The 72,089-nt window shown below is 42.2% G+C and overlaps 1 protein-coding gene across 1 annotated transcript; it reads left to right on the top strand.

The window, feature by feature from the left end:
• Positions 1 to 577: 577 nt before the first annotated feature.
• LOC308308228 (alsin-like) lies at positions 578 to 39,089 on the top strand (the record flags this gene model as incomplete). Its single annotated transcript, XM_080753592.1, has 39 exons — positions 578 to 591; positions 1,232 to 1,404; positions 2,700 to 2,936; positions 3,123 to 3,331; positions 4,014 to 4,046; positions 4,362 to 4,577; positions 7,334 to 7,449; positions 7,731 to 7,984; positions 8,624 to 8,699; positions 9,777 to 9,958; positions 11,315 to 11,453; positions 12,660 to 12,756; positions 12,886 to 12,963; positions 13,421 to 13,642; positions 14,233 to 14,404; positions 15,477 to 15,663; positions 17,331 to 17,396; positions 18,084 to 18,237; positions 18,795 to 18,926; positions 19,739 to 19,870; positions 20,051 to 20,121; positions 21,054 to 21,120; positions 21,396 to 21,571; positions 22,397 to 22,462; positions 24,806 to 24,889; positions 25,208 to 25,372; positions 25,992 to 26,103; positions 27,067 to 27,144; positions 27,782 to 27,918; positions 29,457 to 29,606; positions 30,439 to 30,553; positions 30,727 to 30,884; positions 32,210 to 32,302; positions 33,140 to 33,319; positions 34,298 to 34,343; positions 34,584 to 34,645; positions 35,206 to 35,355; positions 35,698 to 35,794; positions 35,954 to 39,089. The coding sequence occupies 39 exons, from the start codon at positions 578 to 580 to the stop codon at positions 35,987 to 35,989; spliced, it is 4,932 nt and encodes a 1,643-aa protein (XP_080609718.1). The 3' UTR covers positions 35,990 to 39,089.
• Positions 39,090 to 72,089: the final 33,000 nt, after the last annotated feature.

Consider the following 72,089-nt stretch of genomic DNA (forward strand, 5'->3'; position numbering starts at 1 on the left):
ACACACACACACACACACACACACACACACACACACACACACACAGATGATTGTAGCAGCCGCAGGTCAAGGTGGGGCTGCTTGTACATCATTCATATTCAACCTATAATAATACACCATACATTTATCTTAATGTATGTGTTGTGTTAATATTCTAAATCTGCAAAGCAGTTCAAATACAAATCCAAATGTCACGTAACTGTAGTGGAGTAAAAGGAACAATATTTGCCTCTGAGATGCACACACACACACACACACACACACACACACACACACACACACACACACACACACACACCCCGCTAATTTGAATTGTATAGTTTTTTTAATAATGCTTTATTTGCATTTTATTACCGACTGACTTTCTATTTGTGCCTCTTGAGTTCTATGTCTCGTTTATATTATTCTGTTGGTCAAGGAGAGTATTTTTTATGAAAGCGTTTAATTCTATTGTTATTTTATAATGTGCAGAGTTGCTGTGGCTCTTCCCGCACGTGAGGCTGCGTGTGAATGGATGACACCACAGTGTGCGTGCAACAATGGTTTCATTATGAACTGGAATGAAGAAGCTGCACTAATGGAGAATAGAAAGTATGTGTATATGCTCTCTCTCTCTCTCTCTCTCTCTCTCACGCACGCACGCACGCACGCGCACACACACACACACACACACACACACACACACACACACACACACACACACACACACACACACACACACACACACACACACATGCAGCGTTGTGGCTCTCAAACTTTTTAATGTCAAGGACCTCCAAATGTATGTATTTTGACCACAGCCTGCCATCTGACACATTTTTTTGTGCCGTTAAAATGTAAAAAGAAAATCAAAACTTATCAAGATTTTTTGAAAATAGTAGATCTACAGGCTCACAATGCGTTGCATATTTTGACCTCAGACAGAGATCTGCTATTTTCAAAAAGCTGATGTATGTTATATTAACATATTTTGCTGGGAACACCCTGGAACCCTGGAGGGGTCCCCAGACGACCCCACTTTGAGTACGACTGCACTTCAGAACTTCGGAATTATTGCATACAGTACATTTATAATCATATCTTACTGAGAAAAAGTGTAATTAACCTGTGTGTGTGTGTGTGTGTGTGTGTGTGTGTGTGTGTGTGTGTGTGTGTGTGTGTGTGTGTGTGTGTGTGTGTGTGTGTGTGTGTGTGTGTGTGTGTGTGTGTGTGTGTGTGTGTGTGTGTCCAGTGTCCACAGCTCTGTGGAGGAGGAGCGGGCCCTCCTCTCTACAGAGCGAGGTGTGCTCTACCTGTGGCAGTCAGGTTCTTCCAGTGACGGGCCCCTCATCGACCGAGTGCTGCTGTCCAGACCTGTCCTCCAAGCTGCCCTGGGGGCCTGCCATGGACTCCTACTGACTCAAGGTGTGTGCCCGAGAGTTTAGGACGTGTGGAGCGTTGTCCTGTCATGGTTTGGGTTTGTGGTACCCTCATGGTGGCCATTTTGGACATTGTTATGGCCTTGCATTTGTGTCTTGTTTCCCCTGCCTCCTTATTACCTACCACACCCTTGTTGTTAACACCTTCTAAGCCAAGGGGAGCCCCTTAATGTTAAAACCGTACTATATCGCACATCCCCCCAGGGACTCTCAGCCACGTCGTACATTCCCGGACTTTGTCTTTAAAACCGGAATAAAAGCTTTTGATCCGAAAATCGGCGATCGTCTAACCTTCCCTAGTCACCACTCGTGCACTGATAGCTCATGCACCGTGCATGAAGCAGAGGTGACGTCAGCGCCTCTCCTTCTCCAAGGCACCTTCCACCCATCCGTTTACTGTCTACACACTCGAGCTCCTCCTGCAGCCATGCTTGGGGCTATGCTAGCGAAACTTTTCAGTTCTGTTCTTCAGTCACACATGGACTATTTGCGGGGACATTTACGTGAAAGGATCGCGCACGCGAAACGCACGGGGACATCGACGATCGGCCAAAACCCCCATTCTATCCCAACGGAAATCGAGAAAATCATGGTGAGTTACTGGCCTGGGGGAAAAAAAAAAAGAAAAAACAGCGGCGCTGTTCAAGATGGAGGGGCTGCGGGGTCATGTTTATAAACATAATATTATGTCTCAGATCACAATACAATAATAGAAATGTCACGGCTAATCTACCAACCACCATTCTATTTCGGACGTCAACGTGTTAACCACCACACCTGAGTTTTTTTTTCTGCTTGATTTATTGGTATTTAAACCCTGTGTTTCATTCAGTTGGTGCTGAGCTCTTGATAGTTGCGACCATAGGTCGCAGTTTACTGTGACCGCATGGGTTGTATTTTGTTATGTCATGGGAACCACTCTAACAGAATCCCCTTTATGCCCGTACGCTGTACGCTGTAGCTGAAAGACTTAAGCCTACTGGTGCGATTAGACCTTATTGGTTTATAGATTTTTAGTTTTTGTGAAAATAAACATAGTTTTGTCTCTGCATCTGAGCTTCCGCCTATTTGAATTTTGAGTGTTCCCAACCCTAACAGTCCAGGGTGTTTTAGGGAAGGGAGAAGAGTCTAGGACGTGTGGAGCGTTGTCCATGGTGTTTTAGGGAAGGGGGAAGAGTCTAGGACGTGTGGAGCGTTGTCCAGGGTGTTTTAGGGAAGGGGGAAGAGTCTGGGACATGTGGAGAATTGTCAATGGAGCTTTAAGTGACTACTGCTCCACAGGTGGTGTGGTGTACACATTTGGAGAGCTGACATGGCGGAAGGGCCTGGTGGTCTCGTCCTCCTCTCCCCTGATGGAGAGCTCTCTGTGCGGGCAGACGGTGGTGCGCGTGGCGGCGGGGGGCTTCCACTGCGCAGCGCTGACCCAGCAGGGAGGGCTGTACATGTGGGGGGAGAACGCCGCTGGACAGTGTGGGCTGACGGGGAGAGGAGACAGCGTCTCGGCGCAGGAACACACCGGTTAGTTTCACTTTCACTCCTCCCGCCTTGTTCCCTTTCGTCCATGGATGAAATGATTTAGACAGTTTGTGAGCTTGTACATCTGCTGTTTTCTGCAAATGTTCCCTGCAAAATAGGGATGCAAGTGCATGTACAAAAAAAAAAAAACCCTATCACACAAAGATTCCCTCTCCCTCTCCTCGACAGTCAGAGGTCCTCTCTTCGTGGCCGAAGCCTCACCGGTCAGCATCGTGGACAGTGACACGGTCCCTCCACAAGGGGTCAGGTTTTTGGAGGTGTCTTGCGGAAGGGAACACACCCTGGCCGTGTCCGCCCAGCAGGAGGTGTGGGCCTGGGGCTCGGGATGCCAGCTGGGCCTGGTCACCAAAACCTTCCCTGTCTGGAAGCCCCGCAAGGTCTGTGTGGAACATCCTCTCCCCCATAGGGCTGTCACGATGATGACCTTTTACTTGACGATTAAGTGTCACGATTAACGATTTAATCGTGTTTTTTGTCGTTGACCATTACATTTCTGTTTGGCTTGTAGGCTTTGAATTTGCACATGACAGGAGGTGCCACATCAGCCTGTCGGAATCTTATCACTCAATTATAGGCAGACGCCACGCTTATTACAAGGCTACTTAATAAATTAATTAATAATTTGACCAAAAACAAAGTATTTCCTTGCTTACAGTAGTGAAAGTATTCCAAAAGTGTTGCGCTGGGCGTCCCCCCAGCGCAACACGGTCGGCTTATAATCATCATAGATCATAGATCATAAAACAAGGAGGTCAAGTGTTGGTCCAATAGAATCCATTTTCCGTTACTGCATCGTCTATTTCTCGCTTCAAATATTTTTTAAAACATTCCTGATCAGAATCAAGCATTCAACCAAGCCGTAATAAGGCACTATACAGGATCTCTGTATTGGTGTTTACATTCCTCTGGATAAGTGACTACCGGTATAATATTAACCACTTTAACCCTATTGTGTTGCGGTTAAGTGGTTAACCTATAGATTGTAGTGTTGTGGTTGAGTGGTTAAGTTGTTTAGTTTAGTTAAAAGTTAACCAGTATACTTTTCTGTTCATGTTTCAGGTGGAACACTTGGCAGGCAGACACGTCATTCAGGTATTTTCTTTCTTTCTTTCTTTCTTTCTGTCTTTCTTTCTTTCTTTCTTTCTTTCTTTCTCAAAGTGAAGGTATTGATGATTCCACTTGTGTGTGTGTGTGTGTGTGTGTGTGTGTGTGTGTCTTAGCCTGGGTGCCAGCCTGCTACGCTACTTTCCATGGATTTGTTTTGTCACTTCGCTTCTCAGTGACAAAACAAATGCACGGAACATAGCGCAGCAGGCTGGCACCCAGGTGTGAGTGTGTGTTGATATATGCAGTGTATTGTTTATGACATCTATGTAAATACTTTATATCCAAATTGTTTGCATACAGGTGGCTTGTGGGGATTTCCACAGCCTGGCCCTGGTTCGCAGCTTACCTCCCCAGAACCACAACAACCACAATGCCTCTGAGCAGCGGTGCGCCCCATTGGCCTCCTCTGAGCAACGGAGCACCCCATTGGCCGATGAGAGGAAAGAGCTTGTCGTGGTTGATGACGGCCACTACTGTCCGTTGGGGGTGGAGCTAGCGGAGACAACGCCCCTGAAGGTGTGTGGCTTAAAGTAAAAGAAACTAACAAAACCAGCCAAAGTTAATATACAAGCTCACAAAGGTCACGTATCCATGTCTTGTGTTGATTGTAATTCTGTATTAGGTAGTATGCCCACAGCCCTGCAAGGCATCATGGGAAATGGATGTGTCTGAAGTCTCGGCTTGCGTTTCAGATGCAATGTCTGAAGCAAATGTCTGTGCAGCCCTACAAGCTCACAGCGTGTTCTGGACGCGATATTCTCTGCCGCTCTCGGCCAAGGTTATAATAGTTTTGGGTTTTTGAGCGGTGGTCACACCGTCTCCTATACGTGGCCGTGTGTGTGGGTATGTATGTATGTGTGTATGCAGGGGTGAGATGCCATGGGCTCGCGTGGGCTCGGCGAGCCCACACTTATTTTGCTGCACGCACGCGCGCCTCATATGCACACACTAAACACACACTTAACAATAAAAACAGCGTGCGCGCATGACGTCATGAATTTAGAGGACCCACACTTCTAAAATCCATATCACACCACTGTGTGTATGCGTCCGTCCGTTCGTGTCTGTATGTAGCCTGCAGTACCTTTTCTGACCACACATGTTAAGGGAGGGGCGCTGTTGTTCAGACTCACATTCACACACACACACATACACACGCGCACGCACGCACGCACGCACGCACGCACGCACGCACGCACGCACACACACACACACACACACACACACACACACACACACGCAGCCTCCACCGCTCAGTTCACACAAGTGTGATTTTTCATTTTAGTTTAGTTTTAGTTCGTTTTGAAAAATAACATTCGAATTCAGTTAGTTTTAAGAGCGGGTTTGCTAGTTTTTATTTGTTTTTATTTGAGTGACAACGCTTAGTTTTAGTTCTTTATACCTTCTGTCCTTTTCAATCCTGCACCAAATAAACACATCAAATAAGTCAGGTGCAGGATTGAAAAGGGCCATAAAAACTCAAGAAAAGATAGCATAAAAAAGGGGGAAAAATTAAGATTGTCTTAAATTACCAAAAATTAAAACTAAGGGCATTTTGTCTATCATTTCAGTTAATTTTAGTTAGTTTTGTAAACCCACAATACAGTTTCAGTTAGTTATTGTTTTTTATTTTTATTGTAGTTTAGTAGTTTAGTTCAGTTAACGAAAATGTTTTTTTTTTTTCATTTTTAGTTTTCGTTATTTAGTTAGTTTTAGTTAACTATAATAACCTTGCTCTCGGCACACGATTGGCTAATAAATTAGACTGTACACTGTGCTCTGTACTGTCTGTACTGTCTTGGCCCATTCCACTTTATTATTGTTTGTCGGGTTTGACGGGCCAGTTCGGCCTGGAACTCATCGATTGTATCTGGACTGAGAAAGAACTGCAAGGGAAAGGCATAGTCCCATGATCAGTGCTGTTGAGGGATTCAGAGTAAAGCTCAGTTTGTGGAGCTCTCAGTTACAACATGCAAGGCTGACACACTTCCCAAATTTTAAAGAAAAAAGAAAGTAAAAGGTGTCACAAAACATCACAGACAAAACAATGTTGTTCCCAAATGAACAAACTCACTGTAGATTTGTGGAGGTACAATACGACATGAGTCAAGTAGTTGCTTTTGTATCAAACCCTTTCCTCAGTACTATTGACATGGAACAGCTTTTATAATGCAGCTGGTGTTATCATTACCTACAAGTGTTGACATACGGTAGGAGATTGTTGAAATTCAATTTGACATTGAATTCACCTTTTGCAAAACCCCTCCCCTGGCTCTGCCTGACCTCCAACAGTTTTATAGCCACCTCATTCATTTCAATGTAAATATCATGGATTTTACACATTAAATATTAATTCAGTTTTGAACCCAGAGCTTCGAAATCTCTTCCAAATCCGTCAACAAGGCGGCAAGGCCTGGCATGCATTGGAAAAATATGTGCATGACTACACATTCCCACATAGCCCAAGTTTCCAGAGTTTTGGCTGTTGGTCCAGCCTGGTACAGTTTTACATTTATTAGATTTGTTAACAAAAAAAATTGCTTCCCGTCTGGACCGGAAGTGGATACGAAAATGGATTTTTGGTAGGTGCGACATAACCATTTATCGGTTTCCTGAACCTGTTTTTATTTGCTTACTGTGTAAACACAGCTGCAGCTAACTCGAGAATGTTTGCTCGGATTTCCAAGCGTATTTCTTTGTTTGCGAAATCTCGTCTCACTAGACTTCAGAATCCTATTGGATTCAAGAGGATTCGGAAGCGTGACTGAATCGCTTTTATGGCAGAATCTCAACAATGATGTAACCCTGCGTTCACATAATGCATGTTAGCTCATCACAGAGAAGTACTGAAAAAAGGGATTTAGGAGCGATGGAATTGGCAGATTTGCATAAGCCCCACTGCTCCCGTTGTGGGCTGTGTTTAGGCTGTGGTGGGGTTTGCCAAAATTGACAATATTTGTGTTTTTTGGAAGAAATAACACCTCAATCTGTTTAATGGAGACAAAATAAGGTAAGCAAGCCATTTAGACCGGAATTCTCCTTTAATCAAACAAATTACTTTAATGAATAACATTTTTATTTGAATAAAATAATAGAAACTATAGCTAAAGTAGCAGATCTACAAGCTCGCAGCACGACACAATGTGTTGTGAGTTTGTTGATCTGCTTTATAGTTTTTTTTCCCCCCCAGAATTTTGGCCTATTATGACAGGCTGGGGATGCGAGTGTTAATGTGTTTTCTTCCTGACTCCTCCACGGTTGGTGCTCCCCAGGGCTCCTCTCAGAAGAGTAGTCCCAGAACCAAGCTCTGGACCCGGGGAAGATCTGCCACCTCCAGCCCTGTGTCCTCCAGAAGCCAAACCCCAAACCATGGAGCCAACACCACAATGTACAGTATTATACTATTGTTATTTAAACACCATACTGTACAGTATTTTGTTGCTTTTGGGCAGAAACCGTTTATCTACGTTTATTTTTTACTTTATGAAATTTTTTAATGTGTTAAATTGAACGGTAATTCAAATTTTACCTATAATTTTCTACTTTGGGCAAGTAGAACATGACCTGTACTTGCCTGACAGGCAAGTGCCTCTGAGACCTTAGTGTCAACCCCTGTGTTATCATCAAATGTACTCATATTCTCTCTCTCGTTAACCTCTCTCTCTCCAGCAGCACAACACCATCTTCCTCTGCAGAACCAAATCCGCCAATGACGGCCCAGCTTGAGCCTGACGCACAAGTGGACAGCAGTCCTAAGGCCCGCCCACCGGCTGGCCAGAGGGCCAATAGGAACTCAGCATTCCCGGACGAGGTGGAGCTTCGGGAATTCTTTCACAGACTCTCCATCCGCTCACAGGATGCTGAGGATGTCGATCCCACCGAAGGGGCGGGGGATAGCACCTCACTGACCAGTCACACGTCAGGTCAGTGAAGATCCCTCTATGATAATCATTATTAGTGATAATAGTTATGTTCATGATAACAATAATTTCAAGTTAATTTTCATCCATGAGTTAGTTCCTAAAGGTTTTAGCTCGAGACTCAAAAGATACATTTGATGTCTTTTGGCTTGTCGATCAGATATTTTCAGAACAGAAATTTCAGATCAGAAAACAAAAATACACCGTCAGGGAGCAATTTACTATAAAAACATGCAGCAGTTGTCCGTCACACTTTTTTTCCCATCACTTGTCTGTCACACTAGTTGTCTGTCAAGCTAACAGTACACTCTAGTGGCCAACAGTGTAATAGGGCAATAAGTGTAATAGTGTAATCGTGTAATAGGGCAATAAGTGTAATAGGGCAATAAGTCTAATAGTGTAATCGTGTAATAGGGCAATAAGTGTAATAGGGCAATACGTGTAATAGTGTAATAAGTGTAATAGGGCAATACGTGTAATAGTGTAATAGGGCAATAAGTTAGTCTGTTGTTTCCCTGCGCCCTGGCGGTCGCTTCTCTCCCTTACGTCTTACTGGTATAGAATGCTGAGGGACTCCACTCTTTTTGATCCTCTCCTCTTTTTGATCCTCTCCTCTCCTCTCCTCTCCTCTCCACCTATCAGATGACAGCCAGTCTTCTCTAGCAGAAGGTTCCAGTTATGAAGATGTCGAGTGTCCAGTCATCAGACACGCCCACCTGTAAGTTCTGTCATCCAATCATAGCAAAGCATGTCTGTCTGTCTGCCTGTCATCTTTCTTTGTGTGTGTGTGTGTGTGCGTGCGTGCGTGCATGTGTGTGTGTGTACATTACTTCCTTAGGCCTATACTGGCTGTGTGAATAAGACACAAAAGAGTGGTTTGTGAGATTAAACCCAAAACTAACTGACAGACAACACAGACAGACAGACAGACAGACAGACAGACAGACAGACAGACAGACAGATCTTACCACATCTTCAGTAACATTAAAACGTTGTCATCAATAACATAAAAGGCTCCAACTGTCCCAGATTGCTCAGTGCCTTTATTCTTTTTGCCTATTGTGTCTCGTTCCTGACTAGCCCTAGAGTGTCTGTGATCTCCAAATACACAGCTATAAATCGGTCCTATTGTGTGGTGTTGAGCAGATAATCTGCGCGGTTTCTTGTTTACTCACCCAATAATGAATTCCTCAGCCTTGGAGACAGATATGGTCCTCTAGTTTCATATCCCTTTGAAAGGTTTGGCTGAAAACGTGTATTACAATTACAAATATCTCCACTTTTACACAAGCCAAACACAGACGACTTTCAGACCGGGCAAGGGGCCTGGAATGACTGCTGGACTGAATATATCAAAACTTCGTTTGGGATGCACAAACGTAAGGGGCAGGTGGTGTGATTAATTACCCCACGCCAATCGCCTGCCAATTGTGTGCCTCGTACGTTTGTGCTTCCCAAAGGAAGTTTTTATCTATTCAGCCGGGCACTCATTCCGGGCCCCTCAGTCGGACTGAATACAGTCTGTGTTCGGCTTGTGGAAAAGTGGAGATATTTACCTAATAGTTGTGAGCTTGTAGATCTGCTATTTTCAAACATTTTGATGCCAACACTTTTGTACTTTCACTCAAGTACATTTTGTACTCCGGACTTCTACTTGTAACAGAGTATTTTGCAGTATTGATACTTTTGCTTAAGTCAAATGGGTGAGTACTTTTTCCACCACCGTTACTGACTGTGGACTAAAACTTGTAGAAAACAGTGACCTTGCCCCACCTCCTGTGTGTATTCCTGTTAGCTGTGGGTTGGCCTCCTCTGCTCCTGCGCGTGTGGAGGAGGTGCGGCTGTCTCTAGAGGAGAGGGAAGAGGAGGAGAAGGTGAGGAGAAAGAAGACGACCACCTCCTGCCTGATGGACCTCAGCTATGAGGAGAGACCAGGAGGCCACAGGACTCACTCCCTGCCTGGGCTACGGAGGCACGGTACGCAGGCCTGTCACAATGATTACATAATCGTCTAATTGCAATTATTTGACGTAATCACAATTATTTTGTCACAATGGCCATAATCGTTTCCATTTTGAACAATATATATTTCATAGATTTTCAAGCATTTTCAAAAATAGTGGAAATAGCACTTCTACAAGCTCACAACGCATCGTGGTGCGACACGTTGTGAGCTTGTAGATCGGCTATTTCCACTATCAATGTTCTTTTTAAAGTTGTGATGTACGTAAGTAATGTCTTTGTATATTTAGGTTATGTGTCATATCTGCCATGTGCAACGTCAAAGCCTAAAAGCCAAACAGAAATGTAATTGTCAACGACAAAAACACAATTAACTCATTTAATGCTATTCCCGAGGAAACCGAAAAAACACCGCTGTAAAGCCCTGCTGTTTAATATGCTTTAATCGTTATGAAACAATTAAAAGTATGATCGCTGTTTATCGCCGATCCGGACTGGATCGGCCCCTCAGAGAACTGTTTCCGGCCGCATTTCCGGTTTTCTACCGGATCAGGTTCCCGTATCCGGTCGGAGGCGGAACCATATCACAGCTTCCATTAGCTTTCATGTAAACATTAAGCAGACACAGCTCGGCGATGGAAATGTATTTTTTCAATCAGATTATTTTATTTGGTACATGATCCGTGCACAGATCGTGCACGCACATCGCGCACGATCTGTGTGCGATGTGCGCACAGGAAGACCTGGCAGTTCATGAGTTCAGAGATGTTTTAAATGACAGTAAATAAGTTAGTTAAATGTATGTATGTAGGTAATACGTATATGTATGTATGTATTTATTAATGTATGTATTTACTTATTCATGTTTTAATTATTTTTTTTATGATAAAACAATCATTCCTCTTGTGAGGACCAGTAAGATTTTCCTCACAATGTCTATTTCTCAAACTCTTATATACTTGTGGGGACATTTGGCCCTCACAAGTATAGTAATGTGCGTAAGTAAGCACGCACACACACGCACACCATGCATACCGTTAGGACTGTCACAATTATTTAATTACATTTTACATGACGATTAATTGTCACTCAAATAATTGCGATTGACGATTTAACACATCGATCCTATAGCCGGAGGAGACAGGGCGTTCAGCTGATTGGTTGAGGCACAACAACCTCTTTTTCAGATGGAAAACTTTAAAAAGTAGCTAAGCCAGAACAAATAAAGAAAGAAAACATGGTGACTTTATATTATTTGCTAATTGTAAAATGTTTAGATAACTTTGGAATAATTGATTAAATTATTTTTTTAATTATTATTTTATTGACAGCAGGTCTTTGTATTAAATGTGTAGTTTGTTTTGTGTCCAGCAGGGGGCTCCCCGCTGCGTGCTCGCCCACCTGCTGCCAGGGCGAGGTCGGGGGCGGAGCTACCCTCCCTGGACACAGAGGTATGGAGCTGGGGGCGGGGCCTGGAGGGTCAGCTGGGACACGCAGACCACCTGCCCAGGTATGCATGCATGCACACACGCACGCACGCACGCACGCACGCACGCACACAGGCAGGTCACTGGTCCAATATTTGCTGGAGCAAATTTGACACAACCTATATACACATTAAGATGTGTGCATTTGTGTGTGTGTGGGTTGTTGTGTGTGTGTGTGTGTGTGTGTGTGTGTGTGTGTGTGTGTGTGTGTGTGTGTGTGAGTCAGGGGGCCAGTTATCCAGATTTAACATGAAACAAACCCGGAATTAAGTGTTCCTACGATTGGCCGCTAGTATCGCTGTTTTCCCCCCGACTGGTACCAAAAGTAATATGTTCTCCATTGGACCACCATTAATTTTCTTACCTTAACACAAACTCTGCCATCAAAATACCCCTTTGTACCCCTTCTCTGCCATGCCCGTAGAACCCGTAAATGTAATAAAAATGTATTAAAAAACATTTTTTTATCGAAACGCAACTAAAATAGGCCGGAACTAATGCTCCGTGATCGGTTTCTACACGGACACATTATTGAGCGGACAACTTTAACATTGGAGTCCCTGAACCGGAAGCGGAAGTCCGTCCTCTATTTTGGCCCAGCTTACTGTCTGCACTCCGCGGCTTACAGATGGAGAACTTATTGATCAATTGAAAAAGTTTCAACGGATTTGAGAAGCTGATGGAATACGCGAACACACGAGCAGTGTCCGATCACGCACGATGGGAACTGGACGAGCGCCCACGTTAACGGGTAGGACTCGGAGAAGCCGGCAGTGAAAGACATAGAGAAATTAACGGGCTTTACGGCCGTAAACTACGAATGAGTTAATAAACATAGTCACAAATACTTTATGGTTCCTGTCGCTAGTTTAAAGTCTCCTTTCAATCACCATGATATGCGTTTTGTAAAAATATGGTCCCATTTATTTTATAATTGATGTTAAGCTGAGTATGCTCATATAGACTGTAGAAAATAGGTCCCGCCCTCTTTCTTCTTCGTCTGCTTTATTTTCGGCAGGCTCAACACATTTACCCAAGTATCCCTGCGGTTGCATGTGACCGTTGGCAGCCAATAGCATTCCTCTGGTACCATTAAAACAATGATGGCGACACCCATACAAGGGCAAAAAAAAGCTTCATTTTCGCTCTGATAGAATCCAATGGGTCCCGTGACGGTTCCCACCATCCATATTTTTTCTATCTATGGTGTGTGTGTGTTTGTTTGTTAGACTCCAGCCTCTGCGTATTGACAGTCTCACAGGAGAGGAAGTGGTTAAAATCACTGCCGGCTCCCATCACTCCATGGCCCTCACTGCCCGCTGCCAGGTACACACACACACACACACACACACACACACACACACACACACACACACACACACACACACACACACACACACACACACACACACACACACACACATTGTGTAAATGCTGTGTGCGTGTGTATTGCAGGTGTTCTCTTGGGGCAGTAATATTAGTGGTCAACTGGGTCACCTCAACACTCCTGTGACCGTCCCACACCAGATTAAGGTATTGGATCACGCATACACTCGCGCACACACACCCTCTTTCTGCCTCCCCTCTCTTTTTGGATTTCATGAGTGTGACATGAAGAAGCAATATACTGTATAGAAGCAAACTATACAAATATATTATGAATTAGCCACTCAAGCCCTACATAGCCAGATAAAGCAAAAATATGGTGAAAATAAAAAAATTCTAAATTTCAATACAGCAATGATGCACTGATACTAAGAAAAGAAAATGCACTTTGTAATTTGTACTTTTGAATACCTGAGTATTTCAACGTAAAAGAAACTTCACCGCACAAAATGAATGCAATGATATTTATTACAAAATAAAGTAATGAATATGACAATGCTTTGGCGCGGCCCCCATCTGGATCCTCGGATCAGGTCTCTCAGTTGAACTTTCGTATAAACTTCCATTCATTGGATCATATACTTTTTACCTTCCCATAATGCAGCTCTCCGAGGGTCTCCACGCGTGGGACGTTTCGGCGGGACACGCCCACTCGCTGCTATTGGTGGACGCCGACTGCGTCCAGCCAATCATCTACTACTGTGGTCAGACACAAGAGACGTCGGGGCAGGCCGGAGGTCAAAGGTCGCCCCAAGGTCACCAGAGGTCACCCTACAAGGCAGAGACGTACACAGTGGGACCGCGGCCTCTTCCTCTATGCATGGAGGTCAGTGTGTGCAGTTCCGATCAGGCATGGGACGATATGAAAATGTATGTCATGTCACGATTATTGTGACAAAAAGAATTGCGATTTACGATATTATCGCGATAATCAAAAATATCCCCAACATCCATTATCCCGGGGCGGAATATTTTCCATAAAATATCAGATCTACAAGTTCACAACGCCGTCGCGTTGTGAACTTGTAGATCGGCTATTTTTTGGCAAAGATTTACCTGTACAGTATATCAAGTATGTTATTTACAACCGGATATGCAGCTCGACAAAAAAGGTGAATTGATCCCAGTGCATGATGGAGGACGATTTCACGATAAATTTAATCTCCATCATACAATTTTCATGAGTGTTTTTTATCACGATAAATGATAATAGCGATTATCGCCCCTTCCCTGTCGGGTGAAAAGCTTGTATGTCCAGGAAAACCTTTCAGGAAATTAAATCAAGCTCACAAGGGTGCTTGTAGATCTTCTACTTAGATCTGCACTAGTGTTACGCTGAGAAATGGGAACACACACAAAAAAGGATACATTGCGTTTCTAAAATGCTGACGTATGTGAGTGCTTGCGTGTGTGTAGATGGGGTACATCAGCAGCGTGTCCAGCGGGGGGCAGTGTTGTGCGTCGCTGGCGGACCAGAACAGGAACGGTTGGATCTGCACCCTCCATGAACTGGTGTCCAGAGAAAGACGACACTACTCTCTGTTACTCACTGTAAACACTACCATCCTAAGACCCCTGCTAGAGAGAGGTACACACACACACACGCGCGCGTACACACACGCACGCACGCACGCACGCACGCACGCACGCACGCACGCACGCACACACACACACACACACTACAACTACTGCTTTTGAAGTAACTCGTTAAGTTACAATCGTTATTGCCATTAAAAAGTAACTCTTACGTTACTCCGGTGCCAAATGAGAACTGACAATTAAAACCCACCTGCGAGGACGTTTGGTAAACATAAAATTACCTACTGGAGTGTTGTGACGGCTGGACTTCAACATGGCGATTTGTATTGACGTTGAACCTCCGCCTTTTTTTCCACCAGTAAAATCCAAAAATAGTGCGAATACTTCCACAGCCTTACTAAAAGGCAACCTCTCTGTCTCTCTCAAGCCCTGCCATGCACGACTGTAAATTATATGTAAACAAGACACGAGCACAGATAGTTTGTCGCCACTCCTGTTCACTTCACAGAGCTGCCACTCGCCACCCGGTGTTACACGAGAAGTGGAAACCTATATAAAACTGTAGACTGACTACGCAACCACCACAGACTGCAACACATTTCTGGTCGGTCACCTTTTTGGAGCTGTGTGGAACACAAGCTCCCTATACGTGGCCGTGTGTGTGGCCGTGTCTGTGTGTCTGTCTGTCTGTCTGTCTGTCTGTCTGTAGCCTACAGGACCTTTTGTGACCACACGAGGGCGCTGTTGTTCAGGCCAGGCCAGACACCCCCACACACACACACACACACACACACACACACACACACACACACACACAGCTCCACTTCGAACAGAGGTTCGATTTTTTAACAGTCAGTGGCGAGTGGGACGGACCTGTGCATGTCTCCTTTGACAGAGAGGATGAGATGTTGAAGTAAGGATGCATAACTGGCCAAATTCATACAGATTTTTTCACCCTTTTGATACATTCAGAGCTGTGTGTGTGTGTGTGTGTGTGTGTGTGTGTGTGTGTGTGTGTGTGTGTGTGTGTGTGTGTGTGTGTGTGTGTGTGTGTGTGTGTGTGTGTGTGTGTGTGTGTGTGTGTGTGTGTGTGTGTGTGTGTGTGTGTGTTCTCTCATCAGACAGTGTGTGTCGTGCTCTAGCAGAGCCTTGCGGTCGTCTCTTCTCGTGTCTGTCGGACAGTTTCGTCCGTCTGTCTGTCCTCACGGGCCGAAACTCTGCCTTCCTCACCAACTTCCTGCGGGACTCTCAACACCGTGATGTCACTTCCTTTCCCCTCCTGAATCACGCCAGCCTCTTCCTGGATGCGTACAAAGAGCAAGTACACTGTTATTATTAACTGTTTGTTATCTGGTTAACTAGCAACTCCATGTCACTAAAAACTAAATTACAGACCTCTCATAACAAACTGCCACTAAACCTGCACCCCAGGACTCACCTAAACCCTGTTCACTTTAGCAGCTAAAGAAAAGGGGCTAAAGTTTAGCCCCTTTTCGACTGCAACTTTAGCACCACACCACACCACACTACACCACACCAGACCACATGAAAATATCTACATTTTCCATTACACAAAAGTACCACTATCGGTAAGAAACAAATTGACCCTTTTAACTGTGATTATAATACAATATAAATTTGTATTACAACTATTGTAAATTATAATACACAATAATGGATTATAACTGTGAGTATAATAAACTATAAGGTATGAATGTATTACTATGATAATTATAATACACTATAATAGATTATAATAGTGGTTATAACACAATAAAATCTATTATCATGTATTACAACTATATCCTGGTGGTCTAAATGAAAAGTCAGTGAGTGATCAGTCATTATGAAGTGTTTGGCCCTGTTTGGCCTAGCTCAGACCTACTCTAGATTGGACACTTTTTAGTACCATGTTTAGTACCACTTTCACACCACTCTACCCAGGTCCTTGTAGTGGAAAACCTGGCACAAGTGGGCGGTGTGGTGTGGACTGGTGTGGTGTTGGGCATGTGGAAAAGGGGCTAACTAGTCTGGGATGGCTCAAGGTGGAGGACAGAGTACAGCACATTGCGTTGGTCTTGTCTTTAAAATATTCTGTGGAACAGTGCCTGTCACCAGATGGAGCTCCTCTGATCTTGTTCCCCCTAAATTTGACAAAAACATGGGGAAGAATTCATTCTACCATTTTGCCACCAAAATGTGGAACGCCATCAAATCGAACGTCAAACTTCGCAATTCCCTATCCTCATTCAAAACTGACCTTAAATTTAAACATTTCACATTAACACATCTGGTGCCAACCCCGAGTTTCCCGAGTTTGTATTGATACCAACGCTGTGCCAACCCCGAGTTTCCCGAGTTTGGGCCGTTTTTGAAAAAAAAAAAAAAAAAAAAAACTTTTTCAAAAAAAAAAAAATTCAAAAGTTTTTTTTGGACCTCCAGAAATGTATTAGGCATGATCGCGATTGCGAAATTGCATGTTTAACCCCCATACCAACCCATTCTTTCAAACATGGCAGCCATGTTTGTTTACATCTGAAGAAAACATAATGGCCCATAAATCATGAATGCCTGAACGGATTTCCAAGCGGATTCTTTTGTTTGAAAGCTGTGAACAGTGTGCACACACGTGGTGCATCAGCTAGGCATGGGCGTGCACGTTTTACACAATTGCGCAATTACATGGAAGTCTATGGTAACCATGGCAACGTGGGACATTGAAGAGAAAAAATCATAGCAACATAAGTGTTAATACATTGATTGCCTAAGGTAAAAACAAAATATTCTAGATAAAATAAATCTAGTTAATTCATGTTAATTATTCATACAAACGTGTGTGGTTAGGCTTTGCAATCGGTTGATTATCTAACAATTGTGACAATTATTACAGAATCGGCATGTGTGACAGAATCCTTTTGTATGCGTCTAATCTCTCCGTCTCTGTCTATGTCTCTCTGTCTCTCTCTCAAATGTAGGTACGGTACATCAATAGGTAACTTCCAGGTAATGGGTGGATTCCAGACTCTTCAGAAGCTCTCTGTGTAAGAATCTATTCTCTCATGTGCTTCAAGGCCAGTCCACACCAACATTAGTTTACACCACCATTACTCCATTACTCTACCAGCTCTACAACAGTGGTTCTCAACCTTTTCAGGCCGCGACCCCCAAAATAATCATATTTTAACTGGCGACCCCCCACCCTGCACAAGCACTTGGAATTGCAGGAGTTGGCATTACATTTAGTGTGACTCGATCTATACCATTGTGAAAATAGCCGATCTACATGCTCATGATCTACATGAGCATGTAGATCGGCTATTTTCACAGTTTTGCGAGGCGTTGTGAGCATGTAGATCGGCTATTTTCACAGTTTCTGCCTTTAAAATTTGACAGTATGACTAATGTTTGACCAGAGGTACTAAACACGTCTTTAAAGTCCTTAAATTGTGACTTTAAATACCCTGTATACACTTATACTGTATGTTGGTCTGTTTACTGTTGAGTGAGAAAATGTTAACATTTAGCTAAACATCTGGGGACCCCCCAAAATAATTTGGGGACCGCCCTGGGGGTCCCGACCCACAGGTTGAGAACCAATGCTCTACAAGATCATTTATTACCACTTCCTTTTTGTTTAATCACATTCAATACTTCATTTAACCAAAATATCACTTACAACACCGTTAAGAAATGTGTATGTCTGTCCGTCTGTCTCTCTGTGCATGCAGTGACGTGATTAGTCAACAGGTTCGTCAGGTGTGTGTTGAAGAAAAGCCGTCCAGCAGTGGTGATGTCACTCTGATGTCATTGTTCTACCAGACAATCAGACACCTGCAGCAGTACGCACGCCTGCTGCTCAAACTGGCTCACTGCTATGATGTGGTATGTACGGTACTCTTTGTTGTTTGTTTGTTTGTTTGTTTGTTTCTTCTTTGCTTCCTTCCTTCCTTCCTTCCTTCCTTATAACATGTATGTAAAATATAAATATCCTTTATCCACGAGTTTCCTACGCCCCATAGTGCATTGCGCAAACGTCTGCATCGATCTTCCGCCGCCGATTTACAAGCTCACAACGGGTTGCATCTGCGACGCGACGTGAGCTTGTATGTCTGCTGTTAAACCCGGAAGTTTGGTCCTGATAGTCTCCAGTAAACTCCCGCGGAAACTTGTGGATAGAGTCAGAAATTGTGAAAATAGCCGATCTACAATCTACATGCTCAAAATGCGAGGCGTTGTGAGCATGTAGATCTGCTATTTTCACAATAGAACCGTGTTTTACAAAATGTACTTCCTCAACTCTTAGTGCTCACCAGGGCGGGGTGTCCCCAGTTAAAACATTTTTATTTTGGGGGTTGCTACTTGAAATGGTTGAGAACCACTGCTCTTTTATATGTAGTTTTCAGGACAGCCTGTGTCTGTCTGTCTGTCTGTCCGTCCAGTCCACTCCAGAGTACAGGTCTCTACACCAGGGCAGCTCCCAGTATGAGTGTCTGTCAGTCAGTCTGTCCAAAAGGAGGAGGGAGGCTGAGGCTACACAACTGTTCTGGAAAACCAGCTCTGGTAAATCCACCGTGAGTATAGGCTTTTTAATCATTCATATGTATTCATTACCTGAAACACCTATAATCTGCCTCCCTATTTTGATCATGTCATCATAGGCCATGATGACAATATTAATACAGTCCCAGAGGGCTTGTTTCCATTGTTGTCCGTCCTATGTATCCAATTCATCAAGACAAATAAAGACACGCAATACTAAACAAGAAATAATCCCCCCCACTAACCCCAGTCAAAAAAAGAAATTGGGGGGGACTAGTTAGACTGGTTAATTGGTTTTTAACTTATTTTGTTTTAACTTTAAGGAATGCATTTTTCCTTGTGTGACACTCAACACAGGATTTAAGAATCCCAGGGCAAACTTATTAGTGCCATAACCTATAATAATGTTGGTATAAGAGCAGAAAAAACACTAGTATATCTTAACTGTCGCTGGCGTAGCGGGAACGCCGCCGCCGCCTCCCGCAATGTTGTGGCTCTCGGCTTGGTACCCTAGACATAATTCGGCCCTTGGGGAAAACTAATTGGGGAACCCTGCTGTACATAGTAACAACAACACAAAAATGTGTTCCCGGCCTGAGGGGTAAAAAAAAACACAAAAAGGGGTTTCCGTCCTTAATGGGTTCCCGTCCAGTTGCAAATTCCAGACAGCTGCTCTTTTATTTATTTCGTGAAAATAGCTGATATGCAAGCTCACAGAGCGTCACATCGTTCACATTGTGAGCTAGTAGATCGTCTGTTTTTCTTTTTTAAATTGTGAATTTCAATGAGGCGATGATGTCATTATGTGACAGGAGGTGTGGTATTGCCTTTTTTCCATCATCAGGACTGTCTGCGTGAACCAGAGCGCCGCCTGGTGGCCGACAGCAGCAACGGCAGGTCTCTGACTCTGCTCAATGCTGGAAGATTTTCTGTCAACTCTTTTCTACTGTTCAATGATGTACTGGTCCATGCACAGGTATACACACACACACACACACACACACACACACACACACACACACACACACACTCACTCACATACCGCAATATTTGGGGGTACGCGATTTTCAGGACGTCACGTGTGTGTGTGTTAAATGACTGATTTATGCTGTTTATCTCTCTCTCTCTCTCTCTCTCTCTCTCTCTCTCTCCCCAGTATTCTTCTCATCACATCTATCCTCTGACCACTCTGTGGGTGAAACCTGTTACTGAGGATGTCACTGCACTGTGAGTTAATAAACACTACACAATAGCAGAATAAAACCTAGGATTTAGAATCGGCCTCAGGTCCTAATGGGTTAACATGGGCGTGTGCATTTTCATAGCCTGTTTATTTTAATTGTCAATCAATCAATTGTTCATCTGTTTCTTATATATATATTATATAATACTTTAAAATTAAAAAATACCAAGTACATTTAAAAAAGTTCCATTGTTTTGTAAACATTATCGTTATATTGTCATTAAAATCTTTTTATATTTTGTATTTGTTATTATTGGGAAGCCCACTTGCAATACCATCGTGGCCCACCAGTAGGCACCGACCCACAGGTTGAGAATGTGATTATGTATTAGTTGAGGCATTCATTCCATATCTCTGCTATAGTGTTTGAAAAGTCACATTGTTAAACATTAACTGAGACCTGACTAGCACGTCTGTTCTCAGCGGTGGAATCAATCCACCACTGTTGTGCAGTCTGACTACGCCGGTGGTTCTCAAAGTGCGGTCCGGGTTAACCACGGGGGTCCTTGAGGGGGTTCTAAGGGGTCACCAGCAAAACGAGGAAGCCCTATTTTATTCTTCGGTTATTCCAGCAGTAACTGCTCTTGGTTTGTAAACACAGCGTCATGGAGAAGTGTTTCATTTCACGTACCCCCCAATCAAAAATTATATTTATTTGGACACCCACAGACCCCCATCTGAAAATATATTTGTGCCAGGGACCCCCATAAGATAAGATTATTACTCCAAATTATTCACATAAAAATAGAAATAAAACATTGCCAATCTACTCGCAACATTGTGACAGGTTGTCACTTAAAGTGGTTAAAGTGGTTAAACATACGTAAATACACTTACGCATCACTGCAAATGGATTTAGGTTCAAAATGGGTGAAATGTCCCTTTAATGTTAATGTTATTATTATTTCTGCTGCAGGAACGCTCTGAAAGTGACCCTTCCCGAGGAGACCTTTACACTGGTGGCCTCTACACCACAGGAGAAGGTACACACACACACACACACACACACACACACACACACACACACACACACACACACACACACACACACACACACACACAGAGAGAGAGAGAGGACACATAGAACTTAGCGTGACACGTTGTGAGCTTGGAGGTCGGCTATTTTCGATGTTTTCACCATAAGGCCCTTTTAGAAAATGTATGCCATGCCTCTCTAACATTATCTGCACGTTCCTGAACAACACTACTTCATTACAACCGCGTGTGTGCGTGCATGCGTGCGTGTGTGTCTCTTCAGAACAAGTGGTTGCATGCCCTGAGCCAGGCGGTAGAGCAGGCCTTGGGGGTCGCAGGTCACGGGTCGCCGGGCGCGGCGGCGGTGTGTCGCTCTGCCTCCTACACCTTCCGAGGAGACGGGAAACTGAAGGACGCTGCTTACACTGGAGGATGGATGTCTGGCAAGCTGCACGGCAGGTGTGTGTGTGTGTGTGTGTGTGTGTGTGTGTGTGTGTGTGTGTGTGTGTGTGTGTGTGTGTGTGTGTGTGTGTGTGTGTGTGTGTGTGTGTGTGTGTGTGTGTGTGTGTGTGTGTGTGTGTGTGTGTGTGTGTGTGTGTGTGTGTGTGTGTGTGTGTGTGACTAGATGTTAACTCATTTAATGCCCAGACATGAAAGGGTTAAATGTCCAAGCTGCCGGCCGCCTGCTCCGTCCGCGGCCAGTCTCTTATTTTGAAGGCCGGAAGTAGGTCGAGCTAACTAAACAAATTCCTACTTGACGGAGATTCACCAGGAAGTACTTGTGGTCGAAATGTAAACAGGGGTGGAAGATGGATCCCTTTATACTTTTGCTATTTTAGCGAGAATCCAATGCCATCCTTGGCATCAAAAGTGTTTTTTGGAGAAAATGGACATTAAAGATGAGAAAGACCGTTGGCTTCCATGTTAAGGGATCATTATTGTGTGCACGTGGATGCGCGATGATGTTGAATCGGCGATTCCACCCGTGCCAGCTCTTTTCAACGGACGGTATGTAGCCATTGCCAGCTTTACTGTATATACAGTAAATAGCCCGCGACATCGCGTGATCGGCACTCTAGATACCTTTTAATATTTCACGAGTATTCGCGGGATCGGCTACGTTAAAAAGAACATTATGAATGAACCACTTGAGCCTTATTTAAACTATAGTGATAATAGCTGATCTACAAGCAGTGAGCATTAGTGAGCACCAGTTATATGAAGAAAAGGTTGAAAATGGGTAAATTTCTCCTTTAAGTTGGTTCATGTTTCTTGTGTTTCCAGGGGAACCATGAAGTGGCCAGATGGGCGGAGCTACAATGGAAACTTTAAGAATGGACTGGAGGACGGGTCAGTCTACAGTCTGATGAACTCTTACCAATTAACCTAATTAATGCATCAACTAATTAACTAGCTAATTGACACGTCAACTAATTAAGCAACTCGTAATCAACTGGCCAGCTAATCGCCTGACTAAACTTATATCAATATAAGTTTATCAACCAACCATTACTGATTAACCTACCAGCTAACTAATTAATAGAGCAGCCAATTAACCAATTAACCAACTAAGAAATTGGAACAGAACAAATATGTAATATAATTTATATCGGCTTTAAATAAAGTTGTGCTCTTTATTTCACTTTGCATTTCATTATTGGACAACTAAACAAAAAACTACTCAACACACCCTGCAGCTAGGACTACTGGGAAATGTAGTTAACGGTGTGCAACTATCTTATTGAATAATGGGTAATGCGGTTAACACTGATACTCTCATATAGAATGCTGGGTAAGGTAGTTAAGAGTATGTTTGTCCTACAGCTATGGAGAGTTGTGCAGTGGGGGTAATGCAGTTTAACAGTGGCCAAATTCCAATCTCCCCCCTAAACCCTGTTGACTGTTAACTCATGGACTTAGGTGACGTCAACATGGTAAGGGCTTGAGGGTACACCCCCCTAGTGGTGAGCAAAGGAACTTCTGTGGACTCAGCTAGAGGGTACAGCTACAAAGGGAACGGAACAGCACTTTAGATCAGTGGTTCTCAACCTGTGGGTTGGGACCCCCTGGGGGTCCGCAAATTATTTTGAGGGGTCCCCAGATGATTATTAATGTATGACATTGTTTTCTCAACAGTAAACAAACCAACATGAAGTTTATAGAGGGTCAAAAACATTGTCCAAATATATCAGAGGCAGAAATTGTGGAAATAGCAGATCTACATGCTCACAACACCTCGCAACGTTAGGCGCTGTGAGCATGTAGATCTGCTATTTTCCCAATAGAACCGTGTTATACAAAGCCCCCTGACCAGTTCAAATATGATTCTTTTGGGCGTTGTTGCCTGAAAAGGTTAAGAAAGAACCACTGCTAGATGAGTGTTTTATTCATGACACTTTACATCACATTTAAAATTTTTACTGTCCTTATTTACAGTAATTGCTTTAAAGTATGTGATTGTTGATTATTATTACTAGCCCTTACCCGTTCAAAGATATGAGCTCCAAAATGATGTGCAGTGTGTGGGTTATGGGATGTGCACTGTGCACACAGTATATGAGGGATGGAAAGTAACTTTAACTGGTGCTTGCATGATAATATGTAGGAGCGTCAATGTAAGAAACCCATTTCGTTTAATGGCTACAGAGATACTGTTCCCCCCCCAGCCCGCCCGCCCACCCGCCTGCACACACACCCGCCTGCCTGCACACACACACACACACACACACACACACACACACACACACACACACACACACACACACACACACACACACACACACACACACACACACACACACACAGAGATAGATGTGCCTCATGCTAGATGCAGAATAGATAGTAGATACACCATAAAAATGCTAATATACAGCATACGATTTGTGAAAGTGACAAACGGGCTTCACAGTTATGTCAGGTGTGTTCATATGCTAATTGTGATGCGATTTCAGATCAATTGCTCCAGCCACTGAGGAGAAACGCTGTTTCAGACAGACAGACAGACAGACAGACAGACAGACAGACAGACAGACAGACAGACAGACAGACAGACAGACAGACAGACAGACAGACAGACATTCGCAAAATTATAGTATAGATAATAGACTAGATAGTAGATACATTAATCTATTCATTTTAATTTCTGTTTATGGGTTATAATTCGTTTTAAATTGTATTTCCATATTCTGCATTTACCTTGCATATGTCTTATCATGTGCCCCCTTATTTTAATTAAATATACAATCTATCTTCCATCCTGTCTCCCTTTGAGAACAGTGAGAAAGCACTACTGCTTGTTGACGTTCTAACCGCGATTTGTGACTCATCTCCACATTTAAATGATTGCCATTTGGAGGATCCAGCTGATTCCCCTAGTAACGCTATGAACTGTGGGTAATTCCTTTGCCAAAGGCAGCATATGTACGGACTTTGGGAAAGTCAACAAAAAGGGGCGTTCCCGCACCCTCACGGACTTGATTTACATTGGAACAACCCTCAAGCCCTTAAGACCAAACGTGAACGCGCACGTTGACTTTGGCTAAGTCCGTGAGTCAGCGAGTCAACGGTTTGGAATTGGGCCAGTGTGGTTTCTCTACAGCTATGGAGAGTGTTGTATTGTGGGTAATGTAGTTTAACAGTGTGGTTTCTCGTTGTATTGTGGGTAATGTAGTTTACCAGTGTGCTTCTCTACAGCTATGGAGAGGGTTCTCTGGGGCAGACAGAGCACTATGTTGGTCACTGGAAGGAGGGAAGGATCCATGGCTATGGAAGATACAGGTTAGTATGTCATTCCTGCCATTAGGGATTTCGGAGCGGGTTCGAGTTTCTGCATTTTTCGCATCATCTCGTCTGTATGTTGCAGTATTTTGAGGCTGTAGAGATCCTGAAGAATGAAGCCTGTGGATTCAGGATAGGCTCATTGCCTAGCACGCACATTTCTGATGCCATGAGACAATTTTGTTGGCATGATGGAGAGACATTGTACTCGAGGCAACAAGAAATGTTTACTATCTGCATAAATAAAATATGCGTGTGCGTGCGTGTGCGTGTGCGTGTGCGTGTGTGTGTGTGTGTGTGACTGTGTGTTAATTCCAGGTATGCCAACGGGGAGGTTTACGAGGGCTGTTTCAACGAGGGTCAGCGCCATGGTTACGGAATGCTGAGCTCCGGCAGGCTGGGCAAGACATCCTCCTGCGTTTTCATTGGCCAGTGGGTCCATGACCGGAAGACCGGATATGGAGTTTATGAAGACATCACAAAGTATGTATCCAATGCATATGCACTGATGCCAGAAACACCATAACCCGTTGCCTAACAACACAACAACATTTGCGCATGTGTTCCCTGGAGGACCTGATACGCCCATATATGGGCACATTGGTTGGATCTGTGGTGTGATGTGGGTGTGAGCGGCCGGAACCTCTAGTACATAAAACACTCTACGAAGCCCATGTTCATAATGCATTAAAAATGTACTTATATCGCATTATAATCAGCTTGTAAAACTGTTTGATTATAGATACTGTCACATATTCATTGTACTTTATAAAAAGCATAACACATTATAAAGCATTATAATGACGTTACACAACGGGAGTGTTGTTTTCATGTGATTTTAAATAGCTATTTGTGTCATGAGTATATACAAGCGTGAATTATAATTATCGAAAAACAAGGTTGATTTTTCATCGCAAATAAAAGCTGTCCAACCTGTTGAAGCATCAGCAAAAGTATAGTTTGATGTGAAATATCATTCACAGATTGTGGAATAGTTGTCTGGCTACGCGAGACTAATGGTGTGATGACCAGCGTCAGGACAGTGCTGTGTATTATTGTGTTTTTGTGTATTTCTCTCAGTGTGTTATGTGTGTATTTGTAGGGGTGAGAGGTACATGGGTCTATGGTGTGATGACCAACGACAGGGCAATGGTGTGGTTCTCACTCAGTTTGGACTTTACTTTGAAGGAACGTTCAGAGACAACAAGATGACCGTAAGTACTAAAGCAATATGTCTTCTGACCCTCTGCAGCATGAAAGTCATGTTCCATCCAAATCTTGTTTTAACCCATTTAGGCCTAGAATTATTGAATGCTTTAACCAGTGAAAAATAGCAGATATACAAGCTCACAGTAGATTTGCTATTTTTGAAAAAGTCGTGAAAATGTGTGCAAATCTTTCAATATATGTATTTTCAAAGCGAACGTTTGTAACTCAAATTTTGCTTCTGGGTGGTCCCTGGAACTAGATATTTTGAGATGCAGGTCCGTGGCCAAATACATATCATTTTGGGGGTCCTTCACATGAAAAGGTTTGAGAACCACTGACATAGTAGTCTCTCAAGAACAGGAAAAGGACCTTTTCTTTGACGATGGCTGGCCAGATTGCTGACATAGAAACATAGGTTTTTCAAAAAACCTTAGGAGGATTCAAAAGACACTTATTTTATAGAATCGGGTCAAAATTCAAATTTTCACGATTTTTCAAAAATAGCAGATCTACAAGCTCGCAGCGCGGCACTCGGTGCCACGCTGTGAGCCTGTATATCTGGCCAGGGCCACTGAGTGCTACAGACACCCAGTGCTCTAATCTGCCACACAAACACTGTTCAGGGGTCTGCCATGAGAACAGTCACACCACAGCAGCGTTACAGCAGTGTTCAACTTTTCGGGTGTCCATAACTCGGTGTCCATGTTCTGGTCAGCAGCAATATACAGGTGTGTTCATGTTTAGTGTGTTAACCCACCAAGGCTAATTCTTTGCATTAGTTAGATGCATTAATCAACAGTTAGTGATTTTGACTTAGGGTGGTGTCATATTTTTGTGTTGTTTGTTGTGTTGTGGCTCTCAGAGTTTGTGTGTGTGTGGGCCCAGGTATGTTAGTGGGTGGGTTCACTAGTGGGTTGTGTGTGCGCATTTCTCTCAGTGTGTGTGCGTGTGTGTGTGTGTGTTTCCAGGGTGCAGGTCTTCTAGTGTGTGACGACGACACAGTTTTCCAAGGAGAGTTCTCTGATGACTGGACCATCACTGGAAAGGTTAGCCGACATATTTATTAATCCATTCTTCATTCTGAAAATAGCTGATCTACACAATGCAGTATGTATCCCACAATATGTATCTGTGGGACCGAGTCAAACTAAATGCACAGCAGCCACATTGGACAGAAACCGTGCCTCTTCCTTTCTTCCCTCACAGGTCTTACCAATAATACAAATGAAGACTCCATTGACCATTCTGGTCAAACAGAGTCAGGGTGCTGATATTGTGCATGTTGGCTCACTGGAAACACTATGCTACACCATGGGTCTCAAATTGGGAAAACATGGTTCCGTGAGGGGGTTTCGAATGGCCCCTTATAATAATAATAATATACTAATTAACATTATAATTAAGCACTTTTCAGAACAAAGTTACAAAGTGCGTTCCAATGGCAGAATAAAATGCATTGCAATGAAATGGTATGGCAGTTAATAAAAAATAAAAGCTAAACAATTAAAAACAAAATAATACATAAAAAGTCTATGTGAAAGCCTTGGGTGTGTAACGTGCCATTCACACTGAGTACTAAATGGAACAGAGCCTTCATTGGTATCACTGGTAACATGTCCATTAGGCCTACTTATCCATTACATACTCCAGCGCTTGTGTTTCACTTCCCATGTCGCCCACCAGGGGGTAATGTCTCTCCCTAATGGAGACAGTGTAGACGGGGTGTTCAGCGGGGAATGGTCCACGGGGTTAAAGGTCACAGGAACCTTCACCAAAATCAACCTCCACGACGTGGACAATAAACCCAGGAACCCTCTCAGGTGAGTACTCTTATATATCGTCGTTGTCCGGTAGAAACCTCGTATCTCCAAGTTCCAAATTTGTACGTTCTTTCGCAAAGTAAAGCCCTGCTTCATCATACAAGGCCGTCGCACAAAAGTAGTGAAAACAGCAGATCTACAAGCACACAACGCCTCGCGGTGCGAGGCGTTGTGTGCTTGTAGATTGGCTGTTTTCACTAGTTTAAATCGATAAAATGATATGATAAATGCAAACCGAACGGTTTTGGACATACAAGGTTTTCACCCGACAACGACGATATATACTGTATGTATATCTCTTGTTACCATGTTGGTCCCTGTTTCCCAAACAGTGGGTCACGAACCATCTGTGGGTCACTCACGGACCGATTTTTATGGGTCACGGCTCGAGTAGAAATCCCATTTTCTTTTCCTACAAAAAAAAGAAAAAAAAAAAAAAGAAATGTATATTTAAAAAATGTTCCCCTCCCCAGATATCATTTTATTTTTTAGAAACAAAAAAGAGATTTGTGAATTTTATGAATTTTCAAACAAAAAAACAAACACAAACAAAAATAGAAGTGTTGTGAGCTTGTAGATCTGCTGTTTTCACTTGTTTGGGTCCCGGGCAAACATCCCATTTCTCTTTTGGGTCACAGGCTAAAAAGTTTGGAACCACTGATGTAGGTGACACCTTCGACCAAAACAGTAGCTTTGGTGCACGATCACCACCGCAACACAACACGAGACATTCATTGTTTTCTGCTTGTGTTTAGTGTAAGGCTAGTTTCTGTGCGTGCTGCAGTTTCTTTGACTGTAAAATGATCTTTCTCTAGACCATGCACTGAAAGAAAGTATTAAAATAACTGTGTGTGCGGGGGCACGGTGGCGCAGTGGTTAGCGCTTCGCCTCACAGCTAGAAGGTCCTGGGTTCGATTCCCACCGGGGGACGCTGTGGGTGCTGGGTGCGTGTTTCTCCCTCCGCGTCATCAGCGCCCACACCCTAGGTGGGGTCGGCGATAGGGCCTTTCTGTGTGGAGTTTGCATGTTCTCCCCGTGTCTCCTAGGGTTGATAACCTCACAAAAACATGCAGTAATCCTGGTCTTAATAATGCCTCCCCCTGGCCAGCCGGGGCGCTTGATGGAGGGGAAAGGAACTGGTTGGAATAACGTGTTCCTTCCACGCGCTACGTCCATCCCAGGGAAATCCCCCCTGTCAGGTGAAAAGAAACAACTTGGACTACTCATGCATTGAAGGAAGCATGAGGTCAGTCCGTTGTCTCCCCAGGCACGGCAGAGGGAGAGCAGAGCCCAGGATTACATAGGCAATTGGCACTGGGTGAAAAATGGGTTGCAAAATCGTGGGATAAAAATTATAAAAAAAGATTATAAAAAATAACTCTGTGTGTGTGTGTGTGTGTGTGTGTGTGTGTGTGTGTGTGTGTGTGTGTGTGTGTGTGTGTGTGTGTGTGTGTGTGTGTGTGTGTGTGTGTGTGTGTGTGTGTGTGTGTGTGTGTGTGTGTGTGTGTGTGTGTGTGTGTGTGTGTGTGCGCGCGTAGAGAGGTGGGTGGCAGTGCGGTGCGTGCAAGTCAGAAGTGGCAGTGTGTGTTTGAGGAGTGCTGGAGACGCCTGGGCTGTGGACTCACTGGAGACCTGAACACTGCCTGGTCCAACATCGCTGTCACCATCACTACTGCACGCAGAGAGAGGTGTGTGCACGCACATGCACACATACACACACACACACACACACACGCACACGGACAACCAGTCAGCTAATATTCCAGATGTTGTGGTTATTGAAGTGCCTGTATGAGACATAACTAGCCTGCCCTAGAGCAGTGGTTCTCAACCTCTGGGTCGGGACCCCCAGAGGGGTCCCCAAATTATTTTGGGGGGTCCCCAGATGATTACCTTCATGTGCAACATTGTTTTCTCACTCAACAGTAAACAAACCAACATAAAGTTTAAGTGTATAGAGGGTATCTGCACATTTCTTAAGTGACAATTTAAGGACATTTTAATACCTCTAAAATGACAAATTAAACATTGTCCAAATTGTCAAATATTAGAGGCAGAAATTGTAAAAAAAAATAGCCGATCTACATGCTCACAACGCCTCGCAACGCAAGGCGTTGTGAGCATGTAGATCTGCTATTTTCACAATTCTACAAAATGTAATTCCTCAACTCTTATTTTGGGGGTCACGGCCTGAAAAGGTTGAGAACCACTGCCCTAGAGGAAGCCTTTATTATCAACCACTCCTAAATACCATCTCATAGCTAGGTTATAGGTGCAGACTAGGTCACATCCACTGACTGGTTGTCCCTGTTGTAGCGTGTATGTCCATAACAATTACTTTTGATGAAATCAAATGACAGAAAAAACAAACAAAACTAAAAGAAAATGACTATAGTGTTTCAATTAATCCAATGTAGTTATTATGTAGTTACAAGATCTTGTTAATGCTTTACCTTTTTTTAAATATATAATATGGCTGTGTGTGTGTGTGGGTGCGTGCGTGCGGCCGTGCTCATGTAGTCCAAAACTCAGCAGATCTCAGATCAGGGTTCTGGAGCAGCTGGAGTTCATTCCTCAACATGAAGAAGCAGTGACTGCTGCAAACTATGACAACATACCAAGATACCTGGCCAAGGTATGTCATGTGTGAGGAAAATAAAAAATAAACCGGCCATGTTTGCTTAAATGTTTATCAAGGTTTTTATCATATTTTTAACAAAAAACTAAAAAGAAATAGCACCTGAGCACAACACACGTGCATATGTGTGTGTGTGCGTGTCTGTACGTGGCACGTGCGTGGGTGTGTAGGCATGTGAGACTCCTCTCCATCCTCTCGGCTGGTTGGTGGAGACGTTAGTGACATCATACAGGATGACCTATGTGGGCGTCGGCTCCAACCGCAGGCTCCTCCCACAGGCTGTGCAGGAGTTCCAGTCCTATATGACACGCCTCTTCAATATAGTCAGGTACACCTCCTCTCCTTTCCTCCTCTCCTATCCTCCTCTCCTTTCCTCCATAGACATAGAAACACAGATATAAAAAGCTAGATACCTCATCTGATCCGCCGCTGCAGTTCATTGGCGCGACTGGTAAAACAGGACTGGCGGAAGTGCAGAACACATGAAACTGTGGAAGACACAAGGGAATCCGTATGCATCGTTTTCATCATATGGGGTGCCAACTTCACGCAGATATCGCTTCCACGTGCGTCACACATATGCAGTGTTGGGCAGTAACGAATTACTAATAATATATTACTGTAATATTATTACTTTATCCAGTAACGAGTAGTGTAAGGTATTACTCTGCCAAAAACGGTAATATATAACGCTTTACTCCGCCAAAAAAACACCTCGTTACTCGTTACTTGTGCCTCTCTGGCAGGAGAGGAGAGCAGCGCATCATGCGCATGCAGCTGCTTAATTGACGGTCGTTAACTTCTTTTGAAGTCCTCTGAGAGCCTGGGTCAACTTGACACAGTAGCGCAGCGAGTCGTAGATTGCGTTGCGACACACACACACACACACACACACACACACACACACACACACACACACACGGGTCAAAATTACTGACGGTTTTAAATTTGTATCAGGCTTGTAAATGCACTGATCACGGCTGTCAAATAAAGCTTGTTTGGCTGATTGGAGACTTATTTTTCCAATAAATTGGATTATGTTCTAAAAGGAGCTGGCTAAACAGATTGTGTCGTTGTACCCTACATCTCTTTTCTTTTGCGGGGTAAAAAAAAAAAAAAAAAAAAGTAATATAACTTAATATATTATATATTACTCTTGATTCCAAGTAATAAGTAATATAATATTATTACTTTTTCCAAGGAGTAATAAGTAATATGTATTAAACGATTACTCTCCTAAGTAATATTGCCCAACACTGCACATATGGAAGTTACTAGGCCAATCAGAGGCTGGCAGGTGGGGGCGGGTCTTTTCATACGCAGCCTGTAAGAACAGCTGAGCTGTGCAACTGATCACGGAAAAGACGCTAGTTGTTGCACGTCGCTCCAATGAACTGCAGAGGCGGATGAGGTATCTAGTGTTTCATATCAGTGCTTTCCTCCTACATGACACACGTACGTGTGTGTGTGTGTGTGTGTGTGTGTGTGTGTGTGTGTGTGTGTGTGTGTGTGTGTGTGTGTGTGTGTGTGTGTGTGTGTGTGTGTGTGTGTGTGTGTGTGTGTGTGTGTGTGTGTGTGTGTGTGTGTGTGTGTGTGTGTGTGTGTGTGTGTGTGTGTGTGTGTGTGTGTGTGCGCGTGCGTGTGCGTGTTCAGGTTTCTGTTTCCAGGGTTACCAGATGAGGGGTGTATCATCTCCGATGGGCTCCCTTCCCCCCCAACAGACATCAATGAGACCACACAGCAGGGGTCAGTCCGCATGCACACACACACACACACAGACATTTGAAGTGGCATTTCTTACTCTGCCTTGTGGGAACGTGCATGCCCAATTTCACCAAGATTGTGTGTTCATGGGCGCCTACTGGTCCTGGCGACATTTGCCGCATGTCACTCCCTGTCTCTCCCCCCATTTCCTGTCAGTCTACTGTCCTATCAATAAAGGCATAAAAGCCCAAAAAAACAATCTTTAAAAAATGAAAAAGATTGTGTGTTGATGATTTGAGGCAAAAATCCTGCACATTTTGGAAGCCAATTATAGCTAATCACGATGAAATATGGAATATCGGACAGATCCATGTTTATCACATGACTGTAGAGATGCTGTCTACCGATTTGCATGACTTGTGTACATTGTGTACAGAAATGTGTTTTGCAAACATCCGCCTCATGGTGGCGCTAGAACAGGGCCATGTGAGAAATGGTTCAGAGGTTCTGAATTGGCATCCAGGGAGTGTGTGTGCGCACAGTTTGGCCACGACTGGGCCAACAGCGTCGGAGATTAACTGGTAACAAACTAATGGGGAACATTGATTCACATTGATTGTGAATAATAAAATATACAATCAATCTATCAGAATCGTCACACCCAAAAAACTAAATTGCATACGGGGAACTACAGCAGTGTTAATGGCCATACTGTAACTCGGTGACCATTGCTGTTATCAGTGCAATAAAGGGCTGGATTTGAAGGCTGAGAAAGCATTGAAGGATTGAAGTATCTCTCTCTCTCTCTCTCTCTCTCTCTCTCTCTCTCTCTCTCTCTCTCTCTCTCTCTCTCTCTCTCTCTCTCTCTGTCATTAACAGGTGTATGGTGGTCAGTAGTTCCAGTCTTCTCCACCAGGTGGTGCTGTCTCGTCTCTACTCTCCTCTGTTCACTCTGTACTGCCTGGAGGAGGAGAGAGGAGAGGCTGCCTATTGGCACACAGTCATGTCACTTAACAAGCAGCCCGACCAATCACTGCTCAGCTTTCTACAAGTGAACGAGTGAGTTGAGGATGCACAAACACACGCGCGCACACACACACACACACACACACACACACACACACACACACACACACACACACACACACACACACACACACACACACACACACACAGCACACACAGGGCCATGAACCAAATCCAGATAAATACAAGTGTGCATACCCATGGGAAGTAGCCCACCACCCCTAGTTCCTGCCCCATGGCTATGGGTGTGTGTTGAGATTGTGACTTGGTCTTTGGTGTGACTCTTGGACACATAAAACACTAACAGACAGACACGGCTTATTTGAGCGCTTGTTAGCGCTGCCATCAGTAAACTGAATCAATCAATTAATCAATCTGCAGTGCTTGTGTTTTGCTGTGTTCAGCCAGGCAGAAATGAAAACAAGTTAGAAAGAAAATAGAAGTGAATTAGTAAGTGTATAGGAAGTAAGGCAGGGTGATATTTGGAAAACCTTTGATATTCGATAATATATTGTTGAATACCTCAATATCGATATTACTCACAATATTAGTAAAAACAATTGCATTATATCGTTTTTAATGTTTGTCTGCTTTAGGTCCACTGCCTGCCTAACCCAGATAATGAATAGCATATCCATGCATGCACATTGCACAGTACACATAGAATAAAGAAATGAAATGCCTTATTTCCATTTTCCAACAATGGTATTGAAATAACCACACCTGGTTACAGTATAGATGGACTGCTTTTTGCATGTGCTACGTGCATGCATAGTGTATTTTAATTAATTTGACACATACACCAATACCTCAATTTCAAGCCTTCTTCGTCGGTTTGTATACGTCGCATGTTGATACTTCGAAGAAGGTACATTTTCAATATATTGCCCAGCCTTAATAGGAAGTGAATTTTGTTTTCTGTTTATTTTCATAGTAGATGGCTATTTTCTAACTTAAACAGATAAACAAGTCCATTTTTTCCATTGCTGTTGTGTTTGGTTTGTGTGACAGAAAGTTCTGGCCGGTGTCCATGTCTGTCCTCGGAGAAAAGAAACAGGTGAGACCATTGATATTATAGTAGATTGCATTGATATTAGATTAAATTCCATTAGACACGAGAGATTATACACATTTACATAAAATTAAATTAGATTACTTACATCCATTCATCCCTTCAGTCATCTAGCTATCGCTCATGCACCCTGTCTAATGGAAGTGAGTGTGTGTGTGTGTGTGTGTGTGTGTGTGTGTGTGTGTGTGTGTGTGTGCGTGTGCGTGTGCATGCGTGTGTTCTCAGATTGTGTCCAGCAGTAAAGATGTGTCTTATGTATCAGCTGTGGAGTCATTACAACAGATCAGGTACAGTAGATGTTATTACGATATTCATAAAATGTGGAATGAATGTAGTTATTAAAATGTGGAATGGATGTGTTGTGACAATGTCATCATTTTGTTCAACAACAAAAAAATCTATTTGTACACTTGGGCAGACTTGACACAATAGAGGCTTGCATTCATTGAAGAATTGATAGAAAGTCCACTGCAGGTTTGATTGGGTTTCAACTTAAAGATGCATGGTTTATATTTCTTCCTTGTTTACAAAGATGCATAAATGATCTTCCGCAGGCAAGGTCTAAAGAGACCTGGGGGGGGCACACTACAGCCATTTGTAGACACGTCACAGCCAATTCTTTAGTTCATTTACAGGATTAACTTTTAAAAGGTGGAATTAATGTAGTTTTACAGGAAAATAAACTACAAAATCAGCTGAGAGGTTTCATGCCCATTTCAAGCAAGTTTCTGAAATGTCAGCAGAAGAAAATGACAATATTTCCATTTAATGTTTTTTTCTCCTACCTCGTATTGCTCTCTCTGTCCTCACCATCACCCTCTCTCTGTCTCTCTCTCTCTCTCTCCAGTACTACATTCACTCCATCAGACAAGCTGCTAGTGATCCAGAGGTCATTTGAGGAGTTGACCCAGGAGGTGCAAACTCTGCTGTCACATGACTTCCTGTGGTCCATGGATGACCTCTTCCCGCTCTACCTCTATGTGGTGCTGAGGGCCAGGTACACACACACACGCACGCACGCACGCACGCGCGCACATACACATCCAGGAACGTGTTGACAGGTTACCATGGTAACCGATAGCCGCCGAACTGCGGCGGCCGATGGTGAGCGAAAATACGTCCTTTCCCATGATGCCTCGAGAAAGCCACTGCTGCCTGACTTCCACTTCCTCATTCACATCCATTCTATCTGTTCCAGGGACCCCCCAGAAGAAAATATTTGATTTTTAAAAAATGGCAGATCTACAAGCTCGCAGTGAGCTTGCATAACTGCTATTTTTCAATAGTTAAAACATAAAATAATTCTAGGCCTAAATGGGTTAATCTGTTGTGTTTTCAGGATCAGGAACCTGGGAGCTGAGGTGAGTCTGATAGATGACCTGATGGACCGAAACCTTCAACATGGAGAACTGGGTCACATGTTCACTACACTGAAGGTAACGCACATACTGTGCACACACATACACACGTGTATAGTGACACATAAATGTATTTTCACAGGTGTTAAACGCATACCGGTATGTAAACTAAATCTTTCTTTCTTTCTTTCTTTCTTTCCTTTCTTTCTTTCTTTCTTTCTTTCTTTTCTCCGGTAGGCCTGTTATTTTCAAATCCAACAGGAAAAGGCCTAGTTGGGTGTGACCAGGAAGTGGCTGCTGCTGATTCAGAGATTCTCAAAGAGTGGTCTGAGGGGTTCCAAATGGACCCTTAAGAGTCTTTAACTCCTAAGAGTTATGGGGGCCTTATGTCAACATTATTATACTTTCAAATGTTTCATTAGTTTGTATTTTAATTTTGCCTTTGTCTTCAATTTCAGTTTATTTACATTAGTAAAAAAAAAAAACACTTAGTCACTTTTAGTTTTTTGTATTGGGTAATATGGGTATTTGTCAGGGGTGAGATAAAAAAAAAATAGGCAAAACCATATTGTCTAAAAACAATACCATTGTATTTAAAAAATAATACCCAATTAAAACTGGCACAGGTAAAAAAGGAATATATATTTCATATTATGCACTATACAAAATACTATTTTATATTAAATAAGACTGACAAAGACAAAAACTAAGGACATTTTCTGTCTGATTTTAGTTAGTTTCAGTTAGTTTTGTAAACACACAATACAGTTTCACTTACTTAAAACAAAGTAAGTTTCTGTTAACAATAATAATAACCTTGCCTAATGCATTCCAAACTGGTGGTCCTTAATTAAAAAAAAAAAAAATTAAAAGGTTTGAGAGACCACAGGTCTAATTCATAGACAGACAGTCATGGACGCCTCAGCAGAAAATAACAGTGCATTATTCATGTCTTTCTATGAGACTTTGGGACCATAATGTCTGAAGGTGTGTTCAGACCAGACCAAGATGTTTGTTTGAGTGGCATTATTGCATATAAAGTCAATGAGGAGTAGTATAAAGTCCGGTCAAAAGTCTTCTGGGCAGCTGGGCAGGGAGGGTGTCACTGCATGTATTCCTACGGGAGGAGTAGGGTGAAGGCTCTACGTCTTCCCGGTGGGGGCTCCTCACTGGCAGGTGAGTCAGTAGTATATAACAGCAGTGACAACATACAAATGTGTGTGGGGAGGAATCAATTGGCATTAACGACTAAATCGTTATTTGAGTCAACAAACTGCGTTCTATTTACCACCCTGACATCTTACAGAGCGGGAGGTCCAGTGGTGGGAAAAGTACTCTCATGTTTTACTTAAGTAAAAGTATCTCTGTTATAAGTAAAAGTACTGAATTCTAAATTTACTTGAATAAAAGTACAAAAGTGTTGGTATCTAAATGTACTTAAAGTCCCGTTTCACAATGTTTTCAAATGTATAATTAAATTGTATACAAATCTTTTGAAAATAGCCGAAAATAAAAGAGCTTGTAGATCGGCTATTTTCAAATGGCCGAAATGTGAATAGGGATGAAGCGGTTAATATGCGTTTTGTAATAATAATCCAAATCTACAAAGTAACTAGTAACTAAAGTTTTCAAATAGTTGTCGTGGAGTAAAAGTATAATATTTTCCTCTGAGTTGTAGTGGAGTAGTAAAAGTATTGAACATAGGAAATACTCCTGTAAAGTAAAAAAAAGGAAAAAAATCAAACTTGTACTTAGGTACGGTACTTGAGTAAATGTACTTAATGTACTTACTTTACATCACTGGGGAGGTCCTGGTCAGTCGTCCGGCCATTACAGCTCCTGGACAGGAGGAATAAAACCATGTAGTTGACCAATCGTTCTGCATGCACAAATAAGTGATTAGTTGAACCCAGCGACCAAAATGACATTTTCGCGTCTGGTCTTGACACACCTTAATACAACATCATTTATTAGTATCTTATTATATTCACACTGTGACTTAAGTCATTCCATGCTGGTTTTGGAAAGTGGCCCAGACATATTTCATGTATTATTAATATCTTTGCACTGAGCATATTTTCAGTGAACCTATTTGGGTCCAGTTAACTGACACATCGGCAGTGTCTCATTTGCAAGGAAGCTTTGAAGTTAGGAAGCATTTGTAGGACACAGGGATGCTTAGGATTGTCTCCTTACGGATGCTTCCTAGTTGTACATGCACACACGCATAGACGCACAGTCACTATATGGATACTACTTTTGTACTGTTAGATGTTTCAAAGGGAGAATTAAGATGGAAATGAAAGATATATATTTATGGAAATAATGATTTGAGAATGTTAGACATATTTTAAAGGGATCTGAAATTGTATACAGAACATGAAATGTAAAGATATATTTTTGTTGAAACACTGTCATATGTCTGGGAGAAGAATAACAAATATATGATTGATACACAATTTCAATGATTCAATTTGTTATTCTATTTACTGTAGTGACTCTCACTTTCTTAGTGTAGTGGTTCTCAAAGTGGGGTCTGGGGAACCCTAGGGGTCCTTGGATGGTTTCTAATGGGTCCCGGCAAAAAGTAGCTGATCTACAAGCTCACAAAGCATGGGCATTACATTTAGCTTGACTATTTTCACAATATAGTTGCCTCACTATGTCATTTGACAATTTGGCCAATGTTTGACAATATAGTTGTCTACTGTCATAGTAACATACACATTAGTGTTCACATTTAACCAAATGGACCCTTAAAGGTGATACACCATGCATTTAAAAAGTATTTATGTCATATTGTTTATGTCCCAAAAACGTTTTTCAAAAGGTTTGAGGCTAAATTACCACTCCTGAATAGAGAGCCTCTGATTTTTGAATGGCTCTCAGAGCATTTTCAGCTGCAGTACCACCTTTGGCCTGAACTGCGCCACCCCCCCAAAAATCCTTTTGAATTTTTTTTTTTTTTTTTTGATGACGTCACAATCGGCAGATGACGTCACAATCGGCAGCAAATCTGGACAGCCTGTTTTGAGAACCCGTGGGATACTTTTAACCTTCGCCTTCTCAAAACCAGAGAAAGAATGTGAGGATAGAAGGTGCTAGTGGGACCCCAAAAAAAGGTTTTAAAATAGGAAAAGTGAATTTTCATGGTGTATCACCTTTAAGGGTCCATCTGGTTATATCTGTTCAATATGAGTTACAAATGGTTGAATTAACACTGTAGATTTTACTGTGCAATGCATAGAATGTAGCCTACTGTTTTTGAGTTCTAAGAGCTAAAAGACTTACTTTATTTTTTTCATAAGATTAATACGTTTGTATTTTTGTAACAAAATATATATAACTAGATATCAATTATTGTATCTATAATTGTGGGATATTAATGCAAATTATTTTCTGTGATTAGAAAATTTAAATAAAACAAATGAGTGAAATAAAAAAAATAAAAAATATGGTGATGTGTATAAAGTCAATGACTTGTAGTAAAACAAAGTATGAAGTCCGAGAGAGAGAGAGATTTGTGTGATTTTCCAGGATGAATGACAACTGAACAACTGTCCAGCAGACATTGTAGTCACATGCATGCTGTAACTATGGTCAGATAGGCACCAATGTCAGAGCTACTGGATGTTTAAGATCAGATTCTCAGTGCAGAGGTTACATGTTCAAATCTCAGTCCTCCTACATTAGTACTCCTGTTATAGAGGACATTTTCAAGGTTATAATACAAAAAGAGTACTCCAAAGCTCTACAAAACACCGACATAGAGAGACATTGTAGTGGTCTATCAGACTCTCAGTGCAGAGGTTCCACGTTCAAATCTCAGTCTTCCAATGTTCTAGTAAGTAGTACTTTGTCATTTTCAAGGTTAAAATACAAAAGCAGTATGCAAAGGCACCAGAAAACCCACACTAAGAGATGGTGTAGTGGTCTAAACATTAGACTCTCAGTGCAGAGATTCTGTGATGTGTCTTAATCTAAATCCTCCTACATTGCTATACTACCTTGACATTTTCAAGGTTATGATACAAAAGCTTAACGAAATATCTGAGTCAGAGATGGTAGTCGTCTGAGGATCAGACTCTCAGTGCAGAGGTTGTATGTTCAAATCTCAGTCCTCCTACAGTACAATTCAGGAGTGCTTTGACATTTTCAAGGCTAAAATACAAGAAAGCAACTCAAAACCACCAGGAGAAAGATACCTGTTAATGGCCCAAAGGTGTCTTGGCTCAGTGGTGTGGTGCACTTGATCGGTTGCCTCTGCTGCAGACAAATTGCAGGTTCTAGTCCCATGCCATCAGGGTATGGTATGTGGAGGACCATTGGTGGAATTCAACTGACTTTTTTTCATGTGACTGTCAATTCTTGGAATCCAGAAAAAAGTCAGTTGAATTTCACCATTTAAAACTTCCTGTAAAAGTATAGCTGAACTATATATAGAGTTACGGTTAGATTTAACTCGAACTGAAAGACCTGCAAAAAACGCTCTCCCTTCTCTTACTACAGGTGTTTCCTAGAGCTTTTGAGTACTCCTTTTGTATTATAAGCGTGAACATGTCTAAGTAGTTTAGCAATGTAGGAGGATTGAGATTTGAACACAGAACCTCTGCACAGAGAGTCCAATGTTTAAACCACTACACCATCTTTGCCTGTAGATTTGTCAAGGTGCTTTTGAGTAATTCTTTTGTATTTTAACCTTGAAAATGACAAAGTACTACTAGATCAATGTTGGAGGACTGAGATTTGAACATAGAAAGAGTCTAATGTTTCATCCTACGCTTCAGTGCTTGAGTATTTTGGTATTTTCAAAGCTACAACACAAGAGAATAAGTCAAAAGCACCAGCAAATACTTTTAGTGAGAGATGGTGTTATGGTGGTCTGACTCTGAACATCAGACTTCCAGCTCAGAGGTCCAATGTTCGAAATCCAGGCCTCCTTCAGATCACTGCTGTTGCAATTTGACCTTTTCAAGGTTAAAAGTAAGCAATTTACCATGAGAGGGAGTGGGTTGTTGGCTGATTTACCACTGTTTCACGAGCCGCAGGCGAGTGGCAAAGAACCCTGAAACAGACCTCACTCACCCTAACCCTCACTCTTTCTCTCTCTCACACACACACACACACACACACACACACACACACACACACACACACACACACACACACACACACACACACACACACACACACAGGTGAGAGGATGGCTGATCTTATTGTTTTTTTATTTTATTTTAAATGTTGTTGACCAGCCGCCACAGCACAGTTAATCAAAATCAATGAATTTGTCACATAAATGTCCAGTCTACCAATGTTGAGCAAAATATCTATCTATCTATGGAGGGCCCTGGACCACCCTGCACTAATCTTCCACACAAATACAACATGGCAAAGTAACAGTTAATTGAGACACCAAATATGTACAATATCTGAGATATACATGCTACAGTATCATATGCAGATGTATAACATCTGCACAACATGTTGCACTGGGTGTTGAAATGGAAGTAAAGAAATGTTTGGTAGTCGAATAACTCATTCAGATGCTAAGCAAAATGTAAATAAGACACTGGAGCAATCTCATTCATTATAGCCTAAACACTCACTCTGTGTGCAGTGCTGATGAAAAGGAAAAAGGAGTAGGCTAGTATAATGCCCAACAAACACATGTTTTGTTGTTGTTTTCTCTCTTTTAAGCTCTATTATTTACAGAGAAGTAAAAACGCGTAGGCCCAATTCATTCAAATTCCACAGAAAAACTTTATCAATAGGGAATCCTCGAAATGAACTTTTTACAGAATCAGAATTATTTTTTTCCTTGAAGGTTTACAGGCAAGTCAGTGTGTTAATGAAGCAAAATAGGCTACTTTGAAACTTGCATTCATGGAAATGTGTCTGGTGATGGCCCATAGGCCTACACAGTCTTTTAGTCCAGTCATTTTAGGCCAAAATTTGTCCAAACCTAGAACAAATTGCAATAGTAGCAAACTCAACTGATTTTGTATCCTCAATATGTCCTTAGTGAGGGAAAAAAAGTCCCAAGGAATCCCACCGGGGCAAATGTGTTTTTTTCATTGTTTTGTTACCCCTATGACACCTACTCGATTGCTGGCAGGATCACTGACGACACTGTATTTCAGAGATTGTGGCGCGCTCAGATTTTGAGGTAGCTCAAAAGTAAAGATAGCATTTGATTCAAGACAATCTCAGGTTTCCAATGGGCCCAACCATGTCATGTTAGCTCATTGGGAAGAGGGCTAAATACCTAATGATTCAAAGTTAGATGATTTTTTTGGTGAGAGAAATATGGACATCATCATTTTTCAAATGGTCCCGTGACCTTCCACCTCAATATATGTTACTGGAAATGGGTTCCATGGGTGCCTACAAGCCTCCCCTATACAGACATACCAGATTTATGCTAATCCCATGCAGTTTTTGGCAAGATTCATATAGTGTTTTGCAGGCTGTACAAATTAGTCCAGTCATTTTAGGCCAAAATTAGGCCAAACCTAGAACAAATTGCAATAGTAGAAAACTCAACTGATTTTGTATCCTCAATATGTCCTTAGTGAGGGAAAAAAAGTCCCAAGGAATCCCACCGGGGCAAAGTTTTGAAAACGACCTATCTACCTTCACTTACTATACACTACAATATAAAGGAAAAAATGACTGAAAAAAAAAATCTGCTTTAAGTGGGATGTGAGGGGTCAAACTAGGGGTTTGTCATCATGCTGAATCCATTGCAGGCATTTGTTTTGCACAAAAAACATTCTGTGGGCTAGAAATGGCCTTAGAAAACAATACACATATGGGTGCGTTTTCATGTTAGTCGGAGGCCTTAGGGTTTTTTTTCTCTCGTGCTAATCAGTCTAAAAGTTCAAAATTTTGCACAGATGTAGCTCAGGGCATGCTCTAATGATTTAGCTAGGGCGCCCGAGTCTGCGACCTTCGGGGTCACCACAGCACCAACAAAACTCTGAAAAGTCACTTTTCATCACTAAAGTCGATGGGAGCCCAACTTGGCCGCTGTAGCGACCCCGAATGTTGCAGACTCGCGCGCCCTAGCTAAATCATTAGAGCATGCCCTGAGCTACATCTGTGCAAAATTTTGAACTTTTAGACTGATTAGCACGAGAAAAAAAAACCCTAAGGCCTCCGACTAACATGAAAACGCACCCATACGTGTATTGTTTTCTAAGGCCATTTCTAGCCCACAGAATGTTTTTTGTGCAAAACAAATGCCTGCAATGGATTCAGCATGATGACAAACCCCTAGTTAGACCCCTCACATCCCACTTAAAGCAGTTTTTTTTTCAGTCATTTTTTCCTTTATATTGTAGTGTATAGTAAGTGAAGAGATAGGTCGTTTTCAAAACTTTGCCCCGGTGGGATTCCTTGGGACTTTTTTTCCCTCACTAAGGACATAATGAGGATACAAAATCAGTTGAGTTTGCTACTATTGCAATTTGTTCTAGGTCTAACCCTAAAATGACTGGACTATTTTGTTAAGAGCCTTTCACATTGAAATGGTGCCTGACTGCAGTGAACTGGAAGAATGGGAGGAGGTGTTTCTCCTCTCCAAGATAAAAGCATGGTGTTATCACCGCAAATCTCCACAGTCCTCCTGCTCTCAGACTCCAGACCAGGACACACCACAGTTTACTCTCCAGGACATGCAACCAAACACACAAGGACTGTCTATCGAGCTACAGGAGCTCTATCTTCACTTACACACCTCTTCCACCAGGGGGCGAAAGGCAGTAAGAAGAGTAGACATCAGTGCCCGGATCCTTCAATGCACAGTGCGCATGTGTGAAACACGTTGAGCCGGAAGTAAGCACGCATTGATTGTAGAGTTTATTAGCAGAACATAGTTAGCAAACAATCTTTATTTTTTTCCATCCCCTCCTGTTGGATAGACTGGACATGACTGACTTTGTGTTCAAGGAAAAGACACATCCCAACAAGATGTTGGAGAGCCTAAACAGACTTTGGCTTAAAAAGGAATTATGTGATGTGATTCTGTGCTGTGGAGGAAAGGAGTTCCCCTGTCACCGTAATGTACTGGCCTCCTTCAGCTCTTACTTTGAGGTAAACAAACACACATCCAATTCCTCAACTTGTGAACCTTTTATATGTGATATAATACATTTTGTCTCTGCTTTCATGTGAGCCAAATCTCATGCTAGATGCAATCAATTCTTTGGTGACACAATCTAAATAACAAAGGACTAAACTAAACAATCAACATTCCAAGTCAAACATTTGACCTCCACAGGCAATGTTTACAGCTGGCATGAAGGAGTCCAGACAGGAAAGGGTTGACATGGTTGATGTGGAACCTCAGGCGATGGAGATGTTATTGAGCTACGCCTACACATCAGAGGTAGTCAGCTCCACGAAAAATGTGCAGGTAATGTATTATCATCATGAACCTTATTCGTCCCCATTTTTGTCCAACGTTGGTGATTAACAAGGATATACTGTTTTCTTTTGGCCTTCCAGGCCCTGCTAGCAGCAGCACACTTGTTAAATGTCACAGCTGTTCAAGAGGCCTGCTGTTGCTACATGGAGAATCACATGGATGAAAAGAACTGTGTAGGGATTCACTGCTTGGCTGATACCTACTCATTTGAGATGTTGGAGAAACGCAGCATGGATTATATTCTGGACCACTTCAGTGTTGTTTATCAGCAGGTCAGACATTGAAGGATACATCCATTTCACAAATGTATGTCTCTTGTTTTTTCCCGATAAAGCTGTGGTGACCCACTATGAAACTAGCCCCATATAGAACCTCACCCGTCGTTGCATACTGTTGTGCTCCGAGATGAGGTCCTAGAAAGGTGGCGTAGCGATCGCTGGACTGCCGCAACAACGAGTTGGAAAACACTCGAAACAAAATTTTATCCAAAAAGTAAAGGTAGTTCCGAGCTCCCGACCCAGACTGTGGTTACCTAACATCGGTACATAAAACATGAACTACGGCATGAAACAACCCCTTAAATCTATATCTATATTAACCGAGGTTAGGTAACCACAGTCTGGGAGCTCGGAACTACCTTTACTTTTTGGATAACATTTCGTTTCAAGTGTTTTCCAACTCCTTGCGGCAGGCCAGCGATCGCTACGCCATCTTTTAGGACCTCATCTCGGAGCACAACAGTATGCAGCGACGGGTTTTTGATTGATTGATTGAAGAATTTATTAGAAGTTTGCAATAGAAAAAAGTACAGTTTCATGACAGTACAAATCACTGTCAGGTTCTATATGGGGCTAGTATGAAACAGGCCCCCCAAGATGATCAAATAGTAAAGGTGTTTAACTATTACTGAACCTGTCATCGAAATATTGAGGTGAAAAATTCATGAAAGGCCTATAGCATCTAATTTGCTGTATTTCTCGTGCTGCTAGGAAGAGTTCCTCTCTCTCTCTGTGGACAAACTGACTGAGATTCTTGCAAGTGACAAACTCAATGTGACCAAGGAGGACATGGTCTTTGATGCTGCCTTGTTGTGGTTAAACCACAGTCCCGACCACAAGCAGAGCTTTGAAAGGGTCAGTCCCTTCTCTCAGTGTTTCACCTGATTAAAGACCAGATCTGATCATGATGTTAATTGTGAATTAACCTTAACAGTCGATGGTGGAAGTAAAATACTTAATTTTATTCATAATAATTATGAATTGTATTCATAAAAAAATTAAAAAAATAAAACCTAACCTTAACCCTTAGTCGAAATGATGTTCTGTTGAAAAAGCGAGATTTCCCCACATCATTTGTCCAGAGGACACTGTCACGACCACTCAGGGTAGCAGCAGTGTAGTTACCCTCGTCATGATGTAACTAGTCCAATTGACAAGATACATTTCTCTGCTGCGCAGATTAGACATTAGGGGCCCTATTATGATCCAGGTCTTATGCCTTATGCCTTAACTTCTTTGCCTTTTTTTACTATTTTGTTTTTGTTTTTTAAATATTTCAAATAGCTGATCTGCAAGTTCACAACGTGCAGATGTAGATCAGCATTTGAAGTATTTAAAAATGTTTTTCAAAATAGTGAAAAAAAAGGTAAAGAAGTTAAGGCATAAGACCTGGATCATAATAGGGCCCTATGAATCCTAAATTTGCTCCTTGTTACCTCCATTTTACAGATTAACGCCTCTCAAAGTCAGTCTTCTAGCACAGCACATAGAGAAACGCAACACATCTAAGTCTTACAATATACAACTGGATCTGTGGATCTGGATCTTAAAGAGTAAAATCAACATGAAATTTAGCATTTTTCTTCACACCCCCCTTCAAGGTGATTGGGACTATTCGTCTAGCTTTTATCAACCCCTCCTACCTTGACAATGTGAATCTGGATGCGGTTGAATCCCAGGCATGCCAGAGGCTCATCTCTGAGGATCACAAACCACGCTGGTCAACAAGTTAGTACCTGTCTCACACATGCATGCATGTTGCCACTGATTTGGGCTACACACACACACACACACACACACACACACACACACACACACACACACACGTCAAGTTGGTATACAATGTTCTCCTGAAAATGTTCACGTCACACATTAGTGACTATTTGGCCTCATAGACAAATTGTTCTCTGTTTATCTTGTATTCCTCTGTGCAGTATCATCTGAAGTGATCTTGAGGGTGGTGTCTAGCAAAGTTGATAGCTTTCATCCCCAGGCCAATCGGTGGAAGACTCTGACATGTGTTCCCATCACTGTAGAATGTCCTGGTCTGGTTGTGTCAGGTGAGGAGTAGCATCAGATTAACTGGTCAATCCACCCGTAATGCATTCTACTAAAATTCTACTACTTTAACATTCGTGTCATCACATGTCACTTTAATTCTGCTCTCACCATAGGCTCTACAACAGTATATTTGGCTGGTGGTGGATACCCAGATGGGAAGTCAGTCAGTAGGGAGATGTGGTGCTATAACTCTACCTGTGACTCATGGTTGAGCATGGCTCCCATGAATAAGGCTCGCATGAGCTGTGGTAAGAATGTTAAATGTTAAACTATGACATTAATGTTAACTCTTTTGGAATAAGAGTTGAGTTTATTGATTGAATACATTATTAGTCATTATTAATCATAACAATTGTGCACTTGGTTAACTAATGAGAGGCTGCTTATGGCCACTGTCATCAGTTATAATGTTCAGGTTTGTTTTTCCTTTTCCTTGCTCAACCCACATGGTCCTATAGGCCTGGTGATGCTGGATGGCTATGTGTTTGCAGTGGGGGGTTATAGGGACCGCTTTTATTCGACGTACGTGAAGTCAGTGGAACGCTATGACCCCAGCACCAACACCTGGCAGCTCATGGATTCTGCCGGCATGCCAGACTATTGCACCGCCTCTCCTGTGGTGGCACTAGATGGATTTATCTATGTTATTGGTATGTAACATGTTAACTCTTTCCCAGTCTCCGCTAAAATGGCTTGTCCTCAGATTAGCCGGGAATTTTTATTATTGTATTATGATCTAGAGTGCATTCATTCATTCAAGCCATCGGCACATCTTCACATCGCACGTGCCTCTTTTTGTTTTGTTTTCGTCGGTTCATGTTTACTTACCCAGCGAAGATTCTAACTCCCCATTGGAATATAATGGCGATTTGGCGGATCCTTCTCCCCCCCCCGGGAAGCTTCGCGTGCGCGTTTCGTGCACGTCAATGTGGGCACAATCAATGATCTCGGTATGTACCGTAACTCCAAGCATTTTCGTTTCAATCGGCTCCGTCAAAGTTGCTAAGCTAGTCAAGGCTGTGTACAAAGTAAGTCCATGACAAAATGACACCCATCCCCCTCTGGGCCCTCCCCCCTCCTCCTCGCATGCAGATGGGGTGTGCCGATACTTGGGTAAGCCGGTCTGGTGATAAAAAAGGTGTGCCGATATTTTTTTTTTTATCATTATCATTTATTGCGTTTTTAATCACCTAGTGCGTATATGTGCGACCAGGCTGGGCCACTCGTTCAGGCTGAGAAAGAGTTAATATACCTGCAGGTTCAGCGTGCTGGGTTTCATGAGGTTGTTTTTTTCCTGTAATGTACAGTATGTGAAACACAATGATTAATTCAAAATATATTCATTCCACTCACATTGAATACATGTTTTGTCATGTGTCCTCCTGTTCCCTTTGTGTTGCTGTTACGGGTGGATGGCTCTATCACAGACTGGGACCACATGTTCAAGTACGACCCTAATACGTCTGTATGGACAGACGTTGCTCCAATGCAGGTTCTTCGTTGTGGTTATGCTGTCTGCACGCTCAAAGGAAAAATCTATGTTATAGGTAATATTCCTGTTGTTAATGGCTTTAATAGACTAATTTCATTTCAATGTAGTTTAGGTACATAATTTCTGCTCATCTGTAGGTGGTGAGGTGAGCGACCTGGTGGAGTGCTACAACCCAGAGACCAACCAGTGGAGCATGTGTTCCTCCATGAAAAAGCACCGCATGGAGCCTGGTGTAGCTGTGGTGGATGGAAAGATCTACGTACTAGGAGGGATGGATGGCATGTGCAGGTAAGAGGTAGATGCCATGTTCCGTGACTCAGCAAAGTAACACATTTTCTTTAAATGCATATTGTATTATTGTTTTCTTTCATTCCATAAATTTGCCTTTTGTTTGTTGAAAATGGTGGTGGCTTCTTCTTATTATTCTTGTTTATCTCATGGCTATTGTTCTCTCCGTGTAGCAATCTCTGTTGCATCGAGTCGTTCAATGATCAGACAAACACTTGGGAAATAGTAGGGGAGATGCCAACCGCTCACAGACATTTCAGCTGTGTGTCTCTCTGGATGAGCTAGGAACCACATGAACATGCACAGGTGTGTAGAAATTGAATTCAATGGGTCTATTATTTCCCATTTATTACAAATGGCCAAAGGAACACATTTTAATATATAATTCTTAATGTAGGTTTTTGTATATATCCTTTGTAGAGCTGCGATTGACCCTGTTTACTTTCACACCAACAGACACCCACATGTTCCTGAATCCTGTGGCTTGAACAAGACTAAAGGGCTGTCCACACTGAGACAAACTATAATATAACTATAATATATAAATATAAAGATTTGTTGAAGTGCAAGTGGATGGCGGAGCAATTGACAGTCAACCAACAATCCATCCGAAGATTGGTCAAAATAACATTTAGAAATTTTGTAACTTATTACATATTATCAAGATAATATGTTCATATCGTATCCTATTTCCTTGTGTTGGTTTTGGGGGTTGTTTTCTCTGTGATCGATAAAAAAAGAGGACCATAAATATTCAATAAAGATGTAGATGCCAGAACAATTTTGCCCATTTTTCTCCAGGGGAAAATGGCCATTTTGGCCAGGTATATTGATTGAATACATTATTAGTCATTATTAATCATAACAATTGTGCACTTGTTGATATGTTTTAGATTTTTGGCATGATGTTAATTATGGGCATAAGGTTTTCTCAAACCATCGGAAAACAAGTTGGGCTTGCCCCCCTTGCAATGAATCCAATATTAAATAGGTCAGTATATGGTTGAAACCTCAAATAATTGATGGAATAGATTTTTCAATGGATTCTGTTACTATTGGGTATGCTATATAACATACATTTTTTAGTATGTTATTTAGCACCCCTAGGGAGGGATCATCTTTTTTCTTTTATCTCATGGGGAGGGTCATGCCATTTTATATCGGGACACATACATTTTCTTCCAGGGATACCCTTCTTTAAAAAAACAACCTGTCCCTGACCCTAAGTATAGCAGATTAGTGTTTGCCTATTGGCACGCAGGCACACTTAATAAAACATATACCAGTAGTCTGAACTTTATCCCCACCATTTTTCAATAATAAGAGCACTGTCAGTTTGAAAGAATGCTTAGTTTGGTTCTTTGTACACAGTATCATTTTATAAAGTGTGTTTTGGCAAAGGGTTATGGAGTGGTAACACATAGAAAGCTACCAATCATGCTTTGTAGCACAAAAAAGAAAGAAAGGGGACCCCAATATGGTACAAGTGGCCCAGAATTAGGGTCCAGGCTCATGGACTATAGGAGGGGTCTAGACTGTCAAAGAGAAACAAGGTGACGAGTTGTAGATGTTTGGTTTATTTAGAGACAATAGCAACAAGTCCATAATACAGAATATGACAATCACAAGGCTTCAGCCTTGTCTGCCCTCACGGCCTCATGGCCTCAGTCCAATCCCCCCGCTCTCCCTACAGAAGTCCCTCTCATCTCATTTGTTTGTGTCTTTATACCCTTCTCTCAAGCTAGAACCCACAATCTACTATTACATTTTTCTTAGAGCCGCATCCCACTTCCAAGGCCATACACGCCCCTTTACATCCACTTCAACTCATAGCTAGCTCCGATGTCGGTAGAAGGCCATACACGCCCCCTTTACGTCCACTTCAACTCATAGCTAGCTCCGCTGTCGGTAGAATGCACGGCACAGCCGTCCGCTGATTCGCCCCCCGTCGCCATGGTGAGAGAGAGAGAGAGAGAGAGAGAGAGAGAGAGGCACGTGCGAGTGCACACACTCATTTGAGCTGTGAGAATAGACGGAGAGAGAAAAAAAGAGAGAGCAAAATAGTCCGTCGCGTCGCCTCCTCCCTGTGTGAGTGCGTGGCTTGCGCACACGAACACTCATGGACCTGTTGATGTGTGTTGCGCACCAGTAGCCACTAATCACAATATACAAATAGGCTACACCGCTACAAATGTACTGTCTGTGTTACTATCGGGAACCAGGCTTCAGATTCAACAATGGACAAGATGATCTGACTGCCTCTGCTCCGCTCTGAGAGGGGAGAGGTTGGCGGCCCTTCGGGCCACTCACATCTAGAGTTCGGCCCACTCACCTCTTCACAGCAACATACTGTCTTGTCTGTGTGTGTGTGTGTGTGTGTGTGTGTGTGTGTGTGTGTGTGTGTAGGGGTGTGTGTGTGTGTGTGTGTGTGTGTTGCTAAAATGAAAACATTGAAATAATGAAAATAAAACATTGGCAGGCCTATTATAGTAATAATAATAACACAATTAGGCCAAAACTTCTTTTTTTTTTTCAAAAAACTTTATTTTTCAAAAAACTTTTTTTTCAAAAAAAATTTTTTTTGAAAATTTTTTTTTTTCTTCTCAAAAACCCATTACAAATCCATTTGATTGCTGGTATACCGTGAGGGCCCCCGGAGGGGGCCCGAGCTCTAGATTTGAGGGCCCCCGAAGGGGGCCCGAAATTCTAGTACACCACAATAGGTGTGGCATGGCCTTTTACATACAGTATTCATTCAATGCTGAGGATGTAATCACAACAGAGGTAGGTGTCAGACCCCCTAGCCAGGGCCAGAGATGCTTACGCATATGTAAATAGCATTTGTCTCACAGCAACTAAACTATTTCCATAACAAGACCAGATATAAGCACTGACAACACATAATACAAACCAGGGTTTACAGGTCTTTATTGTTACATTGTGTGTACTACAGGAGTAAAGATCATGTTGGTATTTGTTTGTCTTCTTGGACAAATTGGACAATGTAGCTGCATTAACGCAGCTACAAAAACAACTAACAAAAAGAAAACAATGACAGAACTACAATAAACAATACAGTGATAATAAACTGCATACAGTAGCAGCAATACTATACAGCAATGTTCCCAGCAGAAGGCAATTGTGACTCCATTAGCTCATACAGTAGTTCAGAGCCTGCTTATGTGAAGTTAGTGCAGGCATTCCTAGTAGCTGATAATATATAAACAATATATTTGACCAGTTAGTCTACAGCATATTGTGAGTTTGAAACTGAAAATGAATATTATATAAAAAAAGGGAGAAACAATTTAAAACTACATGGAATACTTTCTCCAAAGATATAGTCTAATAGCACTTCCTGCTTCCGTCTGCTGACAAGCTTTCATTTATTTGACTTTATTTTCTAGACAGACTTGACACCTGCCCACAGTGCCATAGTAACTTGTTTGCTGACAATGGTATTACTGTGCTTGACTGGCCAGCCAACTTGCATGTCCTGAACCAGATAGATTATTATTGTCAATAGGAAGATGAGAGACACCAGACCCATTAGGATAGACAAGCTGAAGGCCACTATCCATAACATCTCAGCAGCCATGCCACAACACATTGATGCTGTAGCTAGTGTAAAAAAGCTAGTGTAAAAGGAGCCCCCAATAGAATATTTTAATAATATGCTTTATTTTTTATGTTTTATTTTCCACTAAAGTGATCCTGCCAGGCTGCCACATATAGGCTATGATCTTGCCCAGAAGCTCTTCTTTCTAGCTTTTTGAAATGAGTCATTATAAGTCATTCAGAGACGCTCATTCAGAGATGCTCTTTCTCCGCTGGATGAGCTGAGCCAGACGTCCACAAAGTGCAACTTCTTATAGATGCAAGCTTACATTTTTAAAGTGCCTTAGCGCACAATTCCAAGCGACAAGCAAGAATGGTGTCTCCAAACACGTCGATATGTCAGAGACCGCTGAAGACTCAGTACGTCAGTAGGCCTACTCTACTCAGTGTACTTGACATTTTTTGTTTATCGTCCTCACATATGAGGAGCCAGTATTGAGGGAATGCAGATGCATGAGCAGACCAGCTATAGAAGTCTAGAGCAGTGGTTCACACCAGTGGTGTGTTACCTGCAGACATTTTTCGTAGCCAAGCGTAGCCCTCTTCAAACCAATTCATCCATTGTAAATGCAGTCGCGTATCTCCACTACCAAATCTAGAACACACCACTGGTTCGCACTGTCGCACATGTTTTTCACCCAAAAGATACATTGGGTGTCTCCCCATGACCCAAACCTATTTATATTTTTTATGTCTGTATTTTTGTATTTGTTAAAATATTTTGAAATAATAATACAACAAAATTATGACTTAATAAAAAGAATTACCCATAAAAATGGTGGCATGTACCAAAAATGGGTCCAGACCCATTGTTTGGGAAACACTGGTCCGGAGTGTCAGGTACCAAGGTATGAGGCAGGCATGTTATGGGGGGAGAAAAGCGTAGTTGATTGGCGCTGCCAGGGGCTTTGTGCCCTGTGTGCCAGTGTGTTAATCTGACACACAGTCGGTCACATTACATAGTGACTTGTCACCAAACTCTTGATGTTACAAGACGGTCGTTGGAGAGGAGAGCACGGAGGGAGGCTGGAGGTCGTGGAGGTCAATCCTCAAGCACTGGCGGTTCACGGCTTAGAAGCAGCATCCAACAACAGAGTCCAACAACAAAACAGATAGAGAAGAAGAAGAAGACACATAAGCTGCAGAAGATTTGAACTGTTAAAAGTATAATTGCCAGATAATAATTCACCACTTTAAAGAGGTATTTCACGTTCATCAAATATCTTCATATTAATAGACACTATGAACCTCTAGTAGATCCAGAGTAGATGTACAACTGCACCCTATAGTGGACACATACCTGCTGCAGTACGTTGACCCATTGGGATCCAGAGTAGATGTACAGAGCCTGGGTGTCTTTCCTCAACACCATGACATTCTCTTTCCTCATGGCTCTCATCTGACGCTCACCCTGAGCCATGTAGATCTACAAAGAAAGTGTAAGTGGTGCCTTTTAATGAGTTTAATTCACATGAATAAATCAGATTGATCAGTTGCAATAATACTGATAATTGTCTCCGCCAGGCCAAAAGGCATGGCCAAGACTTTTTTGCTCCCTGTCCATGTGTCCGTCCGTCTGTTACCAGCTAATCTCCGGTGCCACACACTCCCTGAATGCCATCTCAGAACCTCTGCCCCAAATTTTTCATATGGGCCTGTTCTAGCGCCACCATGAGGCTGATTTGTACATTTGTAATTTTATTTTACAGTACGCCTACAGATTTTGTCCAAAAATCAGGCAAATCGGTAGACAATATCTCTGTCATGTCATGTCATGTCATGTCATGTCATGTCATGTCATCAACATGGATCAGTCCGATTTTCCATATTCCTGATTGGCTAAGATTGGCTTTCCAAAGTTTGCAGGATTTTCCGTTTTGAACAAAATGCCTGAAATTATGAACACAAAGTGCAATTTTAGTGAGACTAGGCAGAGGACTAGGTGAGACTAGGCAGAGGAAGAATTGCCACTAAACATTTTTTTCAAATCAGACTCATGGTGGTGCTGTAACAGGCCGATTTATGTTTTTATCTTTAACTCTACCTATCAGTGTAAAACTTTGTATGTGTATCAAAACACCGGCTGGGTTAACCCTCATCAAAAAACACTACTGAATCACTACTCATCACTACTACTAAATGTCTACACAAACACTACAATTTCACTACTTGATTACTATTGCAATGTGTAGTGATTTATGTAGTGATTCCCAGTAGTAATGAGTAGAGAAATGGCTGGTTTCACCCACTGAATCACTACTGATAATCACTACATAATCACTGCACGACTGCTACTTAAATACTACAGTATCACTATAGGCTTTTGGGAAAGTACTATCCAATCACTACTCAATTCTTTCACATTTATTATTGAATTACTACACAATGCTTAGACGTTCACTTCTGTATCTCTTCACAATCCCAATGGAATTAATACATCCTTGTATGTGTAGTGTTTATGTAGTGTTTCTGTAGTGTTTTATCACTACTGAATTACTTTTCATCTCTACACAAACCCTTTTGAATCACCTTTGAAACTCTACACAATTATCATTCAATCACTTCTGTCTTACTATTAAACAAACCCATTTGAATCACTTTTGAAACTCTACACAATGCTTACACATTCACTGCTGGATCTCTTCTCAATCCCTGTGGAATTACTACATCCTTCTGTAGTGTTTAGGTAGTGTTTTATCACTACTGATCACTAATGAATTACTTTTCATCTCTACACAAACCCTTTTGAATCACCTTTGAAACTCTACACAATTATCATTCAATCACTTCTGTCTTACTATTAAACAAACCCCTTTGAATCACTTTTGAAACTCTACACAATGCTTACACATTCACTGCTGGATCTCTTCTCAATCCCTGTGGAATTACTACATCCTTCTGTAGTGTTTAGGTAGTGTTTTATCACTACTGATCACTAATGAATTACTTTTAGTTTCTACACAAACCCTTTTGAATCACTTTTGAAACTGTACACGATTATCATTCAATCACTTCAGTCTTACTATTAAGCAATGACGACAACAACTGCTCATTCCTTTTACTTTTACACACTGCAAAAAAGCCCCAATTAATCCAAGCAAAATATTCATTAATCTAGACAAATTGTCTCATATCAACCAAAATGTTTAAAATAATGTAAAAAGATCATAATGAGAATAAGCACAGAACACATGTTTTCTTCATTTACTTTTTATAACATTTTATTTTACATTTTAAATTCTCATGCTTTTACTAAAACTGCTCTTCTTACTGAACAAACAGTATAGCAATGATTGCTATGGAAAGAGATATTTAAATCACATTTTAGCAAAGACATCACTTACAGCACCTTTAAGGTTAATGATCAGTTCCGGGGTCAGCCGATACAGTCCACTGTGCAACCACAGACTTTTTTGCCTTCGGGCCATAGTATTTTCCTTTAGTCATGTTGCACTTGGGGTATGTGAGGTGAAAGGTGAACACGTTATGAGATACATCGTCAACACAGGCATGGCCCCAATTGTGCAGTTGGTTTCACCGACGATCACGGCAGGCCGAGTGGTCTCGCCTGCAGAAAGGTATTGGGGTCTTCTGCAGATTGTCACAAACACAACAAAACAAACAATATCACAAACAATTCACTTATTGTATTTTTAATCGTATAGTCAAATATGAAAGTTTGTCAAGCATGTGATATCCTAGTTCTGGTCCATAGCGTTAATGAAAAATAATCCACCTGACGGAGACACTCTTCCTGGTTGAAGACTATTTTATGAAACAGCGCTTCCAACGTCACAGAGATAAATAACACCCAATGAGACTTTTCATTTCGCCTATATATGTATTTTAAGTGTGTGGTGGGGGGCCCAGACTGCATCCACTAAGTAGAGTAAGCTTTCAACTGTCCACTAATACCTTTGGTTTGGTGAGGGCGAAACAGTTTTTATTTTTTTTCGGACCAGACGAGCGGGCTTTCCGATTTTGCCAAGGAGGTGTGGAGGTAGACTAACATAGCGTTAGGGAGAACTCCACTAATGCTATGGACCAGAGCTAGTGATATCCTAACGTCATGTTATGGAAACATGTCGGGCATGCTGCAATGTTACGTGCTGTAATGTTAAAAACATGAATTTATGCAGCCAGTTATTTAAACAAACAATACTTCCTACCTTTCCAACTGTTGAACCTCCTCTGGAATGCTGCATCCAGATTGTGTTGATCCAGATGGTGGAAGATCTCTCTCTCTGAGATGGTGGAGTCATTGGTGTCTTGACTGTCTTCATTGGAAACGTATGGCTGCTCTGAAAGCAAAGTCTCCCTCTTCTCTTTCTTGAAGGGATCACTCCTTTTTTGGAGTTGTTGCTTTCTGAACCGTCTTCAGAAGCTGCATCTTCACAAACACACAAATTTGTTTTTTGTTGTTATAATTAATTTAAAATATATATATATTGCCATAGTGGGAACAATGAACATCAAAAGTGAAAAACAAACTATATAAAACGTGGTCAAACATTGGCCAAATTGTCAAATGATATAAGAAAGAGGCAACAATTGTGAATAGCAGATCTACAAGCTTACTACACAAGCTTACTACTCCAAGTGCTTGTCAGGGTGGAGGGTCCCCATCTCAAATATGATTATTTAGGGGGCTTGAATGCTTAACAGTCAACAGGGTCACTGATTAGACCTATATGAATTAATATTATGTCAATACATCTATGAATGAATGCAGATATCATCAATGAGTATAGGGGTGGATATCACAGTCACTATGCACTAGCAATGTACAAATTTAGCCGCAAATTGCAACACTAGATTTTTTTTAATTGGTTGAATCTAGGGTTGCAATACCTCCCATAGGCAGCCAATGCATCAAAACAGTTTTTTTTGCAATCTGATTATATTAAACGACGTCAAACTCACCAATATTGCGCTCTATGGAAAGCTTGAATTACCGGTATCCTCTTGCTATCTGCAAAGTGTTTGTTACATAAAAATCCACATAGACATGTTATGATCTCTGTCAAGAAATTCAGTTCAGGTTCTAAGTGCTGGAGTTTGGAAGCGCTCGTGGGAAATCACTCAATGGTCCACTGTACCACCTGGATCTAAATGTCACATAATGTAGGAGGCAGCGGGACGTTGCGTTATTGAAGACGAGCACTTCCAAAGTTCAACACTTAGGAAAAGAAAGGGAGGTATTGCAACCCTAGATTCAACATATTAAAAAAACACACACACACACACACACACACACACACACACACACACACACACACACACACACACACACACACACACACACCTCAGCTGAGCCCAGAACTGGTTCTCCAACGTTTCAATTTCAAGGACCCCCAGTTATGCATTTGGCTATAATCCCCCATAACTCCCCTATACAGTGTTCAAATGGGTCAGGTCCATTTGGTTCCCAACTTCTAATAATATAGCATGGGGTCCCAGGAGGCTTTACAAACAAATAGCAAATAGCTACTGAATGTAGACATAATGAGAAACAGGAATGTATAACATTCTTGTAACAATACAAACAATAAATAGCTTCTGGATGTGGATACAATACAATGAATAACCATTCACAACAGTGTTTCTTCAAATGTCAAGGTCTCCCCTTAACTCTGACAGTGTACAGAAGAAGAACTGCTGCTAAATAACTCTGTTAGCTCTGTTACCCACAAATATTACACATCAAAACACCTTATGATAATACAAAACAAAAAAATGACCGCTTCTATCAAAAGGACATAGGCCTACTATAAGCTGTCCACAACACAATTTGAAAATTCAGTTCCTTTAGGATGTACTGTAATAACTTTAGCATCAGCTAACGTTAGCATTAGCTTAGTATTTGTTTACTGGTTAGCTGCTAGCAGGCAGGAAAATACACACTTTCTACAAAAACACAACAGAAAACATTCTTAACATACATGTAACAGCTACATTATCCAGTGTTTTAATTTTCACCTACCGAAAAGGAATAAATGAAATGACTCCATGAGAGCTGGTAAAACTCCTGGCTGTTAGCAGCAGCTTCCCACAAACCGGTTTAAACTGGTTCCAAGGTAGAACAAGTAGTGTTTCTGTAGTGTTTTTACTACATATTCACTATAATTATGTTTTGGGTCAAACACAGGTGTTTCAATTGTTTGATTGGCATAGAACTAATGTTCTACTCCAATCAGAACACCTGTGTTTGCCCCCCCCCCCCCCCCCTAAAAAACATGGCCGCTGTAGGACTACAATTGCCACACACTATATGAGCAAGTAGTAAAAAACTCTACTTGTTACTACATATTCACTACACAAGTAAGTAGTACAATCTCTACATAATCACTATTTAAATGCCCTTATAGTGAAGTAGTAGTGTTCTAACAGCTTTTTCACTACTCTGCTTGATTACTACTGGAAACACTACTGTTAAACTACAAAACTCTACTGGTGTGTCATGAGTAGTGAATATGTAGTGTTGTGACTACATATTCACTATAAACAAGTAGTAAAATTTCTACATAATCACTATTTAAATGCCCTTGTAGTGAAGCAGTAGTGTTTTAACAGCTTTTTCACTACTCTGATTGATTACTACTGGAAACACTACTGTTTCACTACAAAACTCTACTGGTGTGTCATGAGTAGTGAATACATTACAGATTTACTACACAATTGCTACACATGACTACACAGTCACTACTACACAAATAGGTTTTGTGTAGTGATTCAGTAGTGTTTTTTGATGAGGGAAGGCTGATTCTTGTAAGGGAGTGCTTGTTTTCGGTGGAGACGACAGAGCGAGCGAGTCACCATGTCAAGCGTTGCGAAGTCCGCTTGAGCCGACTCAGTGCCGTTAGAAGTAGTAAACCAGGGGGCCAGAATAGTAAATCTTCGCCCCCCCCGACTTTCGGCACCTCTGTGCGGTTATAAGTGCCATTTGTGTAAGTGCCGTTTGTGTGCATGCACACATGTGGTGACGGACAGTGTGTGCGTTCAGCCATGCCATGTGTGTGTGACTTTTGAAGCACTGCATAAGTGTCAGTTGGTGTAATTAGTTGCAGCTTTGTGTTGCAATTAGCTGTCTATTCTGTACTAATGAAAACATACATACATACATACAAAAGCACACTCAAAGTCAAATGCGGACATAAACAAGGGAAAATAAATAGAGGTTTTCTGCAGCCCCTGTGAGGCTGAAACAGTCATTATACTGGATAGGGGGAGGTGTGACTCACAGATGAAACCTTGTTCTTGTTCCTGTCTTTCTGAGAGATGTCGGTTCGAATCCCTGAACAGCTGCATGGTGCGGGAGCCCCGGGTGACCCTGTGTCTCCTCTGAGACCTGGCAGGATGTACACTACACACACACACGCACGGACGCACGCACACGTTTGCAATACTATACTTATGCCATTTGAACCCTAAAACAAAACAGACAATCTAAAAGCTCACAATGTGTCACAGTGCGACGTGTTATTTTGTTGGTTTGTGACCCACCTTGTCCAGGTAAACCAGGCTCTCCGGTCAGTCCCTGCATCCCCACATGTCCTGCATACCCTGGACTTCCAGGAGGCCCCTGGGAGCCCCGAGACCCCTGAGGGCAACAACATGACAACACCTTATGACTAATACTGATACGCACACGCGCGCACACGTACGCATGCACGCGCACACACCATTACCACTAGGGATGCAAATGATCGATTAATTCATTAATTTAAAGTTGATAACCTTATCGATCGATTAACAGATTAATTGATAAGCAGGGTTTCTTAGGACCAAAAGGAAAATTCTTGTCCAAGATCAAAAATGTGAAACAGACACACCTCCTCTCTACAGTGCTCTAGGGAGTCTCATTTGAATATGATGGAATATGATTACTGTGATTATGTTAAGCTCACATTTGATATCACACACACCATACCTGTAACATTCACTAGCCAAAAAAAATATATATTTTCCCCAAAATGTTATAAAAAACAATTAATTCTAATAGTTTAAATGAATCGATAATGTTTTTAACAGCAATTAATTTATTTTAGATTAATTGTTAACATCCCTAATTACCACAGATCCTCTGTATCCTAGGTGTCCCCTGGGTCCTGCCTTCCCCCTCATCCCTGCATCACCTCTCTGGCCTGTGTCCCCCTGGTACAATAACACACACAACACATACACAACACTCCCAAAAAAACACATAAACAATAGTACACGACACATCACGCTCAACAGAGTCCAACAAACAACTCTCACACGCGCAATACAACACAACACAAACAAAAACACTAACAAAATCAGTGTTTATGTTTACACCAAATTTTGATTTATGTCGTCTTTGTCATAATAGGCATCTGAGATAATTAACTAAATCTACAGTTGATTAAGTCGTCTCAAATGTATTTTGTCGGTCTTGATACTGTCATGATGCCTGGTTTATACTTTGCTTTGTGACGAAAATAGCCGAACTACGTTGTGAGCTCAGTAGATCGGCTATTTTCGGAGCGCGCAACCCGCGCACAACCACGCATAAAATGACTTGTCTTAGGGGGGGGGATTGATTTAGTCATATTTTTAGTCTTAGCTTAGTTTTTATTTTGTTTTTGTTCTTGAAAAAAGGAAGGTAATCGACAAACATTTTTTGTCATAGTTTTAGTCAACACAATGAACAGTGAACACAATAAACACACAAGGTGTGTTCTCTGACCGACCTTTTGACCTGGGACTCCAGGGATTCCATGGTAACCCTGCGGGGAAGAACAAGTTGATTGGCTGAACAGGTGTCACATGACACAAGCAGTGGCCAATGAGAGTGAGAGAGAGAGAGAGGGAGAGAGAGAGAGACACACACACACACACACACATACATCCTCCATACTGCACCTGTTCTCCCTTTGCACCGGGGTATCCCTTCCATCCCTTCTCCCCCTGTTGGTGACACGTTGTCATTACATTAGCATCAGCCGTGCTGGTAGCTGTTATTGTATCCGTAGGAGATGCAAGGGAAAGGAGCGTTTGTTTTTCTGTCATCACGACGGAGGCGCGCCGTCTCAGGCGATCTTGAGCCACGCGAGACACCGGCGAGAGAGCGAGTCGCTGTGTCGAGCGTTGTGAAGGTCGCATGTTCGACCCAACGGGAGTTTGACCTATGGGTCAGTCCCCTCTTCGTCCACCCGACTTTCGGCACCTCCGCACGCCGCACGGTCCAAGTAAACACAGCGGAGTGCTCCCTACCTCCGGTTCAGCCAATCACAAAGCGCGGATCTCCTACGGACACCTATGTGTGTCTACACCAAAGCTCTTTGCAAAAGAAACTGCCGATCTACAACCAACAAATTGCATGCTTGTAGCTTTTTTGGCTAATTTTACCCAATGAATATCGATGCTGGGGTCCAAGTGGTTATTAATTTAATGTACAAAATGTATACCTCTTTATATCCATTGAGATTTTATCTGGATCCCTTATATTTCTTGGGAATGAGAGCCAGGTTTCTCCTATCATATGAATTTCAGGTAACATTAACTGTATTCACATCAAACTACATTGTTTCAGCAGAAGAAGTGCATGTTAAATAGAGCGATATGTGCTGTGTGATGTGCACTCACCTTAGATCCCCTATACCCCGAATTACCCTGTGTACACACACACACACACACACACACACACACACACACACACACACACACACACACACACACACACACACACACACACACACACACACACACACACACACACAATATTATAAACATCAGCACTAAATTGTATTAGACACAAATGCATTTACTTCCATGCATTTTTCAATCTTTCTCTAATTAAACTGCTGCACAAGGATACAGAATAGCAGTGTTACACATAAAACAAAAAACAATAGAAAACAACAGATACTCAAATACACAGTATAGTACATACTGTTATGATAGTATATTTGTAGTGTTTTTGTTGTTCACCTTCTCTAGTCCAGGACTTCCGATGTCTCCATACAGTCCTCTCCATCCTCGTTCACCTTTCTCCCCCTAGTGGCACAATACTGATTAAAGGAGTAGTTCACCTCCAAAATGACATTTTTTCTATTGATTACTCACGCCATGAAGACTTGAGTTCAATAATATTTTTTTGTATTTGTCGCATTCCTAAGACAATAATTTGATTACAATAAATGTACCCCCATTGATTCCATATGCCCTCTCAGTGCAGCCATTTTCTGAGATGGGGGGGGGGGGGCAAAGTTGGAGTCTTTGGCGATTGGTTCATACTGGATTATCCCCATCCCCATTGGATTTTCCACGAGAAAGTCCAGTTTATGACAGCGTCACCAGACCCCTGAATGCCAGGCTGTAGCGATTCAGGGGTTGGAGCCAGGCTGCCACAATACAGACAACTGAAAACATACTACCATAGAGCCCTGAGGGACTCCGCTCAACCATTATGGCGTTTAAGTGGTTAATTAACACAAAATACAATTTCAGGTGGGTTTCAATAATATCAGTTTTAAAGTGTTCCATGTTTTTTTTCCTGTCATCACTTCCAATTTCACTTTATCACTTTGGTTATATCCTGCATCCTATATTAGTTCTCCCTCCTGATTGGATATACAGTAGAACAATTTACCTTCTGTCCAGGCGGTCCCAATCGTCCATGATGTCCTGTCTCTCCCTCTGGACCCGTCACACCCGGTTCACCCTAACACTCACACACACACACACACACACACACACACACACACACACACACACGCACACACACACACGCACACACACACACACACACATGAATTTGGGCGTCCATGTGTGATTGCATGCACACTGTCTGTGTGTGTGTGTGTGTGTGTGTGTGTGTGTGTGTGTGTGTGTGTGTGTGTGTGTGTGTGTGTGTGTGTGTGTGTGTGTGTGCGTGCGTGCGTGTGTGCGTGCGTGCGTGTGTGCGTGCGTGCGTGCATTTATGTGTCTATGAACTGTACCTCAGGTCCTCGTGGTCCTCTGCAGCCCTAGACAAACACACATTAAAAGAATTATCAAATTAATTATCATACTAATTATATTAAGTTATATTAAGCGTCATATTCAAATTCAACCTCTAATGAAAAAGGCTGCTAGTTCATCGTCCACAGTCACATGTCGCTGGAACTTTGTTTTGCTCTTTATTACGTGGGGAAGCAGCGTTTAGTTTCTATACACCACATATCTGGAACAAACTCCCAGAGAACTGCAGGTTTGACAGAGAACGACAGAGAAGCACTTTGTCATTTTCACCTTGATTCTGCTTTGTAATTCTATGAGTGCACGTCTGTAACAGTGTGGTCTGAGAAGTGGTTGAAAATAGAACTGTGAGTTTGAGTATCTTGATCTCCTCTGGCTGAGTATTCCAAAGTCCTCATCACCTTGTGTCTTCAATCTACTCTAGACTTTGGAAAGACCAGGACTGTAATATGGTCTGTGATGTATGAAGGGGGCTGGACCATACTGTCACGTGCCTAGAAATAATAATATACTCTACCTTTAATAATAAGGGTAACAATAATAACAACAATAATAATAGTAATATCCTGTACCTTTTCTCCTTTAAGTCCTGTGATGTGTTCCGTTATATCAACCTGTGAAATACAGTGAAACGTCAACCACAACTGTTTTTATACGTGTGTGTGTGTGTGTGTGTGTGTGTGTGTGTGTGTGTGTGTGTGTGTGTGTGTGTGTGTGTGTGATTGATTGATTGATTGAATATTGTTCCATTGGGGTCCTTGGTATTTGTGTGTGTATGAGTTCATCACCATCAATTCTTCTTTCCAGTTCAGAGGAGGAAATGGCGGGGGAGGAAGAGGAGGGATGATTAAGAGTCTGCATCTCCGCCTCGACACGGTGTGTTTGGGAGAGGGAGTTTGGGCAGGGAATCCTGGGGAACAGGAAGATAAGATGGATGATTAGGCACGGTATATTAAAAAGAAGGTAAGGCCACCGGTGTAAGGACACCGATTTTCGCTATCATCAATTCCAGCCGTCAGATTCATTCCCACTGGGGTGTCAAACAAACTCACACCGGTAAGTTCAGTGAAATAACATTGGAGTCTGTCTATGAGAGCCGGCTGGACAGCTTATGAACAAACACTATTTTTGAACGATTGAGAGCATGTCAAGTATCGCGAGACTGTCCACCGTTTCCTGTCTGGCAACCAAATCTTGCGATACCTCCGAGACAGAAACGATATACCTGCCGCTGTTTAGATCTTCAACTAAATTCCTGTACTGTATAAAACAACTTGTGATGTCTTCTTTTATATTCCTGAGCCGATTATGCCGATTACTGCCATGTATTTCATTGAACTTCCGGTGCGAGGCTTGGCACCCATGATGAGCGTCATGGTGCATCCGGCTAGTGAGAATATTAGTCAGTGGTCAATCTGACAGGCGGGAGTGACAAGCAGCCGCGATCCCATGAAACTTGCGTTCGCGCTCATCTCATGCGCACGAGCACGACCGAAATGTCGAAATGTGAACTTTAGGAACTAGTTCATTTAACTTCTACTGTAGTGGAGTAAAAAGTACAATATTTGCGATGTAATGGAGTAAAAGTATAATGACTTGGAAATACTAAGGCTAAATGTACTTACTTGTTATTTTTCTCCACTGCTAGTTAGGGACTCGGGAGAGGTCAAGTACTTACTAGTAGTAATAGAGGCAGGAGTTAGATGTAGGTTGCTGAGCAGAAGCGTCCATCCCAGGACTAGTTGGCTCATAGAAGCACCATTCACCATCACCATGGCAACACTGTAACCAAAACCGTAACCAAAACTGTAACCAACAGAACCAATACACTACCAACTGAACCAAACCAGAACCAACCGAGAACCAAAACCAAGAACCAAACCAGAACCAACCGAGAACCAAAACCAAGAACCAAACCAGAACCAAACGAGATCCAAGTAGAACCAGTTGTAGGAACTAACTAAACGTGCTCCTTGGAGCACAGGTCTCTGCCAGGTCAGGTAGGTTATTGTGGGCCAGCAATATTTGGAATTCAGTCATTATAGAAGTGAGTGGAATCTGTAGAAGCTGAGGGATTAATGTTGATGAAGTTATTGCCAATCAGGACAAAATATGGAGAAAAGAAAATCTATCTATCTTTTCAACAGTTTTTCTGCATATTCCACATCGACCTCAACTGACCTGCACTTACATTTTGTGTCATCATTTTATCTTTTTGCTTAAAAAAGAACAGATTCACATTGCACTGTGTGTAGATCTGTTCTTTTTTGTATGTGACAACCTCCTACAATGGAGTATAAATAATAGGCTTAGTAGTCTGTCTCTGTCAAAACCTAATCATGTTTACTTATTAACTTTAAATGACTTGGAATAATAGCCTACTGTTTTGGCAATTGTTATAAGTTACACTACAAGTTACTGGGTAAGTAGCATTACAGTAATATATATTACTGGAATATACCGAATAGTATTAGTTACGGGTCATAATTGCATTTATTTATCTTATTGACATGTTGACAAATTATATGTGTACACAATACACATTATTATTGGGGAAACATCATAGCCAATAACAAGAGCTGGCACTGTGACATTACAGTGATATACTGTAGTAATATTTAAGCTTCCACAAAGTGCATGTATTTTTAGTTTGATCATATTTACAACAAGCTCACATTTCAAACAAATGAAAGCAAAGCCGCACGCTTCCCAGCAAAAACTGAGAACGAATCATTTCATATTCACATATCAAATTGAGCCTGATCATTTTGACCCATAACTGTGATGTACAGAAATACTCCATAAGTACATCTTCACTGTAAGAAACAACACTTGATAAAATCCTCAGTTTTAGTTTTATCCATTTGTAAGCATTTGCACAGAGGAGAGATTGCGTGCACATCTTCTACCTGTGTGTAGGCCAGGTGCTGAACATCAAGGCAAGAATCACCCACACACAGGTTTAAAGCTCCCAGAATGTATTTTCTTTAAAGGCCCATTCAAGAAAATAAAAATTGGGTGCTTTAATGTCCAGATCTTTTACCTTCTCTTTAACTCAGAGTGTAGACATGTAACCAAGTGCGGGTCCATTTGGTTGTGTACACTCTCAGAGTTCAATTAACACTCAGGATTTGACTGTGTATGGGATCTGATCTTTCTGTGTTTTTACTTTGATTTCTCTGATCGCTGTATTGATTTCTTTGATTTTAATAGTGCACATATGATGATTGTTCACAGATTAAATTGCCATATATATCCCTATACTGCAGATACAATATCATAATAAGCATAGTATACCAGTAAGACTCCCTAATCGGGAGATAAGCGACCGTTGGTCGCTTATCCCCACAAATAGGCCAAAAGTTTGTTTTACCAATTATCAAGACATACGGGCAGTTGACAGTTTGCCATGGTTACTCATTGAAGTTGAATCTCCATATATGGAGACATAAGTTGCTCATACCATAGCAACCATGTTTTTTACAGGGCCTGGGATTGATGACATCAGAAATCTCCATATATGGGCATGAAAGGGATTTTGTTTCTGGAAATATGTCTGTGGGGTGCCACATTTGGAATAAAACACTTACATCACACATCTGGATATCCATACAGCCCATCTAGTTTGCCTGTGTCCATTTATGCCCATATATCTGATGACATTGGGACACTGATCTCCATATATGGGCATAAAACTTATGTTAATTAGTAAAGCCTGGGGATCTCCATATATGGGCATGAGGGGTACCCTAAAAGGGCATCATCTGGGAATAGCAAATATAGTTATCCTAGAAAGTGAAAATCTTACATCAAAGGCCATAACTACCTACCTACCACCATACTGCATTCCTCATTAAACTACCTACCAGTAAGATGCCTATAGGGAGAAAAGCAAAGGGCGAGGTTGCACCATTTCTTGGTCTTCTGGCCAGTGATGTATATCGGACCATTTAACCATATATGGAGACATCTGGTACCCAAAGATATTCACAGATATGGGCTTAATATTGATGACATAAGGGATCTCCATATATGGGCATAAAAGGGATTTGGTTCCCCTGGCATCACAGGGATCTCCATATATGGGCATAAAATGGATTTGGTTACCCTGGCAACACGGGGATCTCCATATCTCCATATATGGGCATAAAAGGGATTTGGTTCCCCTGGCATCACAGGGATCTCCATATGGGCATAAAAGGGATTTGGTTCCCCTGACATTACAGTGATGTCAGTGGCTGGTTCTACAGAGGGGATCTCCATTTATGGGCATAAAAGGGAATGTATGTATGATGATGTCAGATATCATAGACGTCATAGGACTTTCACATAACGAATAACTGAGTAAGCATGTAAACCCGTAAAATCTATATTTGGGCATGGCTGATTTATGACCTCATCATGATGACACGAGCAAACACAGCTGAATTGTATAAATGATCAGTGCAGAAACCAACAGAAGTATTTGACCAAGACTCTTCGATTTAAACATCAACAAAGGTGTGACGTTTGTTGATGGTCACAAAGGTGTGACGGACGGACGGACGGACGGACGGACGGACGGACGGACGGTGGAGGTTTTCATAGTAAACTGCTCCCTGACGGTCGCAATAATAGCATAGGCTAATTGTTGCTGTCATTAGAAACCTCATCTATCCATATTTCAACATTGTATACATTGTGTAAATATTGAACCAGTGGCATGATGAGAGCTTATAACTAAATAACTACATTGGATCCAATTGAACACAGGTTTCTTTTCTTTTCTTTTCTTTTCCTGAAAAGTAACGCTTTTCAATATACAAGGTTCCCACACGACAGCCACAATATAGAACATGATATCATGCCTTCTTATTGTGTAATGTCTACAAGAGCATATAGCCTACAAGAGCATATGTGTGCATATTATGATCAAGTATAGTAAATTATCTTACCTTCTTATGGAGTTGAATGTGAGTGGTTTTGCGGTGCGTATATTGCAAGCGGTCAGTCCTGGCTGCTCCGTCTGTGTATTGATTCCATAACACTGATTATGTGTCCAGAAGAGTTGGAGCGCTATGTGCTACGTTTGCAGCTTCGGCGGCTTCTAATCTCCATAAAGAGAGTGAAATGCACCGTTTGGCAGCGCAGGAAATAAATGCACCGTTTGGCAGCGCAAAGTGCTCCGCTGGAATAATCAGATAATTAGCCTCAGTCTGCGGCCAAAGAGAAGGCTTCTGCACTCTCAAAACCATGGAGTGTTTATTAAAACCCCAGTAGGTTCGTCTTGTACTTAGAATGAACCTTTTAAAGGTGGTGTAAGTTATTATTCTGTTTAAGCCATTGAAACCGGGAAAGCATCAGTGTATTGTGGATTGAATGTAGGAGTCTCAGAAGTAATGTTGGAGAACCAGTTGGGCAGAATAGTCACCATCGATGTCCAGTTGTGCAATACCCGTTGTATCCATCTGTCTGGCTGGCACTCTTTTATGCCCATATATGGTGTTCCGTATCCAGGACAGTCTGTGATCTCATCTCCAAATTTTGGCACTGTAGTGATGTCAGACAGTGATGTCAGTCAAGGATGACAGTTGGGCTTTATTGATGTCAGTTGGGCATTGGTACCATGGTTGCGACACTGTGTAGTATCAGTGATGTCATCATATAAATATAATGGAAAATATCAGATCTACAAACGCGACCAAATGATTTTGGGAGGGTACTGTATGGAGGTTATCTGCACAATTTTTGAAGGACTTGTTAATACCTCTAAAATGGCAAATTAAACATTGGCCAAATTGTCAAATATAGAGGCAGAAATTATGAAAATAGCAGATCTACATGCTCACAACGCCTCACAAACGCGAGGCGTTGTGAGCATGTAGATCTGCTGTTTTCACAATAGAACCGTATTATACAAAATGTAATGCCTCAACTCTTAGTGCTCGTCAGGGTGGGGGGGTCCTCAGTTAAAATATGATTATTTTGGGGGTCACAGCCTGAAAAGGTTGAGAACCACTGGTCTACAGTACAAGGTTGACAGGTCAAAGGTCAGGGTCCATGAGGTCAGGGTCAGGGGTCATTCCTAGCAGCTGTAACAGTGTATAGTAGGAGTAGATCCAGGGTCTGGAGATGTCCTGCGTGGTGTCCAGTCCCTCTGCCTCCACCAGCATGCTGTGCCTGAAGCTCAACTGCTGCTCCAACAGCGCCCTCTGTCTGCACAAGAGAGACATAACACCTTTCACTCTTAAAGGATGACTTCAACCATTTTCAAATTATCTTCATATAAATGGTCCCCATTAATGAAAACGATAAAATGGTCAAAACAAATCTACTAGGTCTTTGTCTCATGGGAAGGCTTTGGACACTTCAGAAACCTGCCTACCAGCATACAATTTATTCAGATTTGTATTAATTAACGTGAGAACAATGGCTTCCATTATAGCATACATTTCTAGGAACAGAAAGCCTGCAGTTTCTATTCGCTTGGATTCCCCATCGATGATGTCACTGGTAGGCGCCTAGGCGGGTTTCTGTGTCCACAGCCCTCCTCGGAGACACAGACCAAGTAAATAAAAGGTATGGCAGCTGCCATACCCAACTGACACCTCTGCTTACACCCACCCACCCCTCCAATGGCGCATACTGAACCTGAGGGAGGCGGGGTCGACCCTCAAGGAACTTGAGGTGGATATGTGAGTTCGCCCCGGGTGGATGGATTCATTTGGAGCACATACTGTAGCTGCCTTTACTGTGAAATGTCTGGAGGGGGGAGCTAGTGCACTCCAAGAGCACCTTTAATTCCAAGAACCATTAATCTAATGATCTGGGCCAACACCAACTATTACACAATTTAAGGACACACTCACTCATGCTCTCTCTCTCTTACGCACGCGCGCGCGCACACGCACGCACGCACGCACACACGCACGTCACACACGCACCTAGCAAAGCGTTGTGCTTGCAGTGCGGCCTCCTGCAGAGCCCACAGTTTGGCCTCCTCCTCCTGGCGCCTCCTCTCCTCCTCTCTCCTGCTCTCCTCCTTAGTCAGGGAATATTAGCAGAAATACTGCATGTATTTGGCCACGGACCTCCATCTCAAAATATTTAGTTCCAGGGACCCCCAGAAGCAAAATGTGAGTTACAAATGGTTGCTTTCAAAAATAGATTTGCCAAAATGTTTCAAGATTTTTCAAAAATCTAGCAAATCTACAAGCTCGCTGCGCTACCTCCCGCTGCTCCTGCTGTCTGAGGAGGAACTCCATCCTCTCCTGCTCATCCATCTGCTGCAGCATGGCCTCCTCCTCCGCTCGCCTCCGCGCCTCCTCCACGGCGAGCCGCTCTGCTTCCTCTGCATGGCGGGAAACGCATACAAAGAGCAGTGTTTAGTTTTAGTCATAGTCTTTTGAATAAAAAGTGTATTTATGGTACGTTGTTGGTAGTGTGGAAACCTTGTATGTCCAAAACTGTTCGTTTTGTAATGATCATTTTAAAAATGATTTAAGATAGTGAAAATAGCTGATCTACAAGCTTGTAGATCTGCTATTTTCACTACTTTTGTGCGACACTCTTGTATGATGAAGGGCTTTCATTTTGAAAAAAATAAAAATAAAATAAAAAAAATTGAAACTTGGAGATATAAGGTTTCTGACGAGTAGTTTTAATCATATTTCAGTCATCCAAAAAGGTTTTAGTTTTAGTCTAGTTTTAGTCTAGTTTTAGTCGTCTCGTTTTTGACCCTCACCCGCTCTGTGTCTGTCCTCCTCCTCTCTCCTCCTCTGGAGTCTCTCCATCTGTCTCCTCCTCTCCTCCTGCCTCCTCCTCTCTCTCTCCTGTTCCTCTCGTTCGCGTCTCATTCTCTCCATCCCCTCCTCCTCGCGCCTCCTCTTCTCCTCCTCCTCTGCGTGCCTCCTCTGACTGGAAACAAAAGGAGACACTTTAACAACACCAGCCCTGTTTAATACGCGGCCAAATTAGCAGATCTATCCACAAGTTTCCGCTGGAGTTTACTGGAGACTATCAGGACCAAACTTCCGGGTTTAACAGCAGACATACAAGCTCACGTCGCGTCGCAGATGCAACCCGTTGTGAGCTTGTAAATCGGCGGCGGAACCTCGGTGCAGACGTTTGCGCAATGCACTATGGGGCGTAGGAAACTCGTGGATACATAATCGCGATGCATCACACCGTGATGTGCTGTGAAACTGCACATTTCAACATTTTCCACAAAAATTCACACAATGATCAAAATAGTCAAAATAGTAGATCTACAAGCACACAATGTGTCATGATGTGTCCCGTTGTGAGCTTGTAGATCAGTTATTTCTGCTATGAATACACGGATGCCTTGGGCAGAAAAGGTTTGAAAACCACTGGTGTATCCACAAGTTTCCAACATCCCATCGTGCATTGCGCATTAGTTGGACGGAGCTTCCGGCGTCGCAGCCGAGCGTGATCTACAAGCTCACAACGGGTTGCATCTGCGACGCGACGTGAGCTTGTATGTCTGCTGTTAAACCGGAAGTGTGGTCCAAATAATCTCCAGTAAACTCCTGCGGAAATAGGATAGGGAATAAATAAAACATAGGAAAATAGTTCCCCCGTGTGGACGACTGCAACATTACAGTCTGCATTCAACAGCCAGTGAAATGTTTTACTTTAAGTACAAGTATCAATTACACAATGTAAAAATCCTTTTAGCATAACTTTTGGCTGTACTAATTTTACTGTTAACGTGCCCATGATTCATTTCATTAAACAATGATTTAATGGCAACCGGCGATTTCGGAGGCTCAGAGTAAAAGTAATCTGAGTAAATGTAATCAGAGTATTTCCTTATTTTTTTGCAATAGTATTTTCTTTCACTCAAAACAGAAAAATTACAATCGCAGCAATCAGTGCTTTTGTAACAGCCGGTAGAGAAGGGCTCGTTTTAAACATGTGACAACGTGATATGGAGTTGGATTACGCGATAAATCCGCTTTTGTGAATCTCATAACACTGGCTTGTATTGGAGCCATGAGTAACTCGAGGCAAAGATGGCGCCCGGAGGTACAGAATGGGCACGCGTGTGCCGAGTGGCACGTGTCGCGGACCACCTCCGGGGACCCCTGGAGGTACCGTATCGTGGAGGTCCGGGGACCCCCTGGCGGCGCCGCGCCGCACCCTCTGTAGCTGGGAAAATGACCCCTCTAACAGGGTGGCTCACGGACGGCGCCCGGGGACCACCGCTCCGGGGGACCACCG

The sequence above is a fragment of the Nannobrachium achirus genome (assembly GCF_963921795.1).
Source record: "Nannobrachium achirus genome assembly, chromosome: 22".
Classification (NCBI taxonomy): domain Eukaryota; kingdom Metazoa; phylum Chordata; class Actinopteri; order Myctophiformes; family Myctophidae; genus Nannobrachium; species Nannobrachium achirus.